The 60,948-nt window shown below is 44.5% G+C and overlaps 2 protein-coding genes across 4 annotated transcripts; both read right to left on the bottom strand.

The window, feature by feature from the left end:
- Window positions 1-1,434: 1,434 nt before the first annotated feature.
- On the bottom strand, window positions 1,435-37,475 carry LOC136625448 (tapasin-related protein-like). 3 transcript variants are annotated; one of them, XM_066599622.1, is made up of 9 exons: window positions 37,399-37,475; window positions 32,789-32,968; window positions 16,361-16,606; window positions 10,531-10,875; window positions 7,803-8,132; window positions 5,442-5,525; window positions 3,748-3,764; window positions 3,586-3,623; window positions 1,435-1,994 (listed from the first exon to the last, which is right to left on the bottom strand). In XM_066599622.1, the coding sequence occupies exons 1-8, from the start codon at window positions 37,448-37,450 to the stop codon at window positions 3,609-3,611; spliced, it is 1,269 nt and encodes a 422-aa protein (XP_066455719.1). In that variant the 5' UTR covers window positions 37,451-37,475; the 3' UTR covers window positions 1,435-1,994; window positions 3,586-3,608. The 3 variants fall into 3 exon arrangements, 2 of the variants coding, with proteins under 2 accessions (XP_066455719.1, XP_066455720.1); XR_010792549.1 differs by having other exon boundaries at window positions 3,586-3,764; XM_066599623.1 differs by lacking the exon at window positions 5,442-5,525.
- Window positions 37,476-41,127: 3,652 nt separating this feature from the next.
- EXO5 (exonuclease 5) lies at window positions 41,128-53,397 on the bottom strand. The gene is made up of 6 exons (XM_066599621.1): window positions 53,212-53,397; window positions 49,368-49,434; window positions 48,990-49,246; window positions 46,776-46,880; window positions 44,606-44,778; window positions 41,128-41,795 (listed from the first exon to the last, which is right to left on the bottom strand). Exons 1-6 carry the CDS (start codon window positions 53,372-53,374, stop codon window positions 41,331-41,333), a joined length of 1,230 nt encoding a protein of 409 aa, XP_066455718.1. The 5' UTR covers window positions 53,375-53,397; the 3' UTR covers window positions 41,128-41,330.
- Window positions 53,398-60,948: the final 7,551 nt, after the last annotated feature.

The following is a 60,948-nucleotide window of genomic DNA, read 5'->3' as shown; positions in this document are numbered from 1 at the left end:
CAGATCGGCTCACCGCTGAGACCTCTCAGCGCTCCATCCTCGTCCCCCGCGGTGGAATATCGCTGGCGATATTTCGTCACAGCTGCGGTCAGGGGGCCTATGGCAGCATAGCTTATCTATAAGTGACTGTAAACTTTTTATTCTTTCCATAAACACAGCCACAACTTTCATCATTTGATAATTATTTTTGCTTATGAGCCTTTCCTATTACCTCTTTTTTTGAGTAAATCAGAATTCATAATCTACTGCTTTTCATTTCACACTGAAGCATAACTGCAAAACATATTGTGCACCACATCAACATATGTTTCTCAAACTACTGCTATGAATCTACTGATCGTGAGAATTCCTTAAAAAAAGAGTTCCTCTGACATACAGTCATTAATTTATTCTCATTCTGAAAGCATTTCTTCGTTTTCAGATGACTTTTTTTCAGAGTAACACTTTTTGTACTTCTGTTGCCCTATTTTTATCATATGCAGAGAAGCAGCATAGAGGACATTATACAGCAGTATTGCACAATGTAGCTGTGAATCCTGTACTGAGGAGACATACTAAGAAGCACTTACCAGGAGCTGCAGCAAGGTCTCTGTGTGTGCCTCTGTCTTCCTCCAGCAGCTCCCACTTCCTCCCCCATCCTTTGTGCATAAACTTCAATGAGCAGCACAGGACAGGAGAATGCACAGCCCCACCCCTACTTCCTGTTATCAATCAAGATGACTCTGTTGTCTGAGACTAATTTCACATGAGAACAGACAGTGGATAGCAAGTTAGAAAGAAGAAATAAGACTCATAGTGGTCAGCACTTTGGAGCAATTTTATTGGCACAAAAACAGCATTTCAGGGTATTTACACTTTGTTGTTCAGGTTATTTACAAATTTGTTAAAGTTAGTGACCATTTAATATCTTTATTCATGAATTAGAATTTTCATAGCCACTAAAAATATCCATAATAGTCTAATGTGTACAGTTAATGTACAATAACAGAGCGAGTTCCTTGCACAGTACAGCAACTTAGGTCAATACAATGCAAGTTCAATACTGAAAATAATACTGCAAGTTTCTATAGATTTGTTCATGGCAAAATCATCCCTTTTTCTTGTGTTCCGTCTTTGAATATGGATCCACCATAATAATATGTTCTCAGAAGTCTCTGTGGGTTTATGGTTCACCTTTTAAACAGCAGTGCAAGTTACAATACCATTTAGGCCAGTACCATTGGCCTGTTTCACACGGGGGCGATGCAATATCGCTGCAAGAAAATTGTAGTCATGGCCCTCAGCCAATCAGAGGCAGCACTTCCTATAGGCGGGGATTTTCCAATCCCTGGCCAAAAGAGGTCCCTGAAGACAAGTACCGGGGACCAGGGAGAAGACATAGTGGAGCTGACAGCTCTTCTTAGGTGATATATGTGTGTGTGTGGGGGGGGGGGGTTATAATGCAACTAGAGCTTAGTTTAGGGCTTTGACAGTAGGATTTCCTACTTTCAAAGTTGCATTGCACCGCCTAAAAAACGTGTTTTCATGCGATGCAACAGAGAGGAAGGCTCCATAGGGAAACATGGGCTGTAAAACATCGCAAGTCGTGGGAATCTCTACCAACCTGCAATGTTTTTGTCTCGCAGTGTTCCATGCTACAAATAGTCGTTAAAGTAAAGGGACCCATAGCAAAATATGGGCTTCACATACATGCAATTTGTAGCATTGTCGCATCGTGAGAAAATCGCTCGATTTAAGGGCCTTAACCCTTACAAGACCAGTGATTTTTCATCCTCGCCTTCCAAGAGCCATAGCTTTGTAATTTTCCATTGACATAGTTGTATGAGGGTTTTTCTTTTAATTGTACCTATTTCAGTTTGTACACTTTTGGGGTTGGGGGGAGTTGATGCCTTTTTTGACTGGAGAGAGGGGGACTAACTTAGTAAATCCTACTGTAGCAGACACATTTTCACACTCTTCTCCAGTATAACTTTCTGCTTCTTCACTGACGACACCTTTGGATATGAAACATAGAAAGTGTATGCATTACTTTTACATTATACCACTTTATAAGTGTTCTACAAATGAATAAGCCATAGAGAGGTACAATATGGGCTTGTAGAAGACTTGGGTACTGTATGATGATTCTATACCACAAAAGTCTGTATCACAGTTCTGCGCATGAGGCCTAAGTATTTTAACAAGAAATGCAGGTAAAGTCCTATATTTTTGGAGTCTAACATTAAATATGTTTTGCTATTAGGAGCCCAATTACAGAATAAAGTCTACTACTTACTTAAAGGGGTTGTCTCGCGAAAGCAAGTGGGTCTATACACTTCTGTATGGCCATATTAATGCACTTTGTAATATACATCGTGCATTAAATATGAGCCATACAGAAGTTATTCACTTACCTGCTCCGTTGCTAGCGTCCCCGTTGCCATGGTTCCGTCTAACTTCGGTGTCTTCTTGCTTTTTTAGACGCGCTTGCGCAGATGGATCTTCTCCCTTCGGCTGGTCTTGGAAGCATCAGCGTTTTGGCTCCGCCCCCTTTTCGCGGCATCGCGTAGCTCCGCCCCCGTCATGTGCCGATTCCAGCCAATCAGGAGGCTGGAACCGGCACACGTCATGGGGCGGAGCTACGCGATGATGCGTACAAGGGGGCGGAGCCAAAACGCTGATGCTTCCAAGACCAGCCGAAGGGAGAAGATCCATCTGCGCAAGCGCGTCTAAAAAAGCAAGAAGACACCGAAGTTAGACGGAACCGTGGCAACGGGGACGCTAGCAACGGAGCAGGTAAGTGAATAACTTCTGTATGGCTCATATTTAATGCACGATGTACATTACAAAGTGCATTAATATGGCCATACAGAAGTGTATAACCCCACTTGCTGCCGCGAGACAACCCCTTTAAATAAAAGTTGATAAAAAGGTACCAACTTTGAAAATAGCTTTGATTATTTTCTGTATATCGCTCCTATGCAAACCTATATGCACTGTGCTAGTGCAGTTTTGCTGGAATGCATGGCATTACCAGCAGGCAGAGCTGCAGACGTCACAAAGCACTGAATGGGCAGGAATACACCCTAGACCACAGGAACACCAATCAGATGGTGCTACCCTCATTTGCATATAGTGCGTGTACCAAAGACTGGGCTGTATGAGGTAAGCGGAGTCGCACTGGAAAATAAAAGGTACCATTATAGTCTTCATATCATTGGGCAGCCACCTGTGTACTCAGTTGGTTGCCCAATATCTGGCGACAGACTTGTTTGAATTCAGTATCCGGTAGATGTTGCTATGGTCCTTTTACATGGACAGGTAATGCGCCTGTGCTAATGACCATGACCTACAATAAGCATGTTATGTGTTACTTTCTTCCATATGCCCCTGCTTCTCTTGTAAAGCTACAGACTGTAGAGGAGGAGTAGCTGGAAAGTAGTCCCAGATGGCTTCATGATCAGTCTACACACACGGAAGGCTCATAGGCCATCACTATGAAGACACATCAGGTCAGCATATGAGCTCTATACACAAAACTGGTAGAATATTTTTAATCAAACCTATTTTAATTACATTTTCTTTTACGTTTTAGACGTCACTTACCGCAACCCTATCTCCATGGATCCTTAATATGGCTTTGGCTAAACGGGTACATAAATTCAGCATTATATTATTAGCAACTTATAATAGAGAAGACAGTTTGGAATGGTTACAAAAAGCAATTAGTAAATGCATCTAAGTTTTTAAAAAACAGTAAAAACCTACCTTCTTCGTGTATCTACCTGCAAAAAGCAAAACAAAACTTGTTAAAAACTGTTTGGGGCTGAAACCAAAATAGCACAGGCGGGTATTTTAAGGAATACAGTATTGGGATACATTAACACAGGGCGGAAATGCTGCAGGAAATTCCAAGTGAGCGTACCTTTATAAGCATTTCATTTGTTGACAGAAAATCTGGTTACTAACATAGGGTGGTAAAGGGGTGTTCCAGAAATGTTTAATTGATGACCTATCCTCAGGGAAGTAGGAAGCAGAGCTTAGGAAACATGATGCAGGGTTATACTCTTTGAAGGAGACTATGTTGTAGCCATATGAATATTTGAGGTACATATGTGTGCCCTAACACATCCACTGGTCCCAACACCTCCCAACAGTCTGGTCAGAACCGCCCAGGTGGCAATTCGTTGCTGCAACCATCCAGGTCTCCGGCTCCAATAATGTGCCCCTCTCCAACTCTGTTAACTGGGTGAAATCTCTTCTCTGCATCGTAGAGTCATGTCTAGTGGTCCACAAGCTCCACACAAGCAGAAGAAGAGGTCACTACACACAAGTAGCCTCTGAGAGCCTTCTTATAGGCCAAGGGTGGAGCCACCTTTAGGGCCTCGGATATCAAGAAAATTCATCTATTCCCGCCCAAGTGTAATCATTTGTATATCTGCCTGAGATGTAACTGAATGCCAAGTTTTGCAGCAAAAAGACAATTCCTTCTAGAGGCTTTTCTTATTAAAAAGGGGTATATAAGAGCTTCTCAAACTGCTTCTCTTGGTGATTCCTGGCTTCACTAGTGATTAAAAATATAAGTTTCATAGTTAATGGTTGAAAAAAAAAAGACATCTACATTCGGTTCAGCCAGTAAAAGGTAGAGGAGATTGATCAATTTATATTCTTATCTAATTACAATGAGCAGACAATGAGTCAATTATATTGATAATCTAAAGCTTTTACAGAGAAAGGACTATGAAGCATATAATCACTGCTGCCATAACTACCTCCACGGCTGTGCCTCTTCAAAAACGGAGGGCGCCCGTGAGGTCAACATCACAGTTTGAGAAGCGCTGTCCTTATATAATGCAACAGAAGGTTCCTGCGGTCTCACTTTGATTTGCTCGTCATGCCGTAGTATTCTATTGTTGCAAAATATCTATCTTTTCCTGTTAATAGAAGCCTTTTATTCGCTTAGGTTACGTTTTAGAATAAAAGGGAATAAATGATTTCAGCCTGAAAATATTTCACCTAACCGTGAATACCATGTTATGGCCAGCCCAGCTCATGTTCACCAAGAACCTCCTGGTAATGGCGCTACCCAGACTGGTCACCATCCGGCAACTTATTTCTGAGCAGCTGGTAGCTATCTGTCTCCACCAGGATGGGCAGCCTGCACTTTGCTAATGTGAACTACATTGGTTGTAGCTCAGGTGGCAAATGGGCAATCAGAACATGACGGAGTGTTATAACCCTAATCCAAAGTGATATAGAGCCAGGAGAACAGAAAGGACACACATGGCTTACATGTGATGCTGCCAATTAATCAACAATTTGGGTTGGGGGACAGAAAAAAAATATTGAAGATTATAAATATAAAAAAGTCAATAAATAGTAGAAGGTTATAAGAGAAATATGTGTAGATTTCACATAGGATGCCACTAGAAAGTCCCGAAAAAGTGCAATAATTACAGTACCTTTACAATACATTATCATACAGTAGAAAAGGACCAGAATCAGAGAGACGATGATGACTAGTACATACTTCCAAATAACAGACTCTGTCAAGGAACAATAAAAGCATTGAAAGATTATTAGCAATGACAAATACTTTGGTAAGATCTGTGGTTACTGATTGTAAAAACCTGAACATAGATGTACTGTAGCCTAGTGTGAGCCTCATGTGGTGCAGAGTGGTAAGGCAGTAGAAATGTGGCCCCAAGCTCTTGCTCACGACCTGAAGGTTGCAGGTTTAATCCCCGTGTGGTTCTGGTAGCTGGCTCAAGGTTGACTCAGCCTTCCATCTTTCCAAGGTCAGTAAAATGAGTATGCAGCTTGCTGGGAGGTAAAAAGATGACTGGGGAAGGCAATGGCAAACCACCCCACAAAAAAACAGTCTGCCTATAAAATGTCACGATGTGCTGTCACCCGAGCAGTCGGTCATGACTCGGTGCTTGCACCAAGGGACTTTACCTTTTTACCAATTTGCTAACAGTCTTCAGCAGTCAGGAGCTATGGGAAATCAAAGTACTACAGGATGTTAATCCCTCTGCCAGTCATTCTCTCCATTGGGTGGCCACCTTCTCCATGAAGCAGTTGGAGATGCTCTTTCTTAAGCTGTTAGATGAAGCAGCCATTTAAAGGGTCACTCCAGCAACAATAATGTTACCATCCCTGTCCCTTCTACCTGCTAGCCTGTTACACTCTGGAGGTCTCGTTTGGAAATTGCAGTCACTTCTATGCAGTTCAGCCCCCCTGTCTGATGCTTATGAGACACCATCTTGATGCTGAGATTTTTACTGTTGCTTTCACATCAATCCCATGATGCATGACCACCACATTACATGAGCAGCTAGAGACTGTACCATCTCAGTCGCAGGGAAAACCCTGCAATTACATTCTGTATTCACCTAAATAAGCTACACATCATAAGTATAAAGTCAGGAGACTGAGCTGTGATCTACTCTATTATAACTGTGTTATAATCATTAGTAAATGTGACAGGAGTGTTTGCGTCCTCTCTAAGCAAGGTCCATGTAACAGCATCACACAAATTAAGAAACTGACTAGCAACTGAACACATAAACCAAAGTAAATCTGAGCTGGTCAGAAATTAGATCACATGATCACCTGAGGAGAAGAACTCCAGGAGTTTCAGATAGAAAGGAATAACTAACCAAGGTAACACTAGCTGATTTATATATATTGGGGGGATAGCTAAATAATGAATTAAAAAAAAAATCACTGGAGTGGCCCTTTAAAGATTCTGCACATTCATAGGATTGCATGTTAAAGCATTTTGTACATTACAGCAGAAGTTATATATTTTGTAAAGGAAACTATCTCTGGTGTTTAAGATTATAACTTTAAAGAGATAATGGAGGCAGTGTTCTTAAATGGGATTACAAGAAGTTTATAATAATCTCTGCCTCTATTATCACCATCTTCCATGTCAAACATGCCAGCTTTCATCTTTTAGGTTCCATTAAAGTGACCCACCAGTTTTGGGACCAAAACCTGTCCTGGGAAAGGATAGTCATTGAGGCGGGAGGGGGGTTGTATATAACCTGCATCTGTTCTTCTGTGCCGCCCCTCAGATTCACTAGTTTTGGGCCTTTTCAGACATCCAAGATGGCTGCAGCTTTTTTTCTAACTAACTAATGCACAATCCACACTGCTCTCTGATTGGCCAGTGCTGATCACATTGATCACATGAGTGGTTCTGGCCAATCAGAGAGCAAGTATAGTGCATTAGTAGTCTAACACTACCATTGTACTGTGCAGGTTAGGTAGTCTGAAGAACCTGTCAGCCATCATGGATGGCTGAAAACAGGACCTGGAACCAGATGATCGGACGTACAGCAAAGAAGAACAACTGCAGGTAATATAAAGCCCTTCCCCCTCAGTCTCGGGAAGGAAATTTGTCTTGAAAGCAGAGGGTCGCGTTAAAGTAGGAGAGAGTAACATCCTCCAATAACTATACGAACATGGTTGAACTGACCCTCAAGAGGATTTTGGACTCCTCCAATAGGTGAAGGCTCAGACACCACAATGGGCTTCATCCTGAATTTCCAGCCAATCGCTTGTCACTGAAGTCTATTACTTATGGGTTAATTTACAAAGTCAGCCTATTACGCATTATGGATGATATGTCATGTGAGTACAATGATAACGACAAACACCAAAGCCATTAAAAGTGGATGTGTACCATATTATACGGACGCATCTACAAGCAAGAACAATGAACTCCAGTGTGATACTAACGATAATGTTGAGGTTTATACAATAAATGAATATAGTACACACTGTATAATGTACTAATACCATGCCAGACGTACCTGATACTGTAAGTGTCACGCTCTTTCTGACTGGATATTTGAGACTTTCATGTTCCACCCGGCAAGTAAACGTGAAGCCATTGTCTTTGAGGGAAGCCTCGTACAGAAAGAAAGCAGAAAGGCTGTAAGTACCATTACTGTTATACCTGTGGCTGCTGTAGAGGACAGTCGATATTAAAGTTGGCAAAAGTCCAGTATTCGGGAGCTCACGTAGCCATTCAATATTGACTTCCAAAGGATAGTAGTTCGAGACATCACAAACAAACTTCTTCTCATTGCCTTCTTCCAGAGCTATTACAGAGTCCACATTTAGACTAACCTTGGGGCTTTCTGTAAAAAGAGATGTTATGCAGATAAGATTTTACGAAAACTGTATTAACCAATATATGCCAACAAAAGACAAAATAGGTGGCTAAGGAGAGGCATCAGGGGTATTGCTACAGGGGGTACAGAGGTAGCAGTTGCATCTGGGCCCTAATACCCAAAGTAGACCAAAGGCCCTTCTTTCAAGAAGTCGTCAGTATTCTATACGGCACATGGTAGATGGAAATTGACATGCGTTTTTTTTCAAGGTTTTTAAAGACTTGGTTTCTAGCCCCTTCACTTCAATGGACCTTTCATCTTTATTTACCACATACCCTGAATGGCCGCTTTATTATTGATACCTGCCCTTACATGATTGCAGCTTCCATGTATGGAAATTAGACCTGTGACCCAGGAGTGCAGCATAAACTGAAGTAAGTTTTCCATGGATCCGTTTCAGTGTGACTCCACATTAGAATAAAAAAAAATCAAGCCATCTGATCAACTTAGAAACACAACCTGCGGAGCCATTATAGTTTATACAGGCTATACATATGCATCAATAGTCAAAAAAACCTCATAGCATGTCCCATTCTAATCCACTTTTACCACTGAGATAGGAAATGTAATGTTTGAGACTATTGGACAGCACACGGATGGTTGTCGGTGTCCTTTCTGATGTGGGCTGCAACCAAGTTTCTGGGCCGCAACTTACATAATAGCTGTGTGCCTTCTTCCTCTTCCGTCACTCTTGTGTGCCACCGGCCTAAAAGGGGCTTCACACAAAGGTTTTTTTTAACCACAACCAGAAGTGGATCCAGCAGGAAGGAGAAGTGTAAAGCCCTCCTTTGGGCTAGGTTCATACGGGATAGAAATCCTTCAGAAATCTTGCGGCTCGGCTGCACTAAGGGAGACCCGCAGCTTCAAAACCCGCAGCATTTCGCCGCGGGTTTTGGAACAGTTCAGCCGCAACGAAAAAAAAAAGAAGAATTTACATGCTGCGGCTGTCCATTCCGCGCTGGTTCCACCTGAATTGGTCGCCCCGCGTGGGTGAGATTTTTGCAAAATCTCGTCCACATGGCTGGTTAATCCCGGAATTGGGAGCCATGGGCGGATTTGCTGCGGCAAATCCACCCTATGTGAACCCAGCTTTATAGTTCTCATGCATTTTGTAATCCACTTTTGGCTTTGGCTCAAAAAGCTGCAACAAAAACTGCAAGTGTGAAGCCACCCTGACAGCCTGGCCTCTTAGGTTATGTTCACACGTAGCATAAATGTTAAGGATTTTTGTGCAGCAGATTTGCGTGAAGAAAATCTGCAGTTTTACAGTAGAAGCAATGTGGATGAGATTGAAACCTTATCTACATGCTGCAAACAAGATCTGCAGTGTAACTTGACTTGTGGTGCGGATTTCAAATCTACAACACGTCACTTTATGAAGATTTCACCACTTCAAATGAGCGGGAAAATCGGCAACCAATACTCACCAAAGTCAGCATCAAAAGCTGCATGGAGCACATATGGAATCTGAATTGGATCCACAAAAAATCTGCAGTGGATTTCCCATCGGATTGCAAATTCCACGCTGTGTGGCCATAGCTAAATTTTAAGGGTCAAAGTTCTATTTTTCTGACACAAAGCTCCAAACCCTCCTTTCTCAGAACGACAATAATATGTTAAAATTCAGGAAATATCATTCTTAGTAAATTCCCTTGTTGTTTCTTATAAAAAGTTTTAAAGGGCCACTCCAGTGAAATTTATTTTCCGTTCACTATGTAACTAGTCCCCCAGTATGCATAAATCAGCTAATATTACCATGGTTAGTTATTCCTTTCTATCTAAAACTCCTGGAGTCCATCTTCTCAGATGGTCATGTGATCCCATCTCAGATTTACTTGGGTTTATGTATTCTCAAATGAGTCAGTTTCTCAGTCAGCATAATTCCTGTGATGATATGACATGGACCTTACTGCATAAGCTCTTTGGAGAGGGACACAGATACTTCTGTGACAATTACTGATGATGATCACACAGCTGCTGTCCCACAGTTATGAGAGGAGATCACAGTTCATCCTCCTGACTGTATACGTGCAGTTTAGCTTATTTAGGTGAATACAGATGGTAATGACCGTGTCCTCCCTGCAGGCAGAAATGGTACAGGCTGTAGCTGCTCATGTGATGATGTGCTGATATATCAAGGGTTTGATAGCACACAATAGTGAAAGAGAAAGCAGGGACAAATCTCAGCATGAAGATGGTGTCTGACAGGAGGCATGGAAGTGACTGCAATATACATGGGAGACCTCCAGAGTGTGACAAATAATTGCGAGAGTTTTCAACAGAGTGGCCCTTTAAGGAGAATTCAAGAGATCAAGGCCAATACTGTCACGGTTTATGAAGAGATAGGAAAAGGCAAAAAACCTACCTCTGATTTGCAGATGAATCCGCTGGTCTATGAAGAGGGAAGCTACAGACACGGTGCACACATAGAATCCTTCACTTTTTTGTATAGCTAAGTTACTCACAAGGAGCGAGGCATTGCCGTTTTGCAATTCTTCTACCTGCATGTAAACACCTTTCCAGTTATATATCAGCTTTTTTGTGATTCCATTGTAAGAAAGTATGTTTGTTTGTTGACTTCTCCTATCACGATGACTCCAAGTGACGGAGACATCAGCCCGATGATCCACAGTGAATGCACAATCAAGGAGCACGCTGTCCATTAGTCTTGCATAGACATAAGGGGTTCTGGTACTTAGCATGAGAGTAGCTGCAGAAGAAGCAAAAAAATTTTTATGTGATAGCATGACCACACTTAACTGGCTGGATATATACACAGTCTTGTATGGCAATATAGCCTTAAAGGGAATGTATCATCAGAAAATGACATTATTTAAAGGGAACCGGTCAAGAGCTTCATGCTGTCTAAACCACAGGAAGCATGAGATTCAGACAAGCAGAGACATTATGAAGAGACAAATTGTTAAGAAATTGTAGATCAATGTATCAGTTAATTGTCCTTTTATTGGATTGTAGACTAGAAAGATATAGCATGATGCTAGTGTAAGTAGTGAAGGGGTTAAACGAAACCTTTCTATAGCCGTGCATTGTACTGGACAGACAGAGTGAAGATAAGACAGTCTCCCAGACCCCCCTTGCATTCCTTTCCACTGAATTCATAACGGTTTCATTGTATGTTATAGTTACACCTTAAGGGCGCGGTCACACGAGCGTAGGCGTATTTACGTTCGCACGTGCGCAGCATTTAATCGCCGGAAAGAACGTTTTTCGGCAATCATGACCAGAGCTAGAAAGCGTATTATCGTTTGTTCCTACTTTGCAAACTATCTTTTCGGCTATCGAATATGCGTTGGCACGTATTTCGGTCGCGTATGTTCCGTCTTTTTTTCAGGTTGCCGTTTTTACGCGCTGCAAAATTGCCCGTGCGAACGAATACATTGGAAACCAATGCCTCAGATGGTCACGTTTATACGATTGGGCGCAAAAACGCGCCGTTTATGCGCTCGTGTGAACGCACCCTAAAAGGTGTAACTTATGTAAATCATTTTGGTAGTACCCTATCATGTATTATTATCTATATATATAAAGATGAAAGCCCTCACTGACTTACTCACTGACTCACTCACTCACTGACTGACTGACTCGCCAAAAGTTCTCCAACTTCCCGATGTCGTAGAAACATGAAATTTGGCACGAGCATAGATTATCTCCAAAATAGGAAAATAAATTGGGTCCCAACTTGATTATTCAATTCTAGTGCAAAAGAATTAGCGTCGAAATTTAACGTACATAATCTAAATCTCTCACTTCCCAATATCATAGAAACTTAAAATTTGACACGAGCATTTATTATGACATAAATAGGAAAAGTTAATGGGTCCCAACTCGATTATTCAATTCTATGCGCAAAAGAATTAGTGTCCAAATTTTACGTACGGAATCTACTTCTCTCACTTCCCGATGTCATAGAAACTCGAAATTTGGCAGGAGCATTGATCATGTCATAAATAGGAAAAGCTAATGGGTCCCGACTCGATTATTCAATTCTATGCGCAAAAGAATTAGCGTCCAAATATTACGTACGGAATGTATTTTTCTCACTTTCCAATGTCATAGAAACGTGAAATTTGGCACGAGCATTGATTATGTCATAAATAGGAAAAGCTAATGGGTCCCAACTCGATTATTCAATTCTATGCGCAAAAGAATTAGTGTCCAAATTTTATATACGGAATGTAATTTTCTCACATAGAAACTTAAAATTTGTCACGGGCATTGAATATGTCATAAATAGGAAAAGTTAATGGGTCCCAACTCGATTATTCAATTCTATGTGCAAAAGAATTAGCGTCCAAATTTTACATACGGAATATAATTTTCTCACTTTCCGGTGTCATAGAAACGTGAAAATTGGCACGAGCATTGATTATGTCATAAATAGGAAAAGCTAATGGGTCCCAACTCGATTATTTAATTCTATGCGCAAAAGAATTAGCGTCCAAATTTTATGTACGGAATCTAATTCTCTCACTTTCCGGTGTCATAGAAACATGGAATTTGCCATAAGCATTGAATATGTCATAAATAGGAAAAGCTAATGGGTCCCAACTCGATTATTCAGTTCTAGCGCAAAAGAACTAGCGTCCAAATTTTACGTATGGAATCTAATTCTCTCACTTCTTGGTGTCATAGAAACATGAAATTTGGAACGGGCACTGATTATGTCATAAATAGGAAAAGTTAATGGGTTCCACCTCGATTGTTCAATTCTAAGCGCAAAAGAATTAGCGTCCACATTTTACGTATGAAATCTAATTCTTTCACTTCCTGATGTCATAGAAACGTGAAATTTGGCACGGGCATTGATTATGTCATAAGTAGGAAAAGATAATGGGTCCCAACTTGATTGCTCAATTCTAAGCGCAAAAGAATTAGCGTCCAAATTTTACGTATGGAATCCAATTCTCTCACTTCCTGATGTCATTTTATATAAAGAAAACCTCGTATGGTTACCTCCCCGTGGTGTTTCCTGGGTAACGCAGAGAACTATGCAAAATGGTGAACATATGTTTTTCCGGTATCTCTAAACTAACCACGACTTCAGAAGATTTTCCGTGTGAACACCAGATAAACACAAGTACCAAATTAAGTCGGGCGAAGCCGGGTATATCAGCTAGTTAACCATAAATGACATCACTTTTCCTGTGATGTCATTTATGGTATATAAACCACATATACAAAATCTGGGAGTGTCTTCTCTTTGATAAACACATAAATTCTCCCTACATTTGTGGTCCTTCGAGCCGGAATCGAACCAGCAACCTAAGGACCAAAAATGTAGGGAGAATTTATGTGTTTATCAAAGAGAAGACACTCCCAGATTTTGTGTAGAAGTCTGGAACCCAGGAGAAATACATATCACACTAGCCTTATTGTGGTATCAGATGACTTCTAATTTATTCTAAGGTGTATGTAGTTTATATACCATAAATGACATCACAGGAAAAGTATATACCTCCAAGATTAATAATAATTAATTAGGAGGGGGGTCTTGGAGACTGTCTTATCTTCTCTCTGTCTGTCCAGTACAATGCATGGCTATAGAAAGGTTTTGTTTAACCCCTTCACTACTTACACTAGCATCATGCTATATCTTTCTAGTCAACAATCCAATAAAAGAACAATTAACTGATACATTGATCTACAATAAGGCTGGTGTGATATGTATTTCTCCTGGGTCCCAGACTTCTACACAAAATCTGGGAGTGTCTTCTCTTTGATAAACACATAAATTCTCCCTATACAAGTTTTAACTAGTTTAAAAATTAGCCAAGAATAGGGAGAAGAGTCATCAGGGCAACTTCTCGTTGCTTTCTTCTTGCCTGAATTGGCTAAATTACCAGATTTCTTCTTATGTGTGCATATTTAAACTATTAAACTGAATATCCACCTTTAAACATCATTTAGTTTAAATGAGTATACTGGGCAATTACTATTAATGAACTTAAAGGGGTTGTCCTGCGAAAGCAAGTGGGGTTATACACTTCTATATGGCCATATTAATGCCCTTTGTAATATACATCGTGCATTAAATATGAGCCATACAGAAGTTACATACTCACCTTCCCTGCGCTGGCGTCCCTTTCTCCATGGTGCCGTCTAATTTCAGCGTCTAATCGCCCGATTAGACGCTTTTGCGCAGAAGGGTCTTCTCCCTTCTGGTCGGTCCGGGCACGAGCTGCGTTCTGGCTCCGCCCCCTTCTACGCGTCATTGGTTAGCTCCGCCCCGTCAGGTGTGCCGATTCCAGCCAATCAGGAGGCTGGAATCGGCAATGGACCGCACAGAGCCCACGGTGCACCATGGGAGAAGACCCACGGTGCATCGTGGGTGAAGATCCCGGCGGCCATCTTGGAGGAAAAGAAGGAAGAAGTTGCAGACGGGATTCGGGTAAGTAAAAATTTTTTTCAAATTTCAACACATCCCTTGTGTTTGTCCTGCGCTGAACGGGGGGCCTATGCAAAAAAAAAAAAACCCCGTTTCGGCGCGGGACAACCCATTTAAGGATAGGTCATCCATAGTTGATTGGCAAATATCTGCCGCTTGGCATCCGCGTCGATCTGCTGATCCTCTGGGCTGCTGTTAGTCCTACAAAGATAAATATCTGTATCGGTGGTCAGAGACGGAAGTGTATTAGGCAGCTTCACTCCCATTGAAATCAGTGGGAGTGATGCCTTGTATTACACTTAAGCTCTGACCGAAATGAGCAGCAGGAAGTGTAATGGAAGGCATTGCTTCCATTGATATCAATGAGATCAAAGCTGCCTATTACAGTTTCAATCACTGATGGAGACATCTGGCTCCACTGCAATGACAGCGAGCCAGAGGATCAACTGATCGACAGGGGTCCCGAGCACAGACCCACGCTGATCAACTATTGATGAGTCTGAGGATAGGTTATCAGTAACAGATACCTGGAATACTCCTTTAAGAATCCAAAATTCTGTGCTAATTATCTTCAGAATCTGTACAGGGTTTAAACTTCTGTTTTCGGATACAGACCTTCAAATACCTTCCTGCCTTTCATGCAGCCATAGATGTTAAGTGATAACATTCTGGCTGCCTACAGCCACCCCTAGGGGGCACTTTGGAACATAAAGCATACAGATTAGGATCCAAATCCAATAGTATCCTAAGCACATTTAAAGGGGTTGTCTCGCGAAATCAAGTGGGGTTGTACACTTCTGTATGGCCATATTAATGCACTTTGTAATATACATCGTGCATTAAATATGAGCCATACAGAAGTTATTCACTTACCTGCTCCGTTGTTAGCGTCCCCGTCGCCATGGTTCCGTCTAATTTCGGTGTCTTCTTGCTTTTTTAGACGTGCTTGCGCTGTGCGGTCTTCTCCCTTCGGCTCCGCTCGGCAGCATCGGCGTTTTGGCTCCGAACCCTTGTGCGCGTCATTGCGTAGCTCCGCCCCCGTCACGTGCCGATTCCAGCCAATCAGGAGGCTGGAACCGGCACACGTCATGGGGCGGAGCTACGCTATGACGCTTACAAGGGGGCGGAGCCAAAACGCCGATGCTGCCGAGCGGAGCCGAAGGGAGAAGACCGCACAGCGCAAGCACGTCTAAAAAAGCAAGAAGACACCGAAATTAGACGGAACCATGGCGACGGGGACGCTAACAACGGAGCAGGTAAGTGAATAACTTCTGTATGGCTCATATTTAATGCACGATGTATATTACAAAGTGCATTTATATGGCCATACAGAAGTGTATAGACCCACTTGATTTCGCGAGACAACCCCTTTAAGTCTACAGCTAGCCATATGTGTGGCAGAGCTCCAATGGCTGACAGCTACTTCTGATGACACCACAATACAGATGCATGCCCTTCTCAGCTTATTTCAATAGGGAGAAGCAAATAAATTGCTATCAGACACTTCTAAAAGCAGCTAATCTGTGTGAACCAAGGGTTAGCATGTTGAAATCCAACATAATTGGCAAAAAACTATTGGCCACACCCAATTCTGACTGATTTTTGTGTCATGTATATGGCAGAAATGAGAAGCAAGAGGTTTACATTAAAGTCTACTCATAGGATGCTCATCCAGAGTTTCAAACAGCTTGAACAATATAGCATTGTATGTGCATGACTGATCGCAATGTAGAAAAGTCCCCTTTTATGATTTAATGCCTGCTTAGACTTTTAGTTATTACTGACGTACCCAACACAGGATATTTGCCATCTTTCTTCTTCTCTGTAGCCCCTGAAAGTTTTGTGAATAACGTCGTAGTGTGAAATTTGCCACCTTTGTGCTTTAAAGTGTAGGTATACCAAGAACCCAATGCATTATCTGTATTGGTGATACCAGGCCAAAGAATCTGCGTGTTGGCTGTGAAGTACGGCGTCAGTTCACATTTCACGTCTTCTAAATCCACCTTTAAAAATGGCCTCACATCTACTGGTGAGTCTGAAAAACAAATGACAAATGATTAAATCTAGCTGAATGTAACTGCGAATATTAAAGCAAAGATAAATCCCAACAAAGAGAACAACAAAGAACATTAAATACAGCAGACTGTAAGCTCTTAGAGCAGAACACGCTCTTTTTCACGTTACTATTAGTTAAAGGGGTTGTCCCGCGCCGAAACGGGTTTTTTTTTTTCAACAGCCCCCCCCCCTTCGGCGCGAGACAAACCCGATGCAGGGACTTAAAAAAAAAACCGCACAGCGCTTACCTGAATCCCGCGCTCCGGTGTCTTCTTACTTACCTGGTGAAGATGGCCGCCGGGATCTTCTCCCTCGGTGGACCGCAGGGCTTCTGTGCGGTCCATTGCCGATTCCAGCCTCCTGATTGGCTGGAATCGGCACGTGACGGGGCGGAGCTACACGGAGCCGCTCTCCGGCACGAGCGGCCCCATTCAGAAAAGAAGAAGACCGGACGGCGATTAGACGCTGAAAATTAGACGGCACCATGGAGACGAGGACGCTAGCAACGGAACAGGTAAGTGAATAATTTCTGATAACTTCTGTATGGCTCATAATTAATGCACAATGTACATTACAAAGTGCATTAATATGGCCATACAGAAGTGTATAGACCCACTTGCTGCCGCGGGACAACCCCTTTAATGTTATATATATTTTTCATTATTTGTAATTTTGTATGTGGTTTCCTCCGCTACTAAATTAACAAAAGAATATCTTAATACCTTAGAAATAAATGTTAATAGTAGTAAGAAGATTATGGTCTTTTAAGGGTTAACTGGTCTCTTAACCCTTTCCAATCCACTGTATGACCACTGAAGATATTATGATTTAAGGCTGTACAGCTCTGATGTTGGAAGACGTCCGTCTGGGTTCTCTTACTGTATACAGCCTGCCTCTCTGTTGTCGGAGTCTATCCAACGTGTCACCTCATGCAGTAATGGCTTTGGCCAGCAGATAGCGCTGTTGTATAATGGCAGAAAAAGAGTAAGCCTCCTAGGAAAACCAGGATACAAATTGGATTGGAAAGGCTTAAACTAAAGTCTTACAATGCCGTAAGACAGGAGGACTAATATTTTTATTTCCTACCCATGGATCTAGTGATGGAAGACAACCTCTGGGCTCACTTTCTCATGGACTGGAAATAATCACAGCAGATGGAACGTTAATTATGAAATTCTATAGAAAAGGGTTCGGTACGGTGTTAGCCAGTAGAGCAAAATGTGATTAATCTAAGTGAGAGAAACCAAGTAATCTTGTAGAGATTAAGCTTTTAATAACTAAAAGACATGAATTTACAGCAAGCTTTCAGACCCTCTTAAGGTTCTTCCTCAGGGTAAATAGGATAGATCTGACCTGCGTGTTGGCTAGAGTTGAGCGAACGTACTCTGTCGAGCTTGATGCTCGTTCGAGTATTAGCATACTCGACGGTGCTCATTATTCAAATGAGCATCAAGCCGTGTTGGACCCCGCCCCAGTTTTTGGTTCCTCCCCACTGTGACGTGCTTGTTTTGGCCCCTCCCCGAAGCGACGCAGCGTGCGTCAATGGCAAATTTTTTGTCTGGCAGGCAGGGGAAAAAGAGAGAGAGAGACACACACACACGAACCAAGAAAAAAAAAAAAAGCTCGGGACCCGGTGTCCCACATACAAAAATGCTTGAGTCTCCCATTGTAGCCAATGGGGTTCATTACTCGAGTAGAGCTCTCGAATTTTATGAAAAGCTCGACTCGAATAACGCAGACTCGAGCATTTGGGTGCTCGCTCATCTCTACTAGAGACGCATGATTGAAAATAATAACTCGGGCTGACCCGAGAATATGCGAGAGAAGAGAGAAGCAAGAAATTAAACTAGTAATATATGGGGTGTCAACTTAGTTTATTGTTATTTATATTGTTAGAAAGGGTAAGCAATTAGATCCAAAGTTTGTGCCACCCCCCCATCTTTCCCTCCCTTACCATTTCCCCCCCTTCCCTTTACCTCTTCCCATGCCCCCCCCCCCCCCTTACCCCTCCCCTCCATGCAAGACAGTTTGAGAAATACGACAGGAGTTCTGGAATCCCAAAGAATCGTTGGAAGTTCATCTGACATGAACATCGCCTCCGGAACACAACTCTTACTACAGTGGACATGACCGCAAGGCCGTCGTTCTGTAATTTGTATGCGAGGGGGTGACTTTGAAATTGTTAAAAGGAAAACATTTTCAATAAAAATATTTTGAATTAAATAGCATAGATCTGAAGAAATATAATATATATATATATATATATATATATATATATATATATATACACTACCGTTCAAAAGTTTGGGGTCACCCAAACAATTTTGTGTTTTCCATGAAAAGTCACACTTATTCACCACCATGCGTTGTGAAATGAATAGAAAATAGAGTCAAGACATTGACAAGGTTAGAAATAATGATTTGTATTTGAAATAACATTGTTTTTACATCAAACTTTGCTTTCGTCAAAGAATCCTCCTTTTGCAGCAATTACAGCATTGCACACCTTTGACATTCTAGCTGTTAATTTGTTGAGGTAAGCTTTTGAAATTGCACCCCACGCTTCTAGAAGCATCTCCCACAAGTTGGATTGGTTGGATGGGCACTTCTGGCGTACCATACGGTCAAGCTGCTCCCACAACAGCTCAATGGGGTTCAGATCTGGTGACTGCGCTGGCCACTCCATTACCGATAGAATACCAGCTGCCTGCTTCTGCTGTAAATAGTTCTTGCACAATTTGGAGGTGTGTTTAGGGTCATTGTCCTGTTGTAGGATGAAATTGGTTCCAATCAAGCGCTGTCCACTGGGTATGGCATGTCGTTGCAAAATGGAGTGATAGCCTTCCTTATTCAGAATCCCTTTTACCCTGTACAAATCTCCCACCTTACCAGCACCAAAGCAACCCCAGACCATCACATTACCTCCACCATGCTTAACAGATGGCGTCAGGCATTCTTCCAGCATCTTTTCATTTGTTCTGTGTCTCACAAACGTTCTTCTTTGTGATCCAAACACCTCAAACTTGGATTAATCCGTCCACAACACTTTTTTCCAGTCTTCCTCTGTCCAATGTCTGTGTTCTTTTGCCCATCTTAATCTTTTTCTTTTATTGGCCAGTCTCAGATATGGCTTTTTCTTTGCCACTCTGCCCTGAAGCCCAAAATCCCGCAGCCGCCTCTTCACTGTAGATGTTGACACTGGTGTTTTGCGGGTACTATTTAATGAAGATGCCAGTTGGGTACCTGTGAGGCGTCTGTTACTCAAACTAGAGACTCTAATGTGCTTATCTTCTTGCTTAGTTGTGCAACGCGGCCTCCCACTTCTTTTTCTACTCTGGTTAGAGCCTGTTTGTGCTGTCCTCTGAAGGGAGTAGTACACACCGTTGTAGGAAATCTTCAAATTCTCGCATGGAATAGCCTTCATTTCTAAGAACAAGAATAGACTGTCGAGTTTCAGATGAAAGTTCTCTTTTTCTGGCCATTTTGAGCGTTTAATTGACCCCACAAATGTGATGCTCCAGAAACTCAATCTGCTCACAGGAAGGTCAGTTTTGTAGCTTCTGTAACGAGCTAGACTGTTTTCAGATGTGTGAACATGATTGCACAAGGGTTTTCTAATCATCAATTTGCCTTCTGAGCCAATGAGCAAACACATTGTACCATTAGAACACTGGAGTGATAGTTGCTGGAAATGGGCCTCTATTCACCTTTGTGGATTTTGCACAAAAAAACAGGCATTTGCAGCTAGAATAGTCATTTACCACATTAGCAATGTATATAGTGCATTTGTTTAAAGTTAGGACTAGTTTAAAGTTATCTTCATTGAAAAGTACAGTGCTTTTCCTTCAAAAATAAGGACATTTCAATGTGACCCCAAACTTTTGAACGGTAGTGTATATATATATACACATACACACACACAATGATACCTCTACTGTCGTCACCTTCTTCTTTCACCGGTTTCCAGTTTCACTGATTCTTCAGCGCAGAATTGGGTCTTTACTTTCGTCGCCTGCTTCCAGTCTTGCAGGTGGCTGACTGCCCATGTGACCTCGCTGTCCAATCACAGCCATTCATCGATGAAGGGCTGTGATTGGAGCATCCAGCGCTGGCTGTGATTGGCTGAGCAGGCTGTCACTTAGCCGACTCAGCCAATCAGAGCTATCTCTTGCTGGGAGGCGGGGAATCCAATACCTGTTACAAGCAACAGATGCTTTGCCCGCTTGACAAGCGCCCGACAGCCAGCCAGAAGCTCAGAAAGCAGCAGTGGGAATCCCAATGGTACCTGAAAGGTTCGTATTGATTCCCTTTCCACCCCTACCCCACACCCCGCCAGGTAGTGTAGCTAGGGAATTAACACTGCCAGAAACGCAGTACCAAGTTGTGCCGTGTTTTCGGAAGCACTGAAACCGCTGCCCATTCATTTCAATGGGTGGCGTAGGGCCGAAAATGCTTGTGTGAACAAGCCATTGAAATGAATGGGAGCCTTGTACAGATTTTAGTGCTGTGCTGAAAAAGCAGCGCCAAATGCTGTACAAAAACGAATTGATTGGATTTCCATAGATTTCTATGGAAATAATTGCCTCAAGTTTCATTGGTTTCAAGTTTAGCCGATTGCTTTCACATGGATTACCAACGAAACTAGAGGTTTGACTGTACATATATAAAGGGGGACATACATGTCGTGATTAATTTGCACTTTAAAGGATGAGTAGAGGAATAAATGCTTAATTAATCCACTGATAAGGATGTAAAGGTTTTATGGTCTCTAAATTGTTGTTAGGGGGTCACCAGGCTGCCATGACACCTGTACGGCCACCCCGCGATCTCATCACCTGGGGACCATACGGGACCAGCAAACATTGGTCAGAGCAATTAAATGCCGCTGTCAGACTTGACGGTGGTATTTAAAGGGTTAACAGCTCCGATGAGCAGCGCGGTTTATCAGAGTTGTTGAGGACAGCTGCCAGAAACACCTGGCAGCCGCGATATATGGAGCTAGATCATACCACGATCTCCCTCTATACACACCCCAAAGCTGCAGGATGTAACTGCACGTCCTACAATGTTAAGGGGTTAAACAACTCAATACAGATATCCCTATACCAAAAACCTATTGATTAGCCCACATACTTCAGATGGAACAGTTTTCACCCCAAACATATTAAAAGGTCCATTGTCTACAGCCAGGCCATCAGATACATCCGGATCTGCTCCAACCCAACAGACAGAGAGGAACATTTATACCATTTTAAAAGGGCCTTTTTAAATCAGGGCTACCATCCCACCTCAGTTGATGACCAAATCACCAGAGCCACCAGGATACCCAGAAGTCAACTACTCCAATACAAGGAGAAGGAAAGAAACTGTCGTGTACCTCTAGTAGTGACCTATAATCTTCAGACAAAGGTAATAAGGAAAATGGTAAGTAAATTCCATCATACCCTACACAAGAATGACCGTTTGAAAATCACAGACAAGATACAAATCCCCAACACACAGCAGGACTATCCCGGGGACATTCACATGTTCCACGTCTGATGTTGTGTACCTGATCCTGTGTAGTGAATGTCCAGTTGGAGTGCTCAATGTTGGAGAAACAGAACAAACACTTAAAGGGGTTGTCCGGCCACACAGGGTAAAATTTTTTATAATGCTGCTGCTTCCCTTTCAGTAAGGATAGTAACACACAGCATATAGGGGCTCAAACCGGCAGGCAGATCAGCTGGAATGTCAGTTTCTTACCTTAGAATCTGATGTTCACTGCAACTTTCAAAGATGGCGCCTCTGTGCTGCCTTCCCAGAATGCTCTGCGCTCTCCCTCCTCTGTGTGCGCGCTCCCGATGGCAGTAAGAGGCATGAAAAAGCACGATTTCATGGCCTCCCTCAGCTCACGTCCTAGCCCCGCCCATGACACGCCCACCTCTATTGAACTGCTCTACAGTCTCTCCCCGCCCAGGCCCCGCCCCCTGCTGCATACTATACTCAGAGGGGTTGTAGCCAGGGGACACTTATACACTCATGGTTCACGATAAAATCCTGGCATGAGTGTAAACAGCAGCACTGTGTATAGTGAATGGAGAGGGGCTGGGGAGAGCCGAGAGAGAACTCTCCTGCAGCCCCCCACTGCAAGGGTACCTACTGCCCCCCCACCCTGCTAAAGTAAAGTAAAACAAAACATTTCCCACACACACATGCCCTCATAGTGCCCCTCCCATAGCGACCCCCCCCCTCACAATGACCCCCCCCCCCCGACTTCTGTCAGCCGGGTCCCTGCACACACACACACACATCACTGCAACCCCCCCCCCCTTGCACACATCCATCCATCCATCTCTCCCTCTCCACCCCCCCCCCCTTCCCCCGGGACTTCTGACAGCCGGGTCTCCAGACACCACGAACACACACACACATCACTGCACCCCCCCCTTGCACACATCCATCCATCCATCCATCTCTCCCTCTCCACCCCCCCCTTCCCCCGGGACTTCTGACAGCCGGGTCTCCAGACACCACGAACACACACATCACTGCACCCCCCCCCCTTGCACACATCCATCCATCCATCCATCTCTCCCTCTCCACCCCCCCCCCCACCCCCCCGCGAGAGCCCACCCCTCCACTCATTCTTACCTTGGAGATGAAGAGCCAGCAGCCACGCCTCCCCTGCAGGCAGAACTGAGCTTCCCAGCGGCTGAAGTTTTTCTGCACATGTGCAGAGCTGTGCTGGAGAAGCGTGTCCCCGTCGTCCCGACAAGAAGAGGACAAGAGACTTGTCGAAACCCATGGCAACCGAGGAGCAACACAGGGGGGGGGCATGCTAAAGGTAAGTGAATAACTTCTGTTTGCCTAATTTACAATGCACAATGTATATTACAAAGTGCATTGTATTGGGCAAACAGAAGTAATGAGACCTAATGTTTATGGCCGGACAACCCCTTTAAAGCAAAGATGAGGTCTCATCGCCACGCGATTAAAAAGACCGAATTACCTGAGGCGGAACATTTTTCTAGTGACGGACACAACATAGAACATATGAAGGTTACTATATTAAAAGGCAACTTCAAAACTCAATCTCATAGAAGAATTTGGGAGTACAAGTTTATAACTAGAGATGAGCGAGCATAGTATTAGGGTGCTCGTGATGCTCGTTACTCGAGACGAGCACCATGCTGTACTCGTCTCGATTAAACGAGCACTGACCATTGAATTCAATGGAGCCGGCAATACAGCCGGCTCCACAGAAAGCAATGGGCTGCCGGCGATCGCGGGATGAATTGTCGGGAAGGGCTTAAATATATAAGCCCTTCCCTGCAATTCATCCAGAAATGTGTAAAAATAAAAAAAATATATACTCACCTTGTCCCGGCAGAACGGGCCGCTCTCAGGGGCAGCTCTCAGCTGAATGACAGCTGAGCTGAGCCAATCAGAGGCAGCACTCACTCACCCATTCATGAATCAGAGGCAGCTCATTCAGCAGGCGGGGATTTTAAATCCCCGGCTGCTGAATACTACTTACAGCTGTTCAGAGCAGTTCAGGAGGACTGCCGCCGGCCGCGCTGAACTCCGTCTGCCGGGACCAGGTGAGTATATATATTTTTTTTATTTTTACACATTTCTGGATGAATTGCAGGGAAGGGCTTATATATTTAAGCCCTTCACGACAATTCATCCCGCGATCGCCGGCAGCCCATTGCTTTCAATGGAGCCGGCTGTATTGCCGGCTCCATTGAATTCAAGGGGCTAACATCGTTCTGCCGGGAGAAGGTGAGTATGAGTATATATTTTTTTTGAATTCATGAATGGGTGTGAGTCAGACCTGCCTCTGATTGGCTCAGGCTGAGCCAATCAGGGGGCAGGTCTGACTCACACCCCCTTCACACCCACTGCAGGCCGGCCGCGCTGAACTCCGGCTGCCGGGACAAGGTGAGTATATATTTTTGTTTTATTTTAACACATTTCTGGATGAATTGCAGGGAAGGGCTTATATATTTAAGCCCTTCCCGACAATTCATCCCGCACTCGCCCGCAGCGCATTGCTTTCAATGGAGCCGGCTGTATTGCCGGCTCGTTTCTAATGAAACACGGCTAGGAGCAGATTTTCGGGCGATTTTCGGGCACCGGTCACGCGATTTGCGGATGTGCATCAATCATGCGATCCGCAAATCGCACGAAAAAACGCCCGTCTGACTAAGGCCTAACTCAGAGACCATAAAACTTTTACATCCTTATCAGTGGACTAATTAAAGGCCTATTTACATGGAGCGATGATTGCTGAAAAATCGCTAAAAAGTGATCGTTTGAGAGATCATCGTTGTGTCTAAACACGCAGCCATCATGCACTTTTCGTTCACTGCTAGCTGATCATTAAATTCAGGTCAACCTAAAAATTGTCCTGTGGTCTTATCAGGACCGCATGCTGAGTTCTCTGTGGGTAGTGCTGATAGCATTGTTTCCTGTTGGAGAACAAAGGAGCTGAATGGAGATAAGAGCCCTCCAGCTATTAACTACATTCAGCTAAAGGCTTCATTCGTACGCTAAATAGCTATTAAGTAGCTGAGTAGCTACTTAATAGTTTATACAAAATGATCGCTGAAAGCTGTCACTCAAACTGTCATTTGAGCGATCATCGCTCCGTGTAAATGGGCCTTAAGTATTTACTCCTCTACTCATCCTCTTGTCCTGTTAAAGGAGATGTCTCGAGGCAGGAGTGGAATTTTTTTTTTTGCCCAGTCCCCCTAATTAAGCATACATTACTAAGCCCCCCTGTAAATGACTTTTCTAGCTGGTTTGTACTTACAGTTCCAGCGTTTCAGCAACTTATAAAAATTTTCCCAAGATGGCCGCCGGCTCTTTTCCCGTCGCTTGCTGTAGCCCGACGTGCGCGCTCCCGAGACGCTACCAGCTGTGTCTCCCTGACAACCAGACGACCCGCAGCCGCCGACCGGACCCCTGGAGTGAACACGGCCGGCCAACCAGTCACCTACCGCCAGGCAGCAGGTAACCGGCGCATCCCCCCCCCCCCGGCACAGCGGCAGCCCCCCCATCGCAGCGACAGCCCCCCCCAGCGCAGCGACAGCCCCCCCAGCGCAGCGACAGCCCCACATCACAGCGGCAGCCCCCCCATCGCAGCGACAGCCCCCCCCAGCACAGCGGCAGCCCCCCATCACAGCGGCAGCCCCCCCATCACAGCGACAGCCCCCCCCAGCGCAGCGACAGCCCCCCCATCGCAGCGGCAGCCCCCCCATCACAGCGGCAGCCCCCCCATCACAGCGGCCGCCCCCCTCGGCGCAGCGACAGCCCCCCCATCGCAGCGACAGCCCCCCCATCACAGCGACAGCCCCCCCGGCACAGCGGCAGCCCCCCCATCGCAGCGACAGCCCCCCCCGGCACGGCGGCAGCCCCCCCATCACAGCGGCAGCCCCCCCCGGCGCAGCCCGCCCCCGGCGCAGCGGCAGCCCCCCCGGCCCATCACTTACCTGGGCGGCAGGGCGGCGGGACAGCTGGGCGGCTTCTTGGGACAGCTCGGCAGCTCTGTACCTTCCTCTAACAGAGGATGGTACAGAATGGCCGCTCCAGCGTGCTCCCGAGCAGTGACAGCTCGTCTGCGCATGCGCAGAAGAGCTGTAGCGGGGAGCACACTGAAGCGGCTCGTGCTGAAAGGAGAAGACCGGACTGCGCAAGCGCGTCTAAAAAAGCAAGCTGCCAGCGAATTTAGACGGAACCATGGAGACGAGGACGCTAGCAACGGAGCAGGTAAGTGAATAACTTCTGTATGGCTCATATTTAATGCACGATGTATATGACAAAGTGCATTAATATGGCCATACAGAAGTGTATAGACCCACTTGATTTCGCGAGACAACCCCTTTAAGTGCAAATTAATCACACCGTGTATATATGTCTATCACACACACTTCTTCAGATCTATCCTATTATGTCTGAGAAAGAACCCCAAGTAGGTTTGAAAACGTGCTCTTTTTATTAGCCATTAAAATGTATCAAATCTACAAGATGACTTTGTTTCTCTGACTGAGAACAATCACATTATACAATTCTTGCATGTTGTTATGCTGCCATCTGCTGGATATAAATGCTCAATATACCACTTACAAAGATTCTAACATTGTAGCAATTTATTTTGGAATCATTTGGGCTGCTGTCGATAAAACTATAGAGAAGAAGTCCAGATCCCTTAGAAGTCGCCCCTACTTAATAAGGCCTCATGTCCACCGGGACAGATCTGCAGCGGGTCACCCACACGTGTGATCCGTGAGCCATAGGGATGCGCTGGACACCCGCAGGTATTTAAATACCTGCGGATGTCATTTTCCCTTGAGACGCAGATTGTGTGTGCAGGAAAACACCCGCAGCATGCTTCATTTTAGTGCGGGTCTCCCGCGGGGACGGTTCCCGCAGGCTTCTATTGAAGCCTATGGAAGCCGTCCGGATCGGCGGCACGCCCGCAGCTGAATTAAAAAAATGAGTTAAAAAAAAAGAATAGAGTGCACGGCGCATGCGCGCGGCACGCTGCCGGCGTGCCGTGCACATCCACCGGGCCGCAGAAAGAAGATCCAGCCACGACGGAGGGAAGATCCGCAGCGTTCGGATAGGTAAGTAATTCTTCTTTTTAGGCCTCATGTCCGCGGGAAAGGAGGGACCTGCTGCAGGATTCTGCATGAAGAATCCGCGGCGGGCCTGATTTTCCCGGTGGACATGAGGCCTAAAAGTGATAGCTGATATCTCTTGCGCAGCTCTGAGGCTTCCATCAATTGGAAACTACAACACAATGTTATCAGATCAATGGTCATCATACCCTGGAGATTGTGAGTGGCCAGTCACACACAGGTGGACTCGGAGCTTATGGACTCCCACTTATTTTCCTTTATGCTATGAGTTTTCATTAGATAGAGTGACTGAGGTGGAATTTCCCTTGATAAGAAAACTTTTCTTTGTCTCCGAGATTTGCCTGATAAGCATTTAAAATTCTGTCCATTGTTCTTACTATGAAAAGTGATGAAACAGCTGATGGAAGTTCTGTAAGGGGCTTCTGGTGCTGATGGGTATACAACTTCTTAGCAATGCTTGAATCTAATGAGATGTCCATTTGTAGTATGTTGATAAAGAGCAACTAATGCCTCATGTTTGCGTGTGGGTTGGATTCTGCATGCAGAAGCCCGCAGCGGAATCTGACCCTGCCCGCGTCCGACGACCCTGCTTACCTGTCCGGGACTTCTTTTTTCTGTACTGTGACTTTGTGCAGAAGTGCCGGCCACACTGCGCAGTACTTTTTTCCCCAAACTCCTGCTTTCCCACGGAATTCGCAGCCTGTCCGAAGTGTCAGCTGCAGATAGGCTGCAGATCGGATGGCTTCCATTGACTTCAATGGAAGCCGTCTGTACGGGAACTGCACTGAAATGGAGCAATTTGATTTCCGCAGCCAAAGATCTGCAAATTAAATCTGAATGCTTTAATTCAGGTGCGGACACCCATGTTTCTCTATGGCAGCTTGAACTACGGATTCCGCAATTCAAATTCACCCGTGGGCATTGGGCCTAAGGCTGGGTTCTATATCCAACCTCCCTGCTTGTTTTTCCCTCCAGTGATGTAGGGAAATTCTACAGAAACATATGGCTTAACTGCTCCTACACTTTGCTAGGGGATCCTTCATGACATGCAGCTCATCACTTCTGATGCCAGATGTTTCCCTGTGCTGGACAGAAAAACATTGCATTCAGTGTTGTTCCATCCAGCCATGGATGCTGGACCTGTGCACAAGGTGCACTAAAACGTCATCAGCTGTGTCTGCCTCAGGCATAAAACCACTAGCCGGACACAAGAAACACAGAAGTAGCAAAGTTTAGTTTGTCTGCAGTACCTTTCTGCAACAAGTTATAATTTGTTGCAGAAAGTTACTGCAGACAAACTAAACTTATCTTAAGGCATTAAAAAGCTATTGTTCTCTCAACACAAGAAAATCCATTGTAAAGCAATTGAAAGGGTAAACAAACTGTAGCACAGAAAATGGTCATAACACATTAAATTCATGTCAAACTGCACCTGTACATGGGAACCCAGACATACAGAATGTTTAAATCGAAACGTTTTCCTTTACCTTCTGTTATATTCATAGTGTATGGACACTATCAAGTAGTATTCAGTTATATTCATAATGTATGGACACTATCAAGTAGCATTCTGTTATATTCATAGTGTATGGACACTATCAAGTAGTATTCTGTTATATTCATAATGTATGGACACTATCAAGTAGTATTCAGTTATATTAATAGTGTATGGACACTATCAAGTAGTATTCTGTTATATTCATAGTGTATGGACACTATCAAGTAGTATTCTGCTATATTCATAGTGTATGGACACTATCAAGTAGTATTCTGTTATATTCATAGTGTATGGACACTATCAAGTAGTATTCTGTTATATTCATAGTGTATGGACACTATCAAGTAGTATTCTGTTATATTCATAGTGTATGGACGCTATCAAGTAGTATTCTGCTATATTCATAGTGTATGGACACTATCAAGTAGTATTCTGCTATATTCATAGTGTATGGACACTATCAAGTAGTATTCTGTTATATTCATAGTGTATGGACGCTATCAAGTAGTATTCTGCTATATTCATAGTGTATGGACACTATCAAGTAGTATTCTGCTATATTCATAGTGTATGGACGCTATCAAGTAGTATTCTGTTATATTCATAGTGTATGGACGCTATCAAGTAGTATTCTGATATATTCATAGTGTATGGACACTATCAAGTAGTATTCAGTTATATTTATAGTGTATGGACACTATCAAGTAGTATTCTGTTATATTTATAGTGTATGGACACTATCAAGTAGTATTCTGTTATATTCATAGTGTATGGACGCTATCAAGTAGTATTCTGTTATATTCATAGTGTATGGACACTATCAAGTAGTATTCTGTTATATTCATAGTGTATGGACACTATCAAGTAGTATTCTGTTATATTCATAGTGTATGGATGCTATCAAGTAGTATTCTGCTATATTCATAGTGTATGGACACTATCAAGTAGTATTCAGTTATATTTATAGTATATGGACACTATCAAGTAGTATTCTGTTATATTCATAGTGTATGGACGCTATCAAGTAGTATTCTGTTATATTCATAGTGTATGGACACTATCAAGTAGTATTCTGTTATATTCATAGTGTATGGACACTATCAAGTAGTATTCTGTTATATTCATAGTGTATGGACACTATCAAGTAGTATTCTGCTATATTCATAGTGTATGGACACTATCAAGTAGTATTCAGTTATATTTATAGTGTATGGACACTATCAAGTAGAATATTCTATTCTGCTTACCGTATATACCGGCTTATAAGGCGACGGGGCGTATAAGACGACCCCCGAACTTTCACTTTATACGCCGGGAATACAGCGGAGCAAAAAAAAATTCATTACTCACCTCCCCCGGTGTTCTGCGGCGCTGCTGCAGGATGTCGCTCCCTCCTGATCCCCGGCAGAGCATTGCTTTCTGGACACAGGGCTTGAAATCCCCGCCTCCAGAAAAAACACGTGCCTTCAGCCAATCACAGCCATTCAATGATGTCATTGAATGGCTGTGATTGGCTGATGGCGTGTGTTAGCTAATCACAGTATTAGCTTTCTGGAGGCGGGGATTTCAAGCCCTGCGTCCAGAAAGCAATGCTCTGCCAAGGAACCAGGAGGGAGCGACAGCCTGCAGCAGTGCCGCAGAACGCCGGGGGAGGTGAGTAATGTTTTTTTTTTTTTTTGACACTTTCTTTTTTTTTGTATTACCGGCGTATAAGACGACCCCCGACTTCAGAGCAGATTTTTCGGGGTTCAAAAGTTCTCTTATACGCCAGTATATACGGTATATTTTATTTAAATGCTTGTATTCTTTCTAGGAAAATAGATTTCATATTTTATTCACCATTGTGCGATTAATTGTGATATATTACACATAGATTTTAGGATAAGTGTGGCAGAGCAAGTGGTACAGCAGTGATTGTTGGCAGGGCAGAGATCGGGGTCGGCATTTGCTTTAATTTTTATTTTGACCTTCTGTCACTCAAAGGTTAGAACCCACCATATTATTTTTTGATAAGTACAATAAAAATCTGGCCTGTCTCAGTTTTTCTTTCTGTAATTCTTAGACTTCAATATAAAGTCTGACAACCAAATGTGTCCACCTCTCCATTGACTTCATTGGGGAAAGTGGTTTACAAGATCTCCATTCCAATGACCCTTTAGGGTGGCTTCACACCAAGCTTTTTGTGACAGTTTTTGATTCAGTTTATAAAGCCAAAGACAGACGTGGTGTTTGAAAGTTTGTCAGCCCTTAAAAATGTTTTATATTTCTGCTTATATTTAACCTAAAATTACATTAGATTTTCATACAATTCTCAAATGTAGAAAAAGAGAACTAAATCAAACAAATGAGTCAAAAATATTAGATCTGGTCATTTATTTATTGAGGAAAATTATCTAATTTCACAAGTCTGTGAGTCGAAAAAGTATGTGGACCATGAGGCTAGTTTCACACGAGCCTTTTATCGCAGCGATTTTCCCGCAATAAAACACCGTCCGAAAATCGTGACCATCTAAAGCATTGGATTCCAGTGCATTTGTTCAGATGAGCGATTTTCCGATACTTTTACAGCCGTCCGGAAAAGATAGGACTTCTCCTATCTTTTGCGGGACTACGATGGCCGTTCCAATAGACTCCTATGAGAGCCTATGAGAGCCTTCAGTAAAGGAAAGGGGGAGGGAGTTTTGCAGCGGCTTATGTTGCTAAAATCCCTCCCCCTGCTTTTGCTAGCAGCTCCCAGAGGCTGAGTAAGGAGGGGGAGGGAGTTTAGCATGATTAGCTCTGCTAAGCTCCCGCTCCATCCCGTCCCCTCCCCTTGCAGGCAGTTGGCAAGGGGTGGAGGGGGGGAGGGAGTTTGCACAGTAGCTCCCGCCCCACCCCCTCCCTTTGCCGGAGAGGGGGAGGGGGCTAGTTTGCAAAACTCCCTCTCCGCCCCTTGCAAGCTGCCGGCAAGGGGAGGGGATGGGATGGGGCGTGAGCTTAGCAAAGCTTTTAGGATTAGCAGGTAAACTGAAGGTATCATTAGAGTCAGGTGTTTTCAATCAATGGGATGATAATCAGGTCATCAAAGTGGATCTATCAAAATCTGATCTTCACAACATGTTTGTGGAAAAACAAAGAAGATTTCTGAGGACCTCAGAAGAAGAGTTGTTGATGCTCATCAGGCTGAAAAAGGTTCAAAACCATCTTTAAAGAGGTCTGACTCCACCAATTCACAGTCATACAGATTGTGTACAAATGGAGGAAAATCAACACCATTATTACCCTCCCCAGGAGTGGTCGACCAACTAAGATCACACCAAGAGCCAGGCATATAATAGTCTGCAAGGACACAAAGGAACCCAAGGTAACTTCTAAGCAACTAAAACTGTAAGTCCGTCCTTTATATTTTCCATTTTTTAGAATCCACTTCTGGCTTTGGCTCAAAAAACTGCAAGTAAATCTTGGTGTGAAACCATCCTTAAATGGTTGTGAACTTTTCAAACGGCTTGAACATATAGGATTGCCAATATGATAACTAGCAAAATCTTTTTATTACCTAAAATGATGTTTTTGAGCTGAAAAATCTTTTCAAAGTAGTGACCACGAAGGGTCTCCCTTTCTTCTGATTTGCTGCTCCTTGCATGTTGTCGTGTGATGTTTGTCTTTAGTAACATTGATAAAAATCTGGAAAACAGGATGTGGTGGGGGGTGATGACTCATGCTGCCCATAGAAGTCTATAGAGAAGTGGGGCAGGAGGAGGGCGAGGAGGAAAAGCGAGTCACACAGAGGCCGCCTGCAGCTACACTAAGTGATTTTTACTACTGAAATCACATCTCCACTGCTCACTACTTCTCCAGTGTTCTCCTTGATGATGTTATATATCTGATGTGTGCTACAGAAAGTTACAGTGACAACATAACAAGAATATTGTAAAAATGCATACTACAAGTGATATAACGGACATAAATAATGTCATTCCTCATGTGCACACATGACAGCTTATTCTGAAAAGTCACCTAAAAACTCAGGTATGCTGTAAGTATATAAAGTTCTTACCTTTAAATATAAATTTATCTACCTCTAAATCAAACTCTTTCATATTAATGTCCTGTCCACCTCCCAGCACCATATAGGCTGAAGTCATGGGAACAGTTGGGTCATCCAGTGGAAGAGTGTATGGACTCCCAAACAAACAGAGTAACTTTATAAACGCTGCTTCTTCAATTGGCCAATTTCCTAAAGAAAAAATGCAAGAATGTATCTGTTATCGTAAAAGAGATTATTAGGATAAAGCACCAAAACCATAATGAAATGCAATAAGCGTGGGTTAAAGAGAATCTGCCAGAGACAGACCTTTATAAATAAGTACAGGGTTACTATGAAAGAAATATACACTTTTAGGCCTTGTTCACACGGGCGACAAAGTCACACGATTTTGTCGCGTTGCTACAAATCGCATGTATGTATAGCCCATGCTTTATTGTGTTACTTCACACACGCGATGTTTTGTAGCATGCAACAACTCAACACAAAAACCTCACGGGTCTGACAATATGCCCGCGACTCGTGAGGTTTAGTAGCCCATGTTTCCCTATGGAGCCTTCCTCTCTGTTGCATCGCATCGCACAAAAACGTGGTTTTCTTGCGGTGCGATGCAACTTTGACATTAGGAAATCCTACTGTCAAAACCCTAACCTAAGCCCTAGCTGCAGGCAAAAAATTTAAAAAAACCCACACATACATCACCTTAGAAGCGCTGTCAGTCCGGCCATGTCTTCTTCCCTGGTCCTGGCACTGATCTTCTTCTTCTCTTTTGGCCGGGGATTGAAAAATCCACGCCTCCTCAAAACGCTGCCTCTGATTAGCTGACACTTAGCCAATCACAGCCAGCGCTCGATGAACCAATCACAGCCATTCATCGAGTCCTGGCTCTGATTGGGTAATAATCAGCCAATCACAGCCAGTGCTTCCAGGAGGTGGAGATTTTTCAATCCCCGGTCAGAAGAGAAGAAGAAGCCGCGGACTCGGGAAGAAGATGCAGCCAGGCTGAGAGCACTTCTAAGGTGATGTATGTTTTTTTTTCTTCAGCTACAGCTTATTTTCGGGGAAAGGGCTTATATTTTAATCTTTGCCCCCCCCCCCCCCCCGAAAATCCTCACATATAGTGCTACAAAGCCGCACGACCTTGTAGCACCACATGCGAATTTGTAGTACTACAAAGACGTGGTATCACCACAATAAACCGCAGCGATATCCCACGGACCAGCGATATGATACTGCAGTGATTTTCTCGTGCCGATGCTGTGTCGCCCGTGTGATCAAGGCCTTAGCCTTATATAGAACCAAAACTATTAAACACATAGATCTGTGATTTACATAGCTGCATAGAGTTGGGATGAAAGCTTTTGCCACTTTAGCTTTTCATGTCGTTAGTATCATATGAGCAGCCGTGGGGCATGAATTTTCAAAACGTTGGTTGGTTTAAGGAAAGGGAAAAGTTTTTGGAAACACCTGTAGAGTAACAAGTGGTTCGTGTTCATGAAAAGACTCAAACACAGAGCATTTTCATATGCTAAAAAACATGTATTTTGCTATATCAATAATAGTTTTGCTTCCATAAAATGCTGAACGTGTCTATTTCCTTTAGAGTAAGGCCTCCCTCACACAGGCGTTTGCAGAAACGCAGCAAAGGAAGCTGAAAAAAAAGGATACTCACCTAGCAGGTGCCGTCTGGCTTCTTGCCGCTGCTCTCAGGAGTTCCGGACAGGCTTCCGGGCACTTGTAAGTCTCCGACAGACCATCTCTTGCTGGTAACAAGGATGAAAACCCCGCCTTCTGCAAGAGATTGCTCTGATTGGCTGAGCCGCAGCTCAGCCAATCAGAACCAGCCTCGATGCACGATTGGCTCATCGAGTGCTGGCTCGGCCAATCAGATCAATCTCTTGCTGGAGGCGGGGTAATCAAAACCCCGTTACCAGCTAGAGATGCGCTGTTGGAGGCTGACAAGTGCCCGGAAGCCTGCCCGGAGCTCTGGAGAGCAGCGGCAAGAACCCAGACGGCACCTGCTAGGTGAGTAGTCCTTTTTTTTAGGTAGTGTAGCTAGGGCTTACATTTAGCGCTATCAAAAACGAGGTACCAAGTTGTGCTGCGTTTTCAGCAACGCTGAAACCGCTGCCCATTCATTTCAATGGGCGACGCAGGGCTAAAAACGTCCAAAGATAGAATATGCATCGCTATTGAAAATGCTGTGTTTTAACGCTAGTATGAGCAGCCCCATTGAAATGAATGGGAGCGTTGTATAGAGTTTTGCTTAGCGCTAAAAACACAGCGCTACACGCTGTACAAAAACATCTGTGTGAGGGAGGCTTAATTCTATATAACATAGTTATTACTAGAAGAGCTGTGAAGCCTCGATAGGAAGTTCCTTATGAGGATGTATAGAAGATACTGTTGATGCATTCAGTCCAGTCCAGGCAAAAGTGCAGCAGCTACCTATAACCAAGCTGTAGGATAAATGCTTTCTAGAGATGAGCGAGCGTACTCGGAAAAGCACTACTCGCTCGAGTAATTTGCTTTATCCGAGTATCGCTGTGCTTGGGTCTGAAGATTCGGGTGCCGGCACGGAGCGGGGAGCTGCAGGGGAGAGCGGGGAGGAACGGAGGTAAGATCTTTCTCTCCCTCTCTCCCTCCCGCTCTCCCCTGCTCCCCGCTGCGACTCACCTGTCAGCCGCAGCAGCACCCAAATCTTCAGGGACGAGCACAGTGATACTCGGATAAAGCAAATTACTCGAGCGAGTAGTGCTTTTCCGAGTACGCTCGCTCATCTCTAATGCTTTGTGTGGATCTGAGATGCATCCAGTGCTATAGCTCCATACTGGTGTCCTGTATCAAGATAAAAATAGGATACTTAAATAAGAAGGCATGGATGTGGTACATGAGGGTATAGGTAAGGGTATCATCTCTCCTTAAGGAGCGCACCTGGGTGTCTGGAGACTTATAAGGCCATGCAAGCTCCTCTGGGAAATACATACAAATAAGGAAGATGGAACAATACCTTTACAGTACCATGAATTTTCAATGAGAGACATGCCTGCAGTTACAAGAGCTGGTCAATACATGGAGGTTGGCGTGGATGTTTGCGGTGCTAACAGCATGCGCCCGCTCAGCGGATCGGATAGGGTCCCCAGCGACAGACCCCAACCAATCAACTATTGATGACCTATCTTAATGATAGGTCATCAATAGTATTTTTCTGGAAAACCTCTTTAAGAAATTGCCTTGTGGCGTTGTGTTTTAAATCTGCCCGCATCTCTGCCAAAAATCGTACGACCAAGTCGCGGCTATTATTTGCCATTTCTCATCAGTTTGCACGGTCGCTGCAGTGTATTGCAGGAAAAATATGCCGCAGCCCAGAAATGCCTCGGTCACCAGAACTACTAGTAATCACTTTTAAATGCCCCACTAGAGGCACCTGTCTTTGTTTTGCAGTGCTAGCCGCTGCTAAACTCCCTCCACATCCTTTTTCTGATGGCTCGCATAGGAGTCTATGGAGCCTCCAGCGTGTTTCTGTCAAAAGATAGGGCAAGACCTACCTTTTTTCAGCCGCATGTAAAATCGGCTGCCGAATTTGGCCGCGGATGTGCTATTTTTTTCGTCTGGCTAATTTTGCATCGGAATCCAATACTTCAGATGGTCGGGATTTTCAGTCAACTTTTTTACGAGATTAAACAGCTAAGTAAAAACACTTGTGTGAATGAGGCCCAAAGATGTAGTGAAGGAAACAAAAGCCAATCAAAAAGCTTGTCTGACTATCTGATGCACACTGTGCATTAACCCCTTAAGGACCAAGGTGTTTCGGTCCTAAAAGATCAGACACTTTTTAGGGATTTTACTGCCCTATTTTCTTTCCTCACTTACCAAAATTATTTTGCTGCACTTTTTTCCGTGATGTATAGGGCTATTTTTTTTTTTCACTGAATATTGCGGCGATTAGCGATGTTTTGTAGCCCATGTTTCCCTATGGAGCCACCTTGTTTATCGCATCGCACGTACTTGCGATTTTCGTGCGATGTGATACATTTTTAACATTAGAAACGCCTATTAACTTTATTTGTGAGAAAATTGCCGGTAGCAGCGATGATGTGCGACAGTTTTCACAAGAGAAAAGCATCACAGATGCTACAATATTGCGTGTACAAAGCTGCGATTTTGTATCAGCGATATCGCGGCTGCCCGTGTGACAGAGGCCTCAAGCAACAGTGGCACAGAACTTTTTCTCTCCTTTTCAATGGCTTTTTTTGTGTTAAGATAACTTTTTGCAGCATGTTAGCAGCCTTTAGCACTTCTATTAGTAGATATCGCCTTTCCAGCAACTCAGCTATTTGACACTCCAGAGAAAGTTGCTGCCAGAATTCAATAGTTGTGCCCACTCTGATGCCCGGTGGCTGGCGCTACTTTACAGCAGACTGTAGGCTATAAATGAGCTCTTACTACAAACTGCTGAAAACTGGAAGAGGAGGTGCAGAAATGTAGAACGTCTGCAGCTCCACATGCAGCTAGTCAGTGAAGTAGCCCAATCCTCTTACCGTGGAGTTACAATGTGCAGTAGATCTAGCTGGTACTATGTATACAGGCCTGGCAGAATACAGCAATGTACAGATCCTTACCGCATAGTAGCAGCACACATAGAATAAGAGAGAAGGGACGGCCAGACTCCATTCTACTGTTTTCAGGACAGTCTCTCCCCTCGTTACTTTTACTTTCGTTTCTTAACATGCAGAGAATGGGAGTGTCCTAGAAGAGATCCGAGCAGAGGAGACACTGCAGACAAGGAGACAGATGTCAGGGGGGCTTGTAGATTTCAGGGGGCATTACGTTATGGCCATATGGGAAAAAATCTGCTGTAGAATGTCTGCAGCAGATAATCTACATCAAAGCTGCACCACCTGCTGCGGACTTTGGTGCAATATTCACCCGCTCATTTGAAAAGGTGGAATCTGCACCAAAAACCATATATAGTTCACATGCTTCAGATCCAAAACCCGCTCCATAGGGCAATTTCCGAAGCAGATCTTTTTCAGCTCACCCACTGTAAATACCATAGGTTTTCAGTACAGAGGGTCGGCACGGAAAATCCTCAGCAATCCATCGCATGTGGACGTAGCTTTAATGTCACATTTTTCCTGTGCGAGTTTAGTGCGTTGCGAGACGCATGGAGGCAGAACCCATTATCGTAAATGGGTCTACTTACACGTACTTTTTTGCTCTCGCAGAGATGCAGCGAGATAGAGAAATTGCAGCATGTCCTATTTTTCTTTAGAAAACCCGCCCATTATTTCCTATGTTTACAAGCGAGATATTGATCAGATATCACGCTTGTCCGTGTAAATACAGCCTAAGTGCAGACTCACAGGGGCGTAGTTTAATAGCGCACACCATGTAAGTATGGAGTCAACAAAATCCATTGATTTTCATTGATCTACCGTATTCACACTTGCATATATTAATGCAGCATGTTCTATCTTACCGTGTGTTACTGGTGATAGAGCCTATTGTTCTCTATGGGTGCGTAATAAATGCTTATATTGTGTATGTGCTGCGTCTATATGCAACATCACTAAGCTACGTTACGCATGCAATGTTTTACCACCCGCTCGTGTGAGCCCGGCCTCATAAGAATAGCTAGATGTTATTGTAGATACAGATACATCCTGGTAGACCTGCAATAGTCTTAGAAGGTCGTTAACCCCATAAGAACCAAGTTAATTTTAGTCAGAAGTTATAGATTTGTAGGTGTTATTTTGGCGGTACACGGAAGTTAGGGCTCCTTCACACGGGCGACACCACATCACTGCGAGAAAATCGCTGCACCGTATGCTATCGCTGCGATTTTCTCGCAGCAATACCGTGATTTTGTAGCGCTACAAAGTCGCATGTGACGCGACAAAATTACGCGACTTTGTAGCATCTGCTACTGTCAAAGTTGCATCGCATGCAAACCGCGTTTTCATGCGATGCAACAGAGAGGAAGGCTCCATAGAGAAACATGGGCTACAAAACCTAGCGTGTCGCGGGCATATCACCGGACCTGCGAGGTTTGTGTGTCACTTTGTAGCATGCTACAAAACATCGCATGTGTGAAGGAACCCATAGAAAAGCATGGACTTCTCATACATGCGATTTGTAGCATCGTTACAATGCTACAAAATTGCACGACTTTGTCGCCCGTGTGAAGGAGGCCTCAGAGTCTACTCATTTTTTGCAGTCTGTTTTGAAAAAAGTAATTAGACCTTTTTTCTTTATTCTATTTTTTTACCATTCACCATAACAGACGTGCGGTATTTATTGGAAGGGCTGTTAGGAATAGAAAGATAACAAATATAACTGCTATTCTTTCAAGGGCCGATGCAGACAACAGAGCTCTGTGCAAGGAGTGTACGACAGACCTACATGGTCCTTACTATGGAGTCGCACTGCCTCTGCTCCATGCACTAACATTAAAGGGGTATTCCCTGCTCGGACTTTCATAGCGGAGATGGGAAATCGCTGCTATAATCGTCCACAGGTGCTTCAGCGCAGCGCTGTTTGCATAGCCCCCATTGAAGTGAATGGGAGCTACAGAAACAGTGCAGTACAGTGCGCTGCTTCTGTAGCTTTCATCCACTTTAAATGGACAATAGATAAAAAAATCTCAGCGCTCCGATGGATATGATAGAAGGTAAAGGTTTGTGAACTTACTTTACCGGGATGCCTTCCTGCCGGCACCCCCCGTCCCAGAGAGCGTGTGATATACCGCAGGCAGATGCAAGATGAGGATTTCCAGAGAGTGCAGTTTGAATATTTATTATTATGAATGCGACGCGTTTCGGCTTTTTCACACAAGCCTTTCTCAAGCATAAAAACATGACAACACAGTATACAAATCAGAGCTGCAATTCAGACAGTTTTTTTACTGGCATGTTTCCTAACACTATAATGCAGTGTCACATTTCTATATGATATTACATTATTGCCCAAGCATACTGTATAAAACACACAGGTAGCTGTTAATACACATTATTTTTATTAGACCACCCTAGAGGCCTTTCTTAATTTTTATGCCCTGAGATATCCATCAAGGGAACCATTGACACCAACACTGGGGGGAGGGGGGTGCGCAGGTGAGAAAGGTAGCACCTTCGTTACACTATGGTGCTGAAATGGTTAATCATGGTGGTCACAGACTGGTAAACAGGCCTCTTGACTTGGTTTGCATTAGGGGGGGGGGGCATTGCTAGCAAAGAGACGACCAGAAGAAGGAGAAGCCCTGAAATACCGAGAGGAAGAATAGAAAGTGTCACAGTCTTTGGATGCGAGTAGTCAGTGTTGTGATGGTTATCTATCAACGTATGGACCCCAATGAGACCATCCCTGGAGACTCGACAATAACCTGCCCCACCACCACAACCAACATGATCATTACTAAGCTGAGATATTAAGACTTTTAAGAGGCCTTTAATTGATTTAAAGGGTAATACAGCATATAATATATTATATACATACTGTACATATACTTATACACACACATACTCTGTTTCCCCAAAAATAAGACAGTGTCTCATATTAATTTTCACTCTAAAAGATTTTACTTTTTTACACGTATAGCTCCTGGACACCATTTACATTGACTTGTTTTTATTAACTGTAATTAGGGCTTAAAGGGGTTGTCCCGCGAAACAAAGTTGGGGTATACACTTCTGTATGGCCATATTAATGCACTTTGTAATGTACATTGTGCATTAATTATGAGCCATACAGAAGTTATTCACTTACCTGCTCCGTTGCTAGCGTCCTCGTCTCCATGGTGCCGTCTAATTTTCAGCGTCTAATCGCCCGATTAGACAGTCCGGTCTTCTCCGTGTTGAATGGGGCTGCTCGTGCTGGAGAGCTGCTCCTTGTAGCTCCGCCCCGTCACGTGTGCCGATTCCAGCCAATCAGGAGGCTGGAATCGGCAATGGACCGCACAGAAGACCTGCGGTCCACCGAGGGTGAAGATCCCGGCGGCCATCTTCACAAGGTAAGTAAGAAGTCACCGGAGCGCGGGGATTCGGGTAAGTACTATCCGGTTTTTTTTTTCAACACATGCATCGGGTTTGTCTCGCGCCAAACGGGGGGCTATTCGAAAAAAAAACAAACCCGTTTCGGCGCGGGACAACCCCTTTAATTTTGGAGGAGGGCTTATAGTTAAAGCATCCTCAAAAAGCCTGAAAAAAATCATTCTGCAACCTGAAAAATCCAGAAAATCATGCTATGGCTTATTTACAGTGTAGGTCTTATTTTCAAGGAAACAGGATATATATATATATATATATATATATATATATATAAAAACACACACATATATAGCAGAGCTGGGTTAACACCTCAATATAAATGCATAAATATGTTTATTTTCAATCAATACGAAAAAGGTATATAAAATACTAATGTAGTCTATAACTTCAACATGGGGTAACAGAAATATTACTTTTACAATAACGCTTCTATAACCCGTGTCACTCGTTATCAGATGCTGCTTCATTAAGCTGAGGTTCGTAAAAACATAATAACTTCACAGTTGTCACTTAAATCTCTTCTGCGTCCGTAAAGTGCTACTTTTGGCTTTCTGTGCTCTCCACTCACAGATGCCTGAATAATCGCACATTCTGCACTTCCAGGCATCCTCTATATCTACTCCTTGGATGCCTCGTAGTCCCTTCCAATAGGATAAGTAATATGAAACTTCCTTCACAACTTTCTCCTTTTCGAACGTCACTTCCTCACATCCTAGCGTGGTACTATTCCCCTGAAAGCAATATTCAAGCTTCAGACTGTCAATAACAGGCAGGTCACTGTAGGCGAGGTTCAGACAAGTCAGCTCCAGCACATCTCTGAATGTGGATACGGTTAGTCCAGACCTAATGGCGTGCTCCTTCACTTGCGGTCCTAGATTTTGCTCCGGTCTCAGCTTCAACTGTTGCATGAAGACATCAGGCTGGAGAGAGCCGCTTACCATGCCATCAAACAGAAGCTTGTAAAGGGAGACCTGGAAGACATATTGTTACAGCGGTCACTAGGATGTGCCACCATACACAAAATGTTACTTATCCTACAGCAAAAAATAATAGAATAAACCGGAAAAGAACAAACTAATATAAACTTTTCTGTGTGCAGATCTTCAAGAAAACAACTAATTGTGTGGCCCTACCACTGCTGGCTCTCGGGGCCAAATGCCCCTCTCCCCTTAGTAATATTAGATATGAAAGGCAGCATAAAAGAAGTGATCACCAATCAATGGGCAGTGAGTAATGTCAGCAGACGGCTTCAGCCCTCCAAAGTGAGCCATAAAACACCCTAATAGGGTATATGCAAAGGGCTGGTAAATTAAAGGACAGGCTTTATAAGAAAATTCGGGCTTCTAGTAGGAGGTCCAGTCAGTTTGCAGCACAGTGTGGTAGAAATAAAGGAGCGGTCCTCCATATAAAGCACGAAGGGAGTCGGTCAGCTCTTTGGAGCCCCATCAGTTAGACCTATGGGCTCAGAGGAGCTGACATACTGAGACCAGGATTAGTCTTATCTATACCTGCCCCACCATCAGTTGTGGAAGCCACTGCTGCTTACATCCGGCAGACTACTTCTGCGTGCACATAGAATAAGAGAACTACTTCTGTTCATTCTATTCAGGCGCACAGTAGTCTGCTGGATGTATTCAGTGGCGGCTTTGACAGCTGAAAGTGGGGGAATGTAGGTTTGATGACCCCAGAATTGGAAGATAATCCTACTCTAATGGAACTTAAAAGCTAATGTTAATGCTTTGATTAGACTGGAAAAATAGGTGTACAAGAGAAGAAATGTCATATACAAATCTGAAACATTTTGGATCCATAGTTCGTATTCTCACCAATACTCCTCAGAGAAAGGTTATTTAACCCGGTGGGATTTATGGATTGCTGTGAGGTCACCAACTTACTGTATGGGGGGCATACAGGGAGGATTGGTTTATTTGTTAGATACTTTGTATCTTTATTTATGTGAGTGATATAACTGCCTTAGGCATCCTACACACGGGCGGATATGCACTGTGAAATCCGGAGCGGGATTCTGCCTCCGGATTCTGCAGCAAATCCAGCCCAGAGCATGCTATGGCAAAATGCAATTTCCTGCTCACGAGTGGAAATAGATTGCGATTTTCTGCATGCGGGGGAGAAATCGCAGCATGCTGTCATTCTGTGCGGGCTACGCACGGCCGGCTTCCATTGAAGTCACTTATAGCCGTCTGTTCCACTGTCATTCTGCAATCATCATTGCTTTGGCATCCTCTGTACTGTGTATGTACGCCGGCCGGCACATCAGCAGCAGAGGAGAAGATGGCGGAGAGGTATGCTGGGGCCACCGGCCGGGCACAGGGTCGAACTCGGCTGTGGGAAAACCCGCACGTGGAGTCCGACCTGTCCGTGTGCAGGAGGCCATATTCTTATATCCTAAGATATCAGTTCCAGGGAAGGGGGATATAAAGCTACTTATTTTTTTCAATTATTGTTTGTTTTTCCTATGTTTTGTATTGTACATGTTTACATGCTTTCTGTTTACTGAAAATGGAAATTGTGGTTGGTGTTCAATAAAGAAACCCGATTTAGACAGTGGGGGAAGGCAAGTATAATACTTACCTCCCTGGACTCCGTATCTCAGCTCCTATGAGCCTATAAGTTTACGAGCTGAGAGATTTCCTTTAATAATTACATTGAAAGAAATGTTCCATATTGTTTATGCGGCTGGTTATGGCCATATACTAGTAAGGGCGCCTGCACACGAGTGGAAATTCCACGGCGGGATTTACCACGGGATTTCCACAGCTGGAAGCCTGCATAGGATTGCATTAACAAACAGCGGCATGTTCTACAGAAACGTCACTCACCCGCCGCCGGCTCCGGTCTCAGGCAGAGCCGCGGGCGCGTACGCACTGGTCCCTGCAGGTGCTCGGGTCGGGTCCCGCCGCGAGAATCCTCGCAGCCGGATCCGACCCGCCCGTCTGCAGGCAGCCTAAGTCAGAAACTACTTTTCCATGTTGTGCTTTTTCCATTTTTGACAAAGTAAAAGCATATCATTGTCACTTTTGTATCAGCTTCTTGAGTCCGTTTTTTAGCTGCCTCTGTTGTAGATTCAGCTAAAATTCCCAGGCACGATAGCGCAACATGCAAAGCTATTTCTGCAGTTAAATATCAGACTCCCTATTATAGTCAATGAGGTACGTCAGTGCTGTTTATTACATAATAGATTCAGTGCTTCTGGTATTTGTATTGCTCTGCTCCTATAACAGTAGAGCAATGAAAACCCTAGTGCAGATATGAGCGCACCCCAAGCTGTCACTTTGTTGTTGAAGGAACATACTAACATAATGACAGTTGTCAGATATTTAGAAGCTACGTGAAAACCAATATGCCTTGTCCGTACAAGTAGCTGTGCCCAATGCTGCACTTCAGCCCCATCCCTTCTGATGACTGATGAGTAGAGATGAGCGAGCGAACTCGCTAAGGCAAACTACTCGAGCAAGTAGTGCCTTATGTGAGTACCTGCCCGCTCGTCTCAAAAAATTCAGGGGCTGGCGGTGGTGAGTTGCAGGAGTGAGCAGGGGGAGCGGGGGAGAGATCTTCCCCCCCGTGTTCCTCCCACCGCCGGCACCCGACTCTTTTGAGACGAGCGGGCAGGTACTCTCATAAGGCACTACTCGCTAGAGTAGTTTGCCTTAGCGAGTATACTCGCTCATCTCTACTGATGAGCCATCAATGTTTTTGGTCACAGCAAATAAATAATTAATACGAAAAGTAGTGTGGAAAACATAGATTGTAGACAGTTTACCTGGATCTCATGGCTCCTCTTCTGAGTAGATCTTGGTAGTGTGGGACTAGCTCGGGTTTTTAATTCTTTGAGCTCTAGTTCACCTTTTGGGGAGTATCCCAATTCATCAATCACCCCCACAATGTATATACCATCAAGCTCCCTAAAAACTGGAAATTCCCGAACTCGGCCACCTATGAAACACATAGCTGTTAGGTCTCATAAACATTCAATATGCAGAACTGAATCGTCTACAATTGTTTTGAAGCAACTACAATGGAGAAGAGAAAAGAATTCTGTCACATTACTTGGTGTCTTCTGCTGCTTCCCAATTTAGCTGAACGGACAGCAAAAATCTTGCAGTCAATTGTTTCTTTTTCCTCAAATAATTCTGTAGCCCTTATTTTCCCCACTGTTCAAGTGTGCACTTACCTGGGTGTACAAGAGATTGCTACAGTCTGTTATAGCTAGCACTCACCCCTGTGCTTCCACTAACACACATTCAGCTCAAACACTTTTGCAACAACTCATTGGCATGGAAAAGAATAGGATGGACTGAGATTAATTATTGTATTGCCATTCTGTAGTCATTAAATAGTGAATGATGCAGAATGTATATTAGCCCGAATCCTCAAAAACAATGTCATGTCCTCAATTTTGGCATGCCAAGCCCTGTCCTAATCTGCTGTGATGTCTGTCCTCAAACATTCTATGCAGAATCTATAGAATAAGTGAAATACACTGCAGATTTTACATCCATTACATGTCAATTTATGCTGTAGATTTTGACAGCGGATTCCAAGCTTTGCAATGTAAAGGATGAAACCCGTGGCAAGTTCATACTAAATTCTGCATCAGAATCCATAGCATTAGTTGTAGCTTTGGGCGTTACAGATTAGCTGTGTATTCGCTGCTAATTTTCCACTGTAGTAAACCTGCACCCTTTTGAACATTCCCTAAAAGCAAACCTGTCCGCGGGAAAATGCTGTTCCATCTACTGACACAATGTTATTGAGCAAGAGAAGCTGAGCAGATTGATATGCAAGTGATGCAAACAATTGTCTGTAATGCGCTACAGTGAATTATTAATACTGGAAATTCTTGTACTTAAAGGAATCTGTCAGCTTTAACATGCTGTCCAAACTACATGAGGAACTGAGCAGACTGATATATAGGTTTATGGGGAAAGATTCAGTATAACTTGCATTCTATTCATTTATATCTATGCACATTCTGAACTGAACAGTCCATTGGGCGGAGCTATCAGTGACAGCTCTGTGTGTATGACTGTACATACAAGGCTTGCTGTCAATCACTGATAGCTCCACCCTTTGGACTGTTCAGCCCAAGGATATTTAAATGTATAAAACACAAGTTAAACTGAGTCTTTCCCCATAAAACTATATACAATCTGCTCGGCATCTCCTGCTCTATAACATAAAGCCTGCAGTTTGGACAGCGTGTTCAGGCTGACAAACTCCAGAAAATCGTTATGTCAGATAAGTAACATAAACTAAGTTATGGTGCTTATGGGACAGGAAACATGGAGTCTGAGATGTTCTTCTTACACCTACCCAGAAAACCATTATCTTGCTGTTACCCCTGGAAGTCAGTCAGCCACTCTCACACAAACAATTGTAAAAACGCTGTTTTTTTATGCAGCATTTTACTGGGTGCAAAGCTACGTTTTTGTGCGCGTTTGCATGTGTATCTTTGCGCAGTAACTACACAGGCAAGCTAACTAATGATGTCCCATTTTTTCTTTTACCTCCCTGTGGCATAGTAACCCATGCTAAAAGTGCTGTAAAACACAGCATTACGTATGCAATGGCATATTATTGTATTTCTTATGGACCCCATTCATTTCAACGGGCGATTTAGTGCGTAAAACACTCACTGAAACACTGAAAATAACACACGCTGCATGCAATGCTTGTATGAGAATGGCCTTAGAGAACAGTGTGTGTGCACATTGACTGAAAAGTCACACTCAGAGACAGAGCACTGACTTTTAAGGGTAAGAGTAAGGAAACAGTAAGATAGGTAAGTAGTACACACCTAGACTCCACGCTTCCTGTCCTACAAGCACTATGACTTAGTTTATGGTGCTTATTGGACATGACAGGATTCCTTTGTTCAGAAGAATCATTTTCTATATTCATGCATTTTCAAGTGTATATGATTTACTCACCGGACTGCAAAACCGGTATCATAGCTAAAATATTCAGACACTTTATAGCCCAGGAGTCCTCACGAGTCTGTGTGGTAACCGATATGATATCATGAACTTCTAGCTCTGAAGAGAAAGAATATGTATATAAGGAAACTATGTAATATTTAATACATCATTACATCAACAGCAATGGGATATAAATCAGCCACTTTTCAACATATTATTATTAACATTTTAAAGGGGTTGTTCAGTTACCAGATAAGATTCTTCCTATACCAACTGTGCGAAAATAACAAAAGGAGAAGTACTTACCCCTCCTCTGCCAGTGTTGCAATTTCACACATGGTCCCAGTGTTTGTTGTAGTAGATGATGTCAGCGAAAGACGGCTGCAGTCAATCAGAGGCTGTAGTGTCACCGCTGATTCTCCTGGCTTCAGCGCTCATATCCTGAGCGCCATGATGCCAGGAGTTCAGAGGCTGCAGCGGTCAGGTGACTGATGTCATCAACCACAACAAACACCGGGACCACAAACAATCTTTTATGAATTCTGGGCCAGAAAGCACGAGGGAGCAGAAATTTCCCAATATTACAGTATTGTGAAACTGCATCCTACGCTGGCCTCTTGGAATGGACCTTTAATTGACCCTTTCACAGATGAAAAATAAGCAGCTGATAAACTTATGGCTGGGTTTCCACAGTACAGAAATAATGCGAAATGTCAGCAGTGGGACCACGCAAAAATTCTGCGAGATTTCAGCAGCGGAAAGCTGCTCCAAAACCCGCGCCATTTGGGGCAGGTTTGGAGCGGCTTGACTGCCTGTATTCCGCTGCAGAAATCTCTCTCCCCATAGAGAGGAGAGAACCTGCAGCGGAAACGGTCATACAATTGACATGTCCCAGGTTTGAATTCCACACCATTTTTCAGTTTCCGCGCATCTTGTCTGCAGCATGTGGACCAACTTTTTGCAAATCTCGTCCACTTTGCTGCATAGTCTCAAGCTTAAGAACGCGTGCAGAAATTTCTGTGCGGAAAGTCCACGGCGATGCCGCCCTGTGTGAACACGACCTATGATATGAGAAAACAGAACAAAGCCACTGTAACATGTCAGTATTCTGGTTAGTATTTTTCATCCATATTTGTAAACCAAAACTAGGAGTACAGGAAAATGGAGAGAGTCCAGGGTTGGGTTAAAAGCTTTCAGTTTTTATTAAATGACTAGCAATTGTTAGAAAATTATAGTACTAGTGTTTCTGGTGGTGCAATGCGTCACACAGCTCTGCTACATGCACATCACCCACACAGAGCTCTGTTACGTTGCTTTCGCATGTGACCTGCATGTGATTTATGAACTTCAGCAGCTCGCTGAGGAGACATGTTTGCTCGTAGCTTTTGCATATCTGCTGCTTGTGATTTACAAACTTCAGCTGGTGGCCAACGTGAAATCGTGGCTTGTCGCTGTGTCATGTAAGCTGCATTAGCTTCACGGCGGCGTTGAACCCTCTGTGGTGAAATGTTTGCACGACAGCGACGGATTGTTCCAACACTGGACAACGGTTGATGATTAGATGAAGGCTGGACTGGTGATGGCGGCATTAGCACTTGAGATGACATGATAACATATTCAGGAGATGTGAAGATAGCGGTGAAGGACCATGCTGCAATATTGTTGGTCAGTATGCACCACTAGCTATGTATGTGTACATTTGTGAGGTGTCATTTATTGGAGTCTCCATACAGGTATGCTGCAGTCTCACAGCCAGCTACAAACTGCCAGACCGAGTACTGCTGTATCCATAGCAACTGAGGCCGCAGGGGTTTCTGGGGGATGTAGTCCGCCCATAATCCCTCATTCAGTACACAAGGATAAAGGGCCAGTGATAACGTCACCATCATGTGATCAGGGAGCGGAGCTAAGAGCCAGTAACTGACCTTCACAGGTGCTGTCAGGCTCTGCATTCAACACACACACGGAAAGACAGACGGACAAGTGGTCGTTAGCACATTGATCCACAGTCAGACATGGAGGAACAAAAGACATGAGACGGCACATATCCTTTGTTCTTCGATATCTGTCTGTCTGTCTGGATCATTCAATAAAGACTGAAAGCTTTTAACCCAACGCTGGACTTTCTTCATTTCCCTGTGGATCTGTTTTGGTTTCCAGCCAGTCCTTGCATGGGAGCGACATACATAAATGACGTTTCAGAAGATCAAACAGCAGACAGCTAACCTCTAGCCAGATGTATGCTAGATCCTTCACTCATGGCGGCTGTTTTCTCGGGCTCGACTAGTGCTGGCTGCTCCATTCTATATACCATTTGCTGTTCACACCAGACCTGGGAACAGATGTCAGTCACGGTCACATATCTCAGGGAATATCGCTCCAGTGGAGTCTCTACTTCTGGTTTTCTTTTTAAGATGTCTCTTGATAGGTTCTCTCCCGTCCCATCGGGGTGGGGGCTTACCCCGAATTCTGCATTTACATCACTTAAAGAACACAACCAGAGAGAAAATATATGGGGAAAAAAGAAGAGATTATCCAGTAATCCAAGAGTAATGTACAACACAGCCACCATGATAATGATTCTCATCATAAAAGTAGTCTTACATTGATTCTGAGCTTCTCATCCCGTCTTCTACTTGTTTCTTGTCTTCGTCTGGAAGAGATCTGGCTCCTGGAAATGACAATAAGATTACACTACTCTGCTGAAATGTACCTAAAGAAAGTTCAAAATATCCTTAAGGCCAACTTCACACAGGCCGTATCTGCTGCGGGCTTTACATAACGGAAAACCCAAAGCACATACGCTGGAGGGCAACAGTGGCAAAACCTGCACCCAAATGGTGGGAATCTGTCCCAGATTTTGAGCCTTATATTTCATGAGAAGAAATTCACAATTTTGACACAAATTTAGACAAGGATTTTGGTACAGATTTTATGCTGCGGAAAGCCTGCACCAAATCCACTACATGTGAATATACCCTTAATTATTCTAGTTTAACCTCCTTCTGGATGAGAAGAGCTCATTCTAATTCGAACAGCTGTAGCAACTGTTCTATCAAGGCTACTGGCATGTTTTGTGTCATTTCAAAAGAACAATTCTTGAAGAATGGCTTTAACCCCTTCCCGCTCCAGGACGTACATTTACGTCCTGGAGCATCGGGGTATGTATGAAGAGAGGTTGCGTGGCGACCTCTCTGCATACAGCGCGGGTGTCAGCTGTTTACTACAGCTGACACCCGCGGGCAATAGCTGCAATCGGCCGTGCGGACGATCACAGCTATTAACTCTTTAAATGCGGCATTTAAATCCCCCAAACATCGTTGTGAGATCGGAGAAGCTGTGCGGGTGTCATGGCAGCCGGGGGCCTTCTGAAAGGCTCCAGGGCTGCCTTAGGAGACTGCCCATCAAGCCATCACCATGGGGTGGCTTGATAGGCTGCCTATCAAACTGCAGTATGACGTAATTCTATAGCATTCCGTCATACTGCAGGAGCGATCAAAGCATCACATATTGTAGTCCCCCAGGGAGACTTAAAAGTAAAGTAAAAAAAGACCAATAAAGTTTTTTTAATTGTAAAAAAAAAAAAAAAAAAGTTATAAAAGTTTAAATCACCCCCCTTTTGCCATATCTGTAATTAAAAAATCGAAATCATAAAATAAAAACACATATTTGATATTGCCGCATCCGTAAAAGTCTGATCTATCAGAGTAGCACATTACTTACCCCGCACGGTGAACGTCGTCGAAAAAAAAAAAAAACCGCCAGAAATGCACTTTTTCAGTCACCCTGTCTCCCAGAAAAAACGCAATAAAAAGTGATCAAAAAGTCGTATGTATTCCGAATTAGTAGTAACGGAAATTACAGGACATCACGCAAAAAATTAGCCCTCGCACAACTACGTCGACAGAAAAATAAAAAGTTATTGCGCGCAAACAAGATGACTGCAGAAAATAATTGAAAAAAATTAAATGTCTTTGAAAAAAAAAAAAAGAGTAGCATAGTAAAAAAAAACTATACAAGTTGGTATCGTAGTAATCGTACCGACCCATAGAATAAAGTTATCATGTCGTTTTTGTTGCAGTCTGTACGACGTAGAAACAAGTCGCACTGAAAGATGGCGGAATGTCGTTTATTTTTTCATTTTACTTCACTTAGAATTTTGTAAAAGTTTTTCAGTACATTAAATAGTACCATTGTAAACTACAACTCGTCCCGCAAAAAACAAGCCCTCATACAGCTAAGTGGATGGATAAATAAAGGAGTTACAATTTTTTTTAAAGGGGGGAGGAAAAAAGGAAAATGGTAAAAAAAGGGGGGCCGCGTCATTAAGGGGTTAAAATGAGACCAAGCATGGTGCTTGGTCTCACTGCGGCCATGAAACTGTGAAGAACCCCTCGCATCACTTTAGGGAAGTAGCGATCCTCTGTCGCGGTTATTAGCCATGGATGAGGATCATGGAGTGTTTACCGTTGTTTTCAATGGAAAACCTCGCATCGCACTTGTCGAGCGACGCTTTGCTGACTCCATTGAAAACAATGGGCAATGCGAGGGAACGCCCAAATATAGGAAATGCCACCATTTTTTTGTGCACCGCGACACAGGAAAAAAAAAAATAGATATATATCGCTTATGTGTACAACTCTATTCAAAAGAATGGGGTTCATATTCAGTGAGATTTGTGTGTCTTGCAATGCACAAATCTTACACGATTTTATTGGCTGCGCGAAAGCGGCCATAGGTGTGCGGTCCGTGTATTCCAGAGTCAGCGTCTATATCCTCGTCTATATGTGGATGCCCTCGGTGTGATATAATACCCAGGATGGTTTCTGATGTCATACTGGCACGATTACATTTCAGTCTGCGGTAATATTATAGGTTATTCTGGTTTTGGTTCTGATCTTATTATAAATACGCGGGAGATGCACAAATCAAGCCGCCCCTAGGGAAACATGGCGTCCACAAATGAAATAATGCACGTGGATTTGATGTGCGGATGGGTCGCGGCACAGCAGATTTAAAAAACAAAAACTGTACTGCACATGTCTGATGGCGAGCTGCTGGATGGGTCTGCAGGGGCCACGGACAGGATCAGATACTGCTGCGGGGCCCCACATGCAGAATCCGACCCTCCCGGGGATATGAGGCATTAGGCCCAATGCCCACTGACGGGTTTTCACTGTGGAATTTGCGCCCAGACGCAAATTGTCCGTCCACAGGCATGCTATGATAAAAGATTCTTCCCTGCCCACGAGCGGAAATCAACTGCTCGCGGGGAGAATCGCAGCAAGTTCTATTTGGTGCAGAAAATCGCACGGACGGTTTCTATTGCAGTCAATGGAAGCCGTCCGTCCCGCGATACTTCTGCAGCGAGCACTGCGGGAAATCACGTCGCAGCCCAGCTCTGAGGCGTCATGCGCTGCACTGCGCCGGCTCGCCTGCCGAAACACTCGCCGCGGAACCGATTATGTGTATTTTGGTCCGCACTTGCATAGATGCGAATTTTTCTGAGTGCAATGGGTTTTGCGCGAAAAGCGCATCAGCGTGTATTGCGCTTCCGATTTTCTAATGCGTGAAAATGAATGTTGTTCCCTTAAGCAGCAAAAAAAAATAATCCCATGGCACTTATACACGCACGACGCCATTTATTTTTGAGCTCCCATAGGGAAGAATTGTCGATAACGCCCAAAAATAAGACACGCTTCCCACAGCGCCGTGAGAGAGAAATAGTACATGTAAACGCACAGACCAATTTTGTTTTTGCTCGCACTGATAGCACCACATTGAAAAAATGGCAGCATGTCCGATTTCCACGCAAGAAAGACTTGCTATGCGCGGTCTCCCATACAGAATGACGCGAGCGGTAGAGTGCGAGTTGCGTCTGACAGTTTCGGTGTAATTCCCTCTCGCCCGTGTAATTATGACCTAAAAATGCTGTTTTTGAAGGAAAAAAAAACAAAACGGACAGCCAAGTTTTGTCATCATGGCTGTCGGTGACACATTAATAGGCCCGCTGTGACCCCGCCGACCGCTACAGCAAAGTGGTGGTGGCGATAATGGGAGTCTGTGAGGGAAAAGTCGATCAGTATGGCACTGACACTTGTCCCAGCGATTAATGGCTGTCACACTGGTGGACTGGCCAAGCTGCAAGCCGCCAATGAACGAGACAACAAGACGGATTCTACAGGCAGCACGTGAGGAGGCCAGCATTTTCCCGCCTCAATATCATGCGTCGGATAACCGAGCCACGTGATGTGGTACACTGGTCACGTGACAACGCGTCTAGTCCAGACTTATCCCCGGCTGCATCAGCCAACCCAAACAACCAATCACTGTGAATCAGCCAACCAAACAACCAATCAGGTTGCGAATCGAGCAGAAGTCTTGTGGAATATGATAATACGCATCCCGGCCGGAGCAGTGGCCACGCCCCTCCTCTTACGCAACTCACCGGTCTCCGCTATGAGGTCCAGCTGCAGGAGCTCCGAGTCACTGATGTCAGAGAAGTAGTCTCCGTCGTCTTGGTCACGTGGTGGCTGCTCAGCCCGGCCCGTAGCGCCAGCGCCCTCTTCTGTAACCGGGCACGCTGTGCCGGTACTAGGGCCGCTCATCATGATGCTCTGCCTCCTGGATTGCAGGAGCTACAACCTGGTGTGACGCGGGTGGGCGTGGCCACAGTCACGTGATGTCAACAAGAAAAAAAACCTTTTCCAATGAAAATGTGCAGCGTATTTTCCTTTGCAGTTCAGACGTGCAAAAAACCCGCAGCATCCTGTATTTTACTGCGCGCCGATGGTCCCCATAGCAACCGATGGGGGTGCACAGATGTGTGCGGAGAGGCGTAATTGCAGGAAAAGATCGCGTCTTGAACTCATAAGACTAATTAGCTATTTCAGTGCCTCCGGAAGCATCGCGGAGTATTCTTCTGCACGCAATAAATGCATATGCTTCACGTGCGCAAAAGCCTGCAGAATATACCCCGATGTGTGCGCAGAAAGCAGCGTTCGTTCCGCATCCGCTGGTGTGACGCCGGCCTTATAGCGCCTTTAGTAGAAGAATAGCCCTTTAACTCCTTGATGCCCACTCTAATTTTATTGTTCAGTTCTTGCTTTCTGAATTCTGCGCCCAGCTCTTTTAAAGGAGATGTCTCGAGGAAGCAGTGAATTTTTTTTTTTTGCCCAGTCCCCCTAATTAAGCATACATTACTAATTACCCCTGTAAATTACTTTCCTAGCTGGTTTCTACTTACCGTTCCAGCGTTTCAGCAACTTATAAAACTTTTTCCCAAGATGGCCGCCAGCTCTTTTCGCATCGCTTGCTGTAGCCCGACGTGCGCGCTCCCGAGACGCTGCCAGCTGTGTCTCCATGGCAACCAGACGCCCCGCAGCCGCCGACCGGACCCCTGGAGTGAACACCGCCGACCTGTCACCCACCGCCAGGCAGAAGGTAACCGGCGCAGCGGCCCCCCCCCCCATCGGGCCCCCCCCATCACAGCCCCCGCGGCCCAGCGACAGCCCCCCCCCCCCCAGCGCTAGTTCCCCCGGCGCAGCGGCAGCCCCCCCGGCCTAGCGACAGCCCCCCCATCGCAGCGGCAGCCCCCCCGGCCTAGCGACAGCCCCCCCCATCGCAGCGGCAGCCCCCCGGCCTAGCGGCAGCCCCCCCGGCCTAGCGACAGCCCCCCCGGCCTAGCGGCAGCCCCCCCATCGCAGCGGCAGCCCCCCCGGCCTAGCGACAGCCCCCCCCATCGCAGCGGCAGCCCCCCCGGCCTAGCGACAGCCCCCCCCCCATCGCAGCGGCAGCCCCCCCCCGGCCCATCACTTACCAGGACAGCTGGACGGCGGGACAGCTGGGCGGCTTCTCCGGACAGCTCGGCAGCTCTGCACCTTCCTCTAACAGAGGAAGGTACAGAATGGCCGCTCCAGTGCGCTCCCGAGCAGTGACAGCTCGTCTGCGCATGCGCAGAAGAGCTGTAGCGGGGAGCACACTGAAGCGGCTCGTGCTGAATGGAGAAGACCGGACTGCGCAAGCGCGTCTAAAAAAGCAAGCTGCCGGCGAATTTAGACGGCACCATGGAGACGAGGACGCTAGCAACGGAGCAGGTAAGTGGAATAACTTCTGTATGGCTCATATTTAATGCACGATGTATATTACAAAGTGCATTAATATGGCCATACAGAAGTGTATACCCCCACTTGGTTTCGCGAGACCACCCCTTTAACCCTTCGTTACTGCAGCCGTTTCGCATCTTTCATCCCTTCCTTCCAACAGCGAGACCTTCGTGTTTCTAACAGCGCAGCTGTATGAGGGATCCGTTCTTTTTGAAGGGAAAGATGTGTTTTTAATGGCACCATGTATTGCAAAACTTAAAAAACAATAACAAGAAAAACACATTCACACTTTTCTTTTTTTTTTTACGGCGCCCGCTATGTGATAAATCTGACATATTAGCGTTATTCTGCAGGTCACTGTGATTACGGGTTACCAGATTAATAGAGCGCTTTATATTTTGCTACTTTTAGGGCTTATTCACACGTCCGTATTTTGGCCAGGTTTTCACACCCGGCCGATATACTGTGTCCCTTTCTGCAGGGGGTGGAGGCGGGCCAGGTCGGGAGCAGAGCACTGAGCTCCTGCCCCTCTCCGCCCCTCGCCACTGTTTGCAATGGGAGGGGGTGGGACTTAGCTCTGCCCCGTCCCACCCCTCCCATTGTAAACAGTGGAGAGGTGGCGGGAGCTTATTGCACTGCTCCCGGCCCGTCTTCGTCCTCTGCAGGAAGGGACACCGTATATCGGTCGGGTGTAAAAACCTGCCCGATATACGGGCGTGTGAATGAGCTCTTAAAAAATCAGACTTAAAACAAAAAATAGCTTTCACCATAATGTGCGCCCTGTAAGGCTGGAGTCACACCGGACTGAAATCTTGCGAAATGGCCGTACGGAAATACCGCGGGAGAAATGCAGCTTCAAAACCCACAGTCTTTGGCCATCATTTTGGAGCAGCTTTACCGCCTGCATTCCGCTACAGCCATCTCTTCCCACAGAGAGGAGAGCGGCCGCCGCGGAAACGGAGAAAGAATTGATATTCCGCGTCTTTGAATTCCGCGCAGCATGTCAATATCAGAGCGGATCGACCGCAACATGTGGACTAGATTTTTGCGAATCTCGTCTGCTTTGCTGCTTCATCCCAGGATACAAAGCCGCGGGCGGAATTTCCGTGCAGAAAGTCTACACAGAAATTCCGCAGCTATTCCGTCCCGTGCTCACCCAGCCTAAATGGTTTACTCTTCCATCTACAGGGTTATGTGACGGCTTGTTTTTTGCGCGGTAAGCAGTAGATTTTATTGTCACCATTTTTGCATCTGACTTTTTGATTTCCCTTTATTCATTTTTTTTTATCTGGGTGACTGGATGACCGAAAACAAGTTGTTTTTTTCATAGTTTTCATGCAGTAATACCAATTATTTTTAAAAAAAAAAGAAAAAAACCTTTTCTGATTTTCTTCATAGAAAATCAAAGCAATGAAAGAGTAACCGCGCTTTCAGCTAATGTTTGCCACATCATAGAGACGCATCGAAAGTATTGATTGGGGCGAGTTACACTGCTGAGACCCCCGCTGATCGCTAGAATGAAGGGGCTGCCGCGCTCACCCGAGGGTTTTGCCCCTTCGGCTGTCCGCCGTTCTCCTCTCTGCCCGGGTGACTGCACCCCCCCACAGTGGGGCAGATAGTGAATGATGCGCCGGTCATGCAACACACTAGCGCTCCATTCACTTTCAGTGGTGAAGATAGCCGAATGTGACTCGGATGTCCCGTTTTCGAGATCAGTGGGGGTCTCAGCAATGAGACCCCAACCGATCAGCAAGTTATCCCCTCTCCTGTGGCTAGGTGATCTCTTGTAATCTTGGTACAACCCCTTTAACTGCGAGTTGCGCCTGAGAAACCGCAAGAATTCTGCGGTGGCCAAATCCGTACCTAATTAGTGCAGATTTGTCCGTGTGTTCACTTGCGCAAAAGCTATAAGACTCAACCCTTGTATTTCAGAGTTTGAATTTCACAGCACGATTCTGCGGCATAAATAGACATGCAGCGGATTCAGAACTGGACACGTTTTACAGAACAGTGCGGATTCTACACAGAATATATCAGCGCCAAATGAAGGAGAGTTTTTTTTTGTTTTTTTTTAAATCCCCTTCACATGATTTGTAGTGTACAAACTACAGAATTTCTGTAGCGAATCCACAACCGGAAATTCTGCAGCGTTTCAGCCATGTGAGAAGGCAGCCTTAGAGCTCGTTCACAGCAGCGTTTTGATCTCCATTTGGAACAGATCCATTTTGCAATCTGTTGTCTTCCTAAAATTGTACCCCTTGTCATTTAACCTATTAAGGACCAAGTGCAGTAAATATAAGGCGTTTGGTCCTGGGTTTTTATCCTAGCCGATAGCAGAATTGGGGCGCAGGATTTATAGCCTTTGCTTCTGCAAAGAAGCAGGAGCAGGTTGGGTCCTCGGCTGTTAGTCACAGCTGAGGACCCAAAGGAGAAGGGAGAAGCATTTTTTAACCGCTTCTGCCTTCTCCTTTCCCAGGTACATAGCACTCAATGAGTGCTATGCACTAAAGAGTGAAAGTGGAAGTATTGCTTTCACTATGCGATCACATGACCGCCGGTGTCCGTGTAATAGCAGAGTTGCAGGGTCCTAGTAGACCCTGATCATCAGCTCTGTTAGTGACTATTAATACTACAGGGGAATGCCTTCCTCTGTAATTGGGCTCCTATGGATGCCCCAACTACAATGGAAAAGTAGAAGATAAAAAAAGAGATACAATGTGAATGATCCCCAGAGGTCTTATATGACGTCATGGGGGTCATAGATGGTCAAAAAAATAGTTCCAAAAATAAATAAAAAATTACAGAATAAAATAAAGATATATACATAAAAAAAACGACCCTCCCAAAACCGTCGCCGTATGCGCCCTGTAATCCCAAACTATACAAATTATATATCAAAACGGGCCAAAGAAAACGAGGTACCCATTCCCATACTTTTTTTTAGCATAAATATACTAATTTTAAAAATAAACAACTATAAGTTACAAAACAAACAAACATTTTTTACCCCCATTTTTTTAACATTTTCATTTTACCCCCGATGAAACAAACAAAAAAAACCCGGAAAATAGAAGTCAGTAAAAAAAGGTATAAAAAATATCCCGATATGTCACAGGGAAAAAAAACATGGCAAAAATAATTTTAATATCTTAAAAAAAAATAGGGCAGTAAAACCACCACATGGGGAAATCTCTAAAAAGTGTCTGGTCCGTAAAGGGGTTCTGACATGAAAAAAAAAAAATTTTACTCACCTTGCCTGGCCGGGACCGATCGCCAGACATGTCCCCTCCATCGGGCATCTTCTTCTGTGGCTTCCTGCTCTGCTCCGTCTGTCAGCCACTTCCAAGGTGAACGGACAGGCGCCACGTCACAAGCAGTGCTTGCTGTGGGTGGCCAGTCCGTCTTGGCTGAACTGCAAGTTCTGCACGTGTGCAGTGGAGAGGCGGCCTGTCCGGACTCCTGTCAGAGGGCACCTGTCTTCTGCGCATGCGCGCGATCCCGGAGGGGGGCAGCCTGTCCAGGCTCGTCGGAGGAAGAGAGCCTGCTGGGAGATGACCCTGCAGCACAACAACAACGGAACACAAGGTAAGTATTAGGTTTTTATGCTTTATCAGCCATTAATCGTGGGTTCCCTGTGTCCATTAGGCAGACCAGGGAACAATGGCTGCTAAAGCATAAAAATCTGATTCGTGTCAGAACCCCTTTAAGGTAAGAAACCTTTCTGTTCAGTTCTGTCACCCATTGACTGTAATGTAAAAAAAAGTGTCTCTAATCAAATACAATTTGAATAGAGATGAGCGAGCGTACTCGTTAAGGCAAATTACTCGAGCGAATATCGCCATTTTCGAGTACATGCCTGCTCGTGAGAAAAGATTCGGGGGCCGGCGGGGGAGAGCGGTCAGTTGCAGGAGTGAACATGGGGGAGCGCGGGGGGGGGGGGGGGGGGGGGACGCCGGCCCCCAAATCTTTTTGGGCTAACAGGCATGTACTCGATAATGCCCATACTTGCTCGAGTAATTTCCCTTAACAAGTACGCTTGCTCATCTCTAAATTTGAATAATAGTGTAACATTATTATTTCCATGTAAAAAACTGAAAAAAATATTGGAATGGAGGCAAACGGGGCTGAACTGAAGCACTTAAGTTCCCACCATAATCAAGGGGAATTGGTGGGACTGCTAAACGGAAGTATGAACAACCCTTATCCTCTCCGCAGCTTATCTCCATGTGATCTGATCTAACTGGCGTTTATTTGTTTCTATGAAGAACTGATATTGTTTTCCATCCAAGTTGCCTTTTTTTAAATGAAACTTCTTGTTTCAAGTTTTTCATGGAAGGAAGAGTAAAAGCGGGACATTTAATGTAATTCATGGCGCTGCATATATATGAGGCGGTGGTCCAGATGGTACCTGTGATTTAATGCATTAGTGTTTTTGCATAAATGTACCTGTGTTAGCACGGCGCATGAATTAGCATCAGATTAGAACATCTCTATCAGGTTACCTGCCATCTTGATGGATGGAGGTTGCTGAAAAATTGTGATACATTCATCTTTTATTATACCTAAAATGATATTTTTGCAGACTAGATCAGTGGTGTCCACAGGGTTTTAAAGGGAACCTGGCACAAGGTCGATGCTGCACAAAACGCGGGCAGCAGAAACCCGGGATAGTTGTGCATTGTACAATAAACACTCTGAAGTTTGATCCCCAACGGCGCTCCGAGTCACGGGGTGGGCAGCACCGAGCTCACCCTGCCCACTCATTTAGAGTGACAGCCCTCTCCGTGCATAGGGAGAGCTTTCATAATATGTGATCAGGTGGGAAAAGGCCTGTGTGGCCCACCCCAAGACTCGGAGCACCGTTGAGGACCAAACTTCAAAGTATGTTTATTCTGAAATGGCAATTGCAGATATCTAGTAAGATCACATTTGGAACAGAGACAAGCGAAGTAGTGACATTTGTGCAGAGCCATATTTCTTTCTCATGAAATAATGGAGGCTAATATATGGAAGGGCAGGGGAAGGGACTTGTTATTTGTATAGCCCCAACTTATTCCGCAGCGCTTTCGGGTAATTTTTTTATTATCCCCCAGCAAGCTAGGTACTCATTTTACCAACCTTGGAAAGATGAAAGGCTGAGTCAACCTTGAGCCGGCTACCTGAACCACGCGGGGATTGAACCTGCAACCTTCAGGTCATGAGTGAGAGTTCAGGACTGCATTCTGCTGGCTTAACACTCTGTGCCCCTAATATATATAACTATTGCCAATAGAGAGTAGCCCATGAAAATGTACAATTCACAGCAGTGACTACAACAGTGCCAGCTGGAGCAGTGCACATACAGCTATAGTGTTGTACCACAGGCCTAACTGCATGGTCCACTCCTCTGCAAGGAAAATACGTGTGAGCAGGCAGTCCTGTGCAAATCCCTATTGTGAATGAACAGCACTGGAGAAGGCAACTCATCGTGAGTGTTATTTGTCCCGACACTTCAGGATTGTCTTGCTTTATCCTGTGACTGCCATGTAGACCAGAAACGCTAGTGATGGCTTTTCTATAGCCTGATATACGGTGGGTATATAAAAAAGTCTACACACCCCTGATGTGATAAAAAAATATGACATAGATGAATGATATCAGAGTTATTTCCACCTTCACTGTGACCCGTTACCTCTACAGTTCTATTGAAAAAAATCTTTTTGGGTAGGAAAATAAGAAAACGTAAATAATGTGGTTACTTAAATACGTGGCCCTTTAACCTAATACTTCGGATGCCTGTCCACTGGCGTTGCGGTATCCCCCGACGAATCTCCGCCGCTGGAGCCGCCGCCCAGGACCCAGCAGACAGATCTCCGCTGTCAGCCTGTCTAATAGATAGGCTGACGGTGGAGAATCGCAGCAATTCGCAGCATGCTGCGAATTGCCAGCCGCGAGCGGAGAATCGCAGTGATTCTCCGCTCGTGGACAGCGGGCCGGCGCTGCTATGGAAAGCTTCAGACGACGTGATTCGCCGGCGGTTTACCTCCGGCGAAATCACGCCCATGGAGAGAGGGCCTTAGTTGATGTACCCATTAACTGTA

Source organism: Eleutherodactylus coqui, chromosome 4 (genome assembly GCF_035609145.1).
Source record: "Eleutherodactylus coqui strain aEleCoq1 chromosome 4, aEleCoq1.hap1, whole genome shotgun sequence".
NCBI lineage: Eukaryota > Metazoa > Chordata > Amphibia > Anura > Eleutherodactylidae > Eleutherodactylus > Eleutherodactylus coqui.
Note: the sequence above shows the minus strand (reverse complement) of the source record. Positions and strands in the feature narration are given on the sequence as shown.

Coding starts and splice junctions, on each gene's coding strand:
- LOC136625448 (XM_066599622.1), bottom strand. CDS start 37,450: ATGGAGTCTGGCCGTCCCTTCTCTCTTATTCTATGTGTGCTGCTACTA. Junction 16,607..32,788: donor AGATAAATTTATATTTAAAG/GTAAGAACTTTA, acceptor TTTGTTTTTCAG/ACTCACCAGTAGATGTGAGG. Junction 5,526..7,802: donor CGTGACACTTACAGTATCAG/GTACGTCTGGCA, acceptor GTTCCTTGACAG/AGTCTGTTATTTGGAAGTAT.
- EXO5 (XM_066599621.1), bottom strand. CDS start 53,374: ATGATGAGCGGCCCTAGTACCGGCACAGCGTGCCCGGTTACAGAAGAG. Junction 44,779..46,775: donor GATACCGGTTTTGCAGTCCG/GTGAGTAAATCA, acceptor TGTGTTTCATAG/GTGGCCGAGTTCGGGAATTT. Junction 41,796..44,605: donor AGAGGAGCCATGAGATCCAG/GTAAACTGTCTA, acceptor TATGTCTTCCAG/GTCTCCCTTTACAAGCTTCT.